Raw genomic sequence first — 60,948 nt, 5'->3', positions numbered from 1 at the left:
AGAGGTGCATCCCAATTAGCAAGATCTTGTCTCCTTCAACTCAATCCATCCAATTATGTGGGAAAATAAATCATGAGGCGAAAAATCTTTACTCAAGTTCCAGGCGAGGCACCGCTGCATCTGCCGCAGCCACCACTACTCCCGCTCGTTTTGCTGCCGCATCGACCATGGTTGTCGCTCCGCTGCTCCCGCCGGTCTACTGCAACAACATCTTCTCCACCCGCAAGTGTTCAAGCTGCTGGCTTTCTGGAGGACATGTTAGGAGATAATGGTTCTCGAAAGACTATGCAATGAGTTCTGCAAAGACCTGTGAATCTAAGCGATGACTTCTAGAGGACCTGCGCAACCTTATTTTATTTGAATATCATGAACTTTAGTTATTTTGTTATCGTTCTTTTTTATTGCTACGAGTAATATATGGTTCTGAAAAGACTATGCAATGATTATTGGATTAATATGGTGCTGACTATGCAATGATGCAGAAAATGTTGACTATACAATAAGCTATATGGATGCTTGTGAAAGGTCCAAATGGCTAGAGGGGGTGAATAGCTTATTTAAAAATTCTACAAACTTCACTAAGCAAGTGAGTTAGTAAAACAAATGGCAAAGCAATTCTAGCACTAGCTCAACTAAGCTATGCAAGCCACCTATACAAACTAGTACAAGGCTAAACACTAAACCACAACAACAAGAGAAGGCTAGCTACACTCCTAAACAAGAAGACTATACTAAACAAGCTAAACAACTAGCAAGGTATGTAAGTAAGTAAAGGAGTGGAGAGTGATTGTTATACCAACGTTGTAGAGTAGGGATATATCCAACTAATCACTCATAATCACAATCACAATAGATAATCCTCGGCAAGAGATGACACAAGATTTTTTACCGAGGTTCACTTGCTTCCCGACAAGCTAGTCCTCGTTGTGGCCATACACCCACTTGATGGATCACGAGCTAATTGGCAATCCAAAGCCAAACCCTCAGCGGGTGCCGCACATCCACTCATAAGATGGGATCCTCCAAGCCACGAGCAATCCACTAGAGTAGCCAATTGCGATCTCCCGCGGGGAAGGCTCAAGAACCCCTCACAAATCACTTGGTGAGGCTCCAAACAATCTCCAATCACGAGCTCAACACCTCCGTTGCTCCAAGCCGTCTAGGGCATCGGGAAACACCCAAGTGTAACAAGAAATCCACAGCAAGCTCAAGAATCAAGTGCCACTAGATGCAACTCACTAAGCAATGCACTTGAATCTCACCCAATCTCACTGGGATTGGTAATCAAGCAAAGAGATGAGTGGAGGGAGTGTTCTCTAGCTCAAAGAATGTCTCAAGTATGCCAAAGTACAAGAGAGAGCCCCCCTCCAAAGTCGGCCACCTTCTATTTATATCCCCTCTCAACAAATAGAGCCGTTGGCTCTATCACTGGGCAAAACTTATCCCCTCTCAGTTAGCTGCCTGCTAACTTCACTTATGTACACCCTCTGTTTTATTAATTTAAGCACTAGGAAGCGAAGCTTCACAGTTTTTTTCCTCAAAAAAAAACTTGGGGTCACCGGACGCTCAACTGGGAGCCACCGGATGCTCGGACCCTGCGTCCGGTGCTCTGAAGTTAGCCACATGTCAACCTTTGAATCTCGTGTGTTGATCTCTAACGGCTACTTTCAAACCACCGGGCATAGTCAAGTGAGCACCAGACGCGTTTGGTACCCACCGGACACGTACGCAGAGAGGGTTGCAAAACGCTTCGATCAACGGACGCTGAGCACCAGACACTCTTTGATGTGTCCGGTGCTCTGTCAGAAACCCTCGCAGTCTTGCTTGCTGACCCTAACAACCATTGGACACTCGAACAGCAGACCCCCTGCGTCCGGTGCTGAGCGTCCTGTGCACACTTGAGCCAGACACGACAGTACACCGGACGCTAAGCCCAGCGTCCGGTGCCTCTGTGCACTGCGTCCGGTCCCACGACTTTCCAAAGAGTTCCATCGGCGCAATAGAAAATACACTTTTTATTTTCTCAAAACGCTGAATCCCGCCTCGCCGTGCGGGAGGAAGAGAGGAACCCAAACCCCCTCAACCTTAGGAACTCCACCTCCTTTGCAAATGTGCTAACACCACCAAGTGTCCACCACCAATGTGCATGTGTGTTAGCTTTTCACAAATATTTTCCCAAAGAAGTTAGGTTAGCATTTTTACTACATCCTAATGCATATGCTCAAGATATGGACCTAGTAGCACTTGATTCGAGAGATGAGCGTGATTTCCCCTCTTGATAGTCGGCTATCTATCCTAAATCCGATCAATCACTTCTCTACTCTACTCAAGTTAGACCGACAAAAGCAAAACCCTATGTTTATACCTTTGCCTTGATCATTTTACTCTTTGTTTATCATCATGATCTCCACTTCATGCTTCATCTCTTTGTAATTATGTGACCACCTTTCTATGCCACCTTGCACCTTCATCACATGTGTTGCTATGCCTAACTCAAATCACTTAAACACAAGGCATTAGCAACTTGGTGTCATTAATTACCGAAACTAAACTTTTGGCTTTCAGCTTGCCACAGTTGATCTATTCCTTTTTGTGTTGTATTTAAGTAATTTTTTGTATAAAAACTGTTAGAGAAATTGGATTGGGAAGGGTAGTTTGTAGTGGACAGTGTTACTCTTGGAAACCGCCTCAAGAAATTTTTTAGAAACTACTTCCTCCGTATAGGATTTAGAAGTTGTTTTGGACAAGATTTAGATCAAACATTGGGAATATAAATCATATAGATTTGGTTTGAAAAATACTTTCATAAAAATATACATATATCATTTTTTCCTAAATATTTTTATAAAAATAATAGGTCAAAGTTATGTTTTGAAGACCATATCGCTGTCGTAAACGATTTCTAAATCTTATACGGAGAGAGTAGTTGTCTTTATCGTTTTACACATAGTTGGCATATGATCTACATATAGTTAGGCGACTTCTAAATCTTATATGAAGGGACTAGTTATCTTTATCGTTTTGCACATAATTGGCACATGATCTACATGTGGCTAGGCGCCTGGTTTCTCGCGTCGTACCTCGACCAAGCTCTTTTTTTGCGTTGTATTGTTCCTTCAGATTCCAAGGCACATCCGCACATGAGTATCTAGATCAGTGTTTAGATTCTACTCTTTCCGCGGTCTGACTAGCGACTTTGGCATGCATCATAAAAAAACAGCAAAAACAAAAACAAAAACAAGAGGCGACTTTGACGCGGTCTAAGCGATGCAGGAGTAGGAGTACTTAGAGCATGTTTGGGACTACTCTGTTCTACATTTTTTAGCCAATAATTTTAGCTCTATGTACTCAGTTTAAGGAAAAAAGGTAGAGTTGTAAGAGCATCTAAAGAGGTACTCCAGAAACTCTAATTTTTTGTAGAGCTGCTCTACAGTGGAGTTTGTGGAATAGAATTTGTGAAGCAATTCTAAACACCCCTTGCTATTAAGCAGTTTTAGCTCCCGGTGCCTTCTTGAACTCTGAAGGAGACAAGGGGTGTAAAAACAATTGGTAATCGATCAACTCTGCACCGAATTTAATCTCAACTGGATCAGCAATTGGCAGTGCGCGCGGTTGGATCAACTTTCGACTTTATAGAGAGTCTAGTAGACCAACTACCGCTCTTTCCTTGCTGCAGATAGCCTATGTTCGGTTACTTTTAAGTACCTCCGTCTTAGAATAGTCTTGTTTCAGTTTTATTTAAGTGCAACTATTTTAATTTTAACAAAATTTATATAAAAAAGTATAAATATTTATAAAAAATAGATACATATATTATTTCAAAACTAGATTTCATGATGGATCTAATAATTGTATTTATTTGATATCATAAATTTGGATAGTTTTTAGGTCTTGTTTGGCAGGGCTTTTCCAGCGGCTTCGGGAGTTGTTTGGAGCTGTTTTCTGCTAAACGAGGTAAAATGAAATAGCTTCACAGATGAAGCCTTTTAAAACGTGTCTCATAAATAGGGATGAAAACGTTACGAATATTTTTCGACCATACTCGAGACCGAATTCGTTTATAGGAGTTCGATCTGTCCGTATCTGAGTCTGAATATTCAACATCTGATAACGTATCCGAATCTGAATACTTAAATCTTATATTTATGATATATTATGATGTCGATATCTAATTATATCTTATCCGACTTGATTGATACTATCCATATTTGAATCCGGATCTGACCAGAAATATGAAAACAAATGTGATATTAGTGATATCCGTCTGTGGTGCAAAAGAGTCAAAAATAGTGGCTTCTCTTGGCTTCACCTTATCCTACGTGGCGTTTTGAAAGAACATATTTTAAAGAAAGAGTTATTGTACCAAACGATTTACCAAAATAGCTTCAGCTCTACCGATAAAGTTGTTTATACGGAGCTAAAGCCTAAAAACAGCTTCATTGGTTACGTGGAGCCGTGCCAAATCGAACTTTGAGATAGTTTGACTTCACCAAAACTAAAATAATATCACGGCGGTGACTCATCGATTTTGCATGCAAGAGATCGATGACCAGATCCATTGCACGCGGCATGCAAGAGATGGACAAACCAGCCATGCAAGGTGGGAATGACAAAACGAGCTAAAACGATGCGAATTTAATGGCACGCTTGAGGGACTTTTTTGTTAGCCTTTGGTCTTGCAGCCAAGAGCGGATGATAGGTTGCATCTAAGGACATGAACAACCCACAGACAAAGATTACCTGTAAGTTCTTAGAATTCGAGACACAGACATGTCGTACAATGAATGGTCTATTTAATCGTCTATAGCTATGTAATACTTCTATATATGTATGATCATTGACCAAGTATAAATTTGATTCCTATATACTATTACGTTGCTAATTAACCACAAGCATTCCTAAAATATAGGCAGCACGATGACATACAAAATATAAGCTAGATAACGAGATTCAAATAATAGATTTTTTTTCACACAGTTACAAATTGCCAAACAACATTCAGTTGTCAGTAGCAGCTTGTTCTTGAATCTTGATTTCCCTACACAGGAAAGATACTAAGATAATGTTGCTAGTCAAATGCCATTCTGTTTTCGGTAATAAAAAATAACACAAGACAGCCATGTAATACTCTCTCGTGGCTTCTCTCTTACTCTTGGAACCCTTAGACTAGTCTCAGTGAAGAGTTTCATAGCGTTGTTTCCAAGGCTGCCATGTCATGTGAAATGAAATGAAACTTGGATGAAACACCCACTCTTAATGGAGAGTTTCATTCTATGGTTCCATAGGAATTTGATTTCAAGACTCATAGAGAGTTGGTAATCGTGTCAAGAGAGTTTCATCTAGATGCAACCCATTTCGTTTCTTTCTTCTTAAATACACTGTCATGTCATCTAAAATACCTATGTGACAGCTTATTTAATATGAATTAAACTCAGATAAAACTTTCACTGAAACTGGCCTTTGTCATGTCATCTAAAATGCCTATGTGACAGCTTATTTAATATGAATTAAACTCAGATAAAACTTTCACTGAGACTGGCCTTAGTCTGTGATCCAGTGTTCCAAACATTCCACTCCTTAACGTTTCACTGTGTGCCAAGGTCGCATATGCTAGCAAGCCGAGCTTGCAAGCTTCGTTCTTCCTCTCTCTCTCTCTCTGCTTTTTGAGTTCAAAACCATGGAAGCCGGATTGGAAACATCTCTCAAATATATGTCTCGCATAGGGTGGCCCATGGCAGCTCGCGCAGGGCGTCTATTAGCAGTAGCCAGCGGCGGCTCGTGCGGGGCATCTCACGCGTGGAGGCTCGGCGGCAGCTCGATGTGATGAACAACCTAGCAAAGCAATCCATGGCCATCTTCACGCCATCTTCGCACTGGATCAACTTGAGCCGACGCTTGTTGGTCAGTGAGACATACGACGCGTTGTGTGGCCGTCTTTTTCTCACTGTCAACGAGCCGTGCTCGTCGCTTCCTGAGACGACCAGGCTCCTCTCTCTCCATTCATTAGCATCCGTGAGGGGGTTTTTGTAAAACTCATGCTATTTAGACAGCATCTCGCAACGCACTGTGCATACTCTGAAAAGCGAAAGTCTTTGCTCCATAAGACCAGTGTTAATAACAGTGTATTAAGAAGAGAAAAGAAGATAAAACTCTTTTGACACACAGTTATCAACTCTCTATAAGTTTTAAAATTAAATATCTTTTTTTCTTGAAAGTGGGTGTTTCATCTTAGTCTCATTTCATTTCGTATAATATAATAATTTTAGAAATAACGTAATGAAGTTCACCATTAAGACTGGCCTATGAAAAAAAAGTCTGAGTGTACTATGTGTATGCATAGAGGACTTGTGACTTGTGAGGGAAAACAATTGACCGATTCTCCGTATGCAAAAAGGCATGCATGTGGATCTCTTTGCCTCTCCTGTGCCAAACTATTCGTATGCAAAATACATAGGGGTATATCTTTCTCATATATACCTCTACTATGCATCTATATAAGATCATCCCAAGGACAGCATCTCAGTTACCACACCCGGCCGGAGAACTTTTGAGCTCAACTGGCCATCGATCATGGCAAATCAAGCAACAATATTTATCGATCATCTCACTGCCAATTCATCGCTGCTGAAAGCAGTTTTCTTCCCAGTCCTAGTCCCTGTCCTCCTGCTCTTCGTCCTGCTACGCTACTTCTCTACAGGAGCAACAACGCTTAAAAACAAGCAACGAAAGAAGCTGCCTCCGTCACCTCCGGCACTGCCGCTGATCGGGCACCTTCACCTCGTCGGCGCGCACCCGCATGTCTCTATGCGGGGCCTCGCCGCCCGGCACGGCGGCGAGGACATCATGCTGCTCCGCCTCGGCACGGTCCCGACGCTTGTGGCGTCGTCCCCGCGCGCCGCTCAGGCGGTGCTGCGCACGCACGACCAGTCGCTAGCCTCCAGGCCCCGCTCCATCTTCGGCGACATCCTCGGGTACGGGCCGTCGGACGTCGGGTTCGCGCCCTACGGCGACGGGTGGCGGCAGGCCAAGAAGCTGGTCACCACGCACCTGCTCAACACCAAGAAGGTGCAGTCCTACCGCGCCGCCCGCGAGGAGGAGGTGGGAGTGGCTGTAGGCGACCTCCGCCGCGCAGCCATGGCAGGCGCGGCCGTGGACATGAGCGAGCTCCTGAGCTCGTTCACGACCAACATGGTGAGCCGCGCCGTGGTGGGGCGGTCGTTCAGGGTGGACGGCATGGACAAGGTGTTCAAGGAGGTGATGGACGCGAGCATGGCCGTGCTTGGGGGCTTCAGCCTGGAGAACTTCTATCCTGGCCTGGCCAATGTGGCCGGCGGCGTGCTCATGTGGCCGGGGCGCCGCAAGGCTGAGAGACTCAGGGACCGGTGGGATGAGGTGCTAGATAAGGTGATCGACCAGCACGCGAGCGTGGCGGCGGCAGGTGGTGCACCGGCACACCTCGAGAGTGATTTTACCCATGTGTTGCTATCGGTGCAAGAGGAGTACGGGCTCACCAGAGACGGCATCAAAGGAATCTTGGCTGTGAGTTCATTACCATCTTTCATTTGTTACTTCTCAGTCAGTTTCTTGAACCATCAGATCGATCGTCATCATCATCCATTTGCTCATATAGCTACTCTGATCGTTCTTGCTAATTAATTACTCCGTACTAGCTTATACCATGGCTGTACCTGCACTATTATTATTTCTAACCTTCATATTCATATATGTGAACAACGAACAGGATATGTTTGCAGCCGGCACAGACACAGCATACTTGGTACTAGAATTCACCATGGCTGAACTGATGCTGCACCAAGATGTTATGGCAAGGCTAAAGGCAGAGGTGAGAAGCAGCAGCATGCCTAATAAGGACCACCAACAAGTCATGACAGAAGAGAACCTCACCGGAATGCCATATCTAAAAGCTGTCATCAAAGAAACGCTCCGTCTGCACCCGCCATCGCCGCTCCTCCTCCCACATCAGTCACTAGAGCAGTGCACCATCGATGGCTACGTCGTTCCTGCTGGCACCACCGTGTTTGTCAATGTCTGGGCAATCGGCCGCGACCCGAGGTCATGGGGCGATGCTGCAGAGGAATTCATGCCGGAGAGGTTCATCAACAAGGGGGACACAGAGGGTGTCGATTTTAGAGGAATTGACTTCCAGTTTCTGCCATTTGGGTCGGGACGAAGGATGTGTCCTGGCGTGAATTTCGCCCTGGCCAACGTTGAAATCATGCTGGCAAATCTTGTATGTCATTTTGATTGGGAGATGACGGAAGGAGCGAATGAGATTGACATGACAGAGGTGTTTGGATTAACAGTGCACCGAAAAGAGAAGCTCATTCTCACTCCAAGGTTACAATCTTGTGTTGCTCAATCATTGGAGGGCTAGGTCAACCAGAAGAATAAAAATGGTGATATCTACGGAGTACACGCGTACTTCCTGTGTACTATAATAAAGTGATGGTTTATGCAAAATATGCATGTGCGATATTTTGTTATTGTTTGAATTTCATGCATCTAATAATGGCTAGTTTCAATGTTTGTTTGACTTGGTGAAATATCTCTCCTACAAAGCCAAAAGCTTGAACACACCCGTTTGGATGTTGGTATTCAGCGTATAATTAGGGAATTGAAATTGTATACCTTCAATACCATGTCTAGTGTTGGTGTTTTATCAACCTACGAGTGAATTTCTACATGTGTTGTGTTGCTCTTGTAAGACGATGGTAGCACTAAAAGACACATGGTTTAGGCCGAAGCCCTACGGCCAGTCTTAGAGTATCTTAGAGATGGTGTGAGTTCATGTTCCTGAGTTCAAGTGCTCTAAAGTCTTGCAATGAGGTGTGTAAGCTAAGGAAATGAGGTAGGAGTGAGGTGGTGTTTCTCAGGTTCCATCCCCATGGAATAGAGGACTGATTGTCCTTATATAGAATTCGGTGGTGTTTCTCAGGTTCCATCCCCATGGAATAGAGGACTGATTGTCCTTATATAGAATTCGTGGGCTAGGATACATATGAGAGAGTCAAGGGCCCAAAAGAGTGAGAAGTAAGTAATCTTGGCTGGCAAGGCATCCTGTCTTGTCTTGTCGTCATCATATGTTCGGGAATATTCGTCATTGTGACCTTTCTTCCCACGCCATGGTGTGGCATGTCATGATGTTACAATGTCGGTAGTGAGGACTGGAAGGTCGTGAATAGCCTATAGAAATTTCACAACACTAAGCCAAATGATTAGATAATTATGAGGCGGATGAATGTTGCACTAGCCTACTAAAAGGTAAGCCACCTACCACAGTTTTAGTAGCTATAATCACTAGGCACACAATAAGCTAGAATAGTACTCACTTAGCTAGTGTGCTCTAAAAGGCTAACTAAAGAGTTACATCACTACTATAGCTTCACTCATCACTGTTGGCAGCTTCACTGTTGGAATTAGGAGAACCGGCAATGATGACCCTTCACTGCCGGTTCTAGTCTCTAACAACCAAAATTTGGTTATTTCTGTTACAGAACCGACAGTGATGATAACAATCACTACCAGTTTGTATCCCTAAACTGCAGTGGTCGGTCGTCCGGCTATCACTACCAGCTCAAGCCAAGAACAGACAGTGATTTGGTGCTATCACTATCGGTTCGAGGCAAAACCCAATGGTGATTAGCCTGACAACACTCTAGCGCCGTCCTCACCTATATATACACACGCCTCATTCGGTATCTCTCAGCCCAAGACACTGGTTTTGCTTGTTCATCTGTTTTTGCTTGTGGGAGCAACCGAACAAAAGCCAACACACTCGCGGCCGTCGGCTTCATCTTCAATCTTCTAAAGGTTAGTAACTTCTTCTTCTAATCTCTATTGCTAAAAATATAGTGTGTTTCGTGCTTTAGTAATATATAAGCATCAAATATTCAATTATGTGATTTTTTAGATTAGGAATACTAATAATGGTATATTTTATTTTTAGTTATACATCAGTTCTACATAGCCTTTGTTATTAGTAACAAAAAATATATTTTCTACATCTTCATTAGAACATTATATCTTGATCTTAGTTAGCAACATTATTTTTATTTATAAATCATTTCTACATAACTTTTGTTAAACACTTATTGTGTTATAGAACTTTATTAGCAATATTATTTCTTGATGATTTATGATTTATATGTTTCTCTAATACATATTGTTGAGTGTAATATTTATACGAGGGTTCTATATTTATTAGGATCTTTTTTATTATTTTTAGTTATGATGAATGGGTGCGGACTTCCCTAGCCACAAGAACTAGGTTTCCACCCTTGCGATCTTCCATTTGCGCCATCGCCAGTATGTGTCGTTCTATGTTGCCTGGACTCATCAATAATATATATTTTTTAAATTTTACGTGTTAATATAATTTTTGAATATATACATTCATTCATATACGATTATTGCATATGCAACAGACTATAAAACCGATCGGGTGGTTGGAATCAACATTATGGGGGCTCAGGGTATGGGACATCTTCGAGAACACGACAAGTGAGGTCGAGAATGACGAAGGAGACGAGATATGGACGTGCAATCTCGCTTTCAAGATACCCATTAGGAACAATATTGAGGTGCTTCGGAACATCATAGTTCCTACTAGACCACGGTCGCTTACTAAGGTAGGCACCTAGATAGATGGCGTGCTCCTTTCTTTGCATGTAATTGAGCGTGGATGAAGATGTGAGCTTTAATGCAACATAGTCTAGATGTGCCACTAGTAAGCGAGAGGTATGCGACATTCAATGATAGGGATGCAGTACGTTATGTATGATATGAGAGTAATGTTTATTTATTCATATTATTATATGAGCGTTTTATGATATTTTTTGTTTGGGCGCTTATAGGTTTATGCCCTATGATTACACCTATGTTACGTGTGGCTTGAGTCCTATTCTCACCCAAGCTCTACAGAAACTCGGATACGCTTGAGACTTTGTGAAAGAGATGGGCCAGACAACGACGATCTGTATCCAGAATTGTGTGAGATTTAGGAAGAACCAGATCATCAATAGTCTGTCTGTAGGCTATATCTAGATGCCATGTCCTCGACATTGTGAGGTAGTGGAGAGTGATGTACTGCGGGCCTTGCATTACATAGAAAATGAGCGTGGTTACACCATTCAAGATGTACGCTACTGGCAGTGGAGATATACTATAGCTGCAACCGGTTTTTAGGATCAATCTGAGATGTTCTATCAGATTTATTTATATAATTAGATTAATTTGTATGGACATTTCACAAGGTTTGTATGAACAAGCTAATTATACTTTTATTTGTACGGACATCATAATTATGTTTGTATAGATTAATTATAGACCATTAATTAATTATTATAGAATTAAATAATGAAGACACAAACTTTTGTCTTATTTTAGAACATATAGTCGCTGCACTATCTCTAGTTATAATATATATAAAAAAATAAATCTATGTGAAGTCTCTAAGTAGCTCAACATATTTTTTATGTTTTGTTTAATTAAATAATAGTACTATATGATATAAGAAAAAATGAACCAGACTTAACCAAACTCCCAACATAGCCTAGCGGTTGAAACTGTGCACTTTAGACTTGCCCACCCGCTCTTCAATCCTAGGTGGACTATTATTTATGTCAGTCTCAATGAAAGATTTCATGCCCCTATTTTCAAGACACCAAAACTCAAAATTTTTCAAGATTTCCCGTCACATCGAATCTTTAGACGCATACATGGAGTATTAAATATAGACAAAAATAAAAAACTAATTGCATAGTTTGGTCGAAATTTACGAAATGAATCTTTTAAACCGAGTTAGTCTATGGTTGGATAATAATTGCCACAAATAAACGAAAGTGCTACAGTATCGCGAATTTTTTTCTACCCGAACTAAACACGGCCTAGAAGTAAAACACAATGAAACAGAGTCCCCTAATATACAGTTTCACTTCCCTATTTCATAGGCTAGCTTTATCATTTAATTCTTGCATTATTGTTTTTTTTAATAAACAGGAGGAGAAGCTCTACTGGATTCATTTTATAGATTTTGTCTGTACAAAAGGAAAAAACAAATGTAAAACTGAGAAAGCCATTCCCGAAGAAGAGATTTCTTCGTGGACTTACACAAAAGAAGAGAAAGAAAAAGCTGTTCCCTAAGACTACGTTTGCACTGCCCTAAAGAAGGTTGTGTTGTGATCAAATGTGTCATGTGAACTATGGCTTTGTTTAGTTCCGAAAAGTGAAAAATTTTCGGTACTGTAGCGTTTGTTTGTGACAAATATTATCCAATCTAACTAGGATCAAAAGATTCGTCTCGTGATTTACAGCTAAACTGTGTAATTATTTTTTATTTTCGTCTATAAATGTTTCATGCATGTGCCGAAAGATTCGATGTGACGGAGAATCTTGAAAATTTTTTGGTTTTCAGGGTGAACTAAACAAGACCTGTGTAGCCATTTGAGAATACAATAAAATTAGCAAATAAAATAGCAGAACAGTTCACCATACAGAGTCACATCTCGTGGAAAAGGGAAGGCTTTCACACTTAAAATGGCAGCATTCACTCAAGCACTAGGTAGCAGTTTCATATTACAAACTGATCGTACCTTCGTGGAGAAAAGAAAGTAATTCAGAAGTGAATACTGTAAAAGCTCAGACTCGTGGCATGAATGAAATTGGGAAGAACTGAACAAGAGTACTACTTACACTAGATTCGAACTACCAACAAGAGTACTGCACTAGGATCTTGTACGGACAGAAATTCCAATAGTAAACAAGATTTCAGAAGCACCAACGGGAGTACTACACTAAGGATCTGGAACCGAAACACTGAATCTAGTGCAGACGAGCTAATCAGCGGCGCAGGCCACGAACTCGGCAGCAGCGAAGGCGATGAACTCGGCAGTGGCACAAGCGATGATGCTGCTTTGCGCTTGCGCTGGCCACCACCACGCCCATTTCCCCCTCGTCAGACCCGCACCGCCCTGAGCTTTCCGCCACCGCTGGAGTTGCGTCCATCTGGAGACTGAGGAGACGTGTGGAGGGGAGGGGAGCAAAGAAGTCCAGATTTCACTTGCGTTCTGCTCTCTCGAAGGGGAAAGAGTAGATCGACGCCGGAAGGTAAGGAGAGCGGCGAGAGTAGGATAGAAGGGATAGGTGGCCGCACAGGGTGACATGGTTCAATTTTTTTTTACAAAATAGACACTATTGTATTTTCATCTATATTTAATAAATATTGTCTAATCATAGACTAACTAGACTTAAAAGATTCGTCTCGTAAATTATAGATAAACTGTGTAATTAGTTATTATTTTTTATCTAAATTTAATACTTTATGAATGCGCCGGAAGATTTGATGTCATCGGAAATGTAAAATTATTTATCAATTTCTTTATTTTTTTTTGAACTAAACAAGGCCCAAATTTCATCCGGTTTCCAACACGTGGAAAACGGCGCTCACTCGTTTCCCCCTTCTCGTTTCCATGAAACGATTTTTTTAAAGGAGATTACCTCGGCTTTTAAGAAATCCAATAACAGAGTTATTATATACTGGGAATACCAATTTAAAAGAACGCAGCAACCCACAAAAGTTCAGACCAACACCAAAACAACCTAACTAAGTGATCAGCCTAGTGAAGAGCCAACCACCCAGGAAGATAAAAAAAAACTAAATGACCACCACATCCGAAGAGGAGTTGATAGAATGATCTTCCTGCAACATCCAGATAAGGACTGAACCATCTCCTTCATCTTGGCTTTGTCGTTCTCCTTTTGTAGGTCCACCCAAGTCTGCAGAAGATTGATAGCCGAGTGAATCACAACATCAGGTGAATTAGGGAAACGTTTCTCGATGGCCATCTTGTTTCTATTCTTCCAAATCGTCCAAGTCATTACTGCAAAAAATGTGAAACATAGTTTCTTAGAAATACCGAGCCTCCTTGGCACCCATTGAGAGGTTACATCATGTATCGACGTCGAAAAAGTGTGAAGATTAAAAGCATCCCTTATGCAACTCCAAACGTATTGCGCAAAGACACACCCAAACAAAAGATGATTGACCGTTTCGGTTTCAAGACAAACACAATAGAGAGGGCTTCCCTGCCATCCCCGTTTTGTAAGAGAGGAAGCAGTTTGTAATTTCCTATGAAAAACTTGCCAAAGGAAAACTTTAACTTTTAAAGGCATTCTACATCCCCAGATCATCTCATTTACCTTATCTTTGACTCCCCCATGAGTAAGACAAGTGTAAAGCGATCTAGTTGAAAATTTCCTTGATTTTTCAAGAACCCAACTGACTTCATCATCTCCTAATCCATCTAAACTCACATCTTGCAGCACCTCCTGTAGATCATTCCATTCATCCAGTACAGCCCCATGTAAGATTTCTTCTGAGGGATATCCCAACCACTCTCCTTCCACATACTTTTCACTGTAGCTTCTAGATTTTGACAAATTTCAAAAATATGTCTATACTGTATTCTCAAGGGAAGACCTCCCAACCAGTTATCATGCCAAAATTGAACAGCACTCCCATTATGCACCTTATATTCAGCACCCCATTTATATAAGTGTTTCACCTTATGGAGACCTTTCCAAAATTGAGAGGAGCCCTGACAAGATGAGCCAAGAAAACCTTTTCCTTTCATATGTTTAGCATCTAAAATTTTATACCACAGTTCATTGGGCCTCTTATCAATCTTCCAGATCCATTTTGTAATCAGACATTCATTCATCAAATAGGTATTGATAATCCCCAGGCCCCCCTGGGCTTTTGGTCTAGCCACTGCTATCCATTTAGCCATATGATACTTAAACTGTTCCTCTGCCCCTTGCCAGAAGAACTTTGCTCTGATAGCATCCATTTTCTTATGTACCCCCTTCGGCAACATATAAAACCCCATCATATACATTGGCAGATTACTCAGGCAAGAATTTGTAAGGATCAACTTTCCACCAGATGTCATAAACTTCCCTTTCCAAGGATCTAGCCTTTTACTCATACGAACAGGAAGCCCTTGGAAAGCATTTATGCCTAACGCCTTGTCAGACACTGGAATGCCTAAGTACTTAATTGGCAGCTCCCCCAGCTTACAATTTAGCATATTAGCCTTTCTTTCTTTTTCTGTCTGAGAATAACCAAACAACAAAACCTCACTCTTGTGATAATTAATCTTCAAACCAGATAGCCATTCAAAGCAATAAAGCAGGATTTTGAGGTTTATAATCGACTGATCAGATCCATCTGTCATAATAATAGTATCATCTGCATACTGGATATCAGAAATGCCTTTATCAATTAAAGAATCAAGCACTCCCACAATAAGATTTTTCTCAACTGCTTTGTCTAACATTGAACTCAAAGCATCAGCTACTAAATTGAATAAAAGAGGAGATAAAGGATCCCCCTGTCGCAGACCCCTCAAAGTTCTAAAGTAGGGACCCCTTGTCCCATTAATATTAATACAAACTTGTCCTCCTTTGACAGTTTGCATGACCCAATTGACCCATTTCACAGGGAAGTCATTTCCATGTAAAACTTCCTCTAAAAAGTCCCATCTCACCCTGTCATAAGCTTTTTCAAAATCTATTTTAAGGATCATTCCTTTCCTCTTGTCGTTCCTTAACAAGTTTATGACCTCATGGAGAATAACAACTCCTTCCAAGATGCATCTTCCTTTAATAAAACCAGTCTGATTATTTCCAATTACATCCTTCACCATAGGAGTCACCCTCTCTGTAAGAACTTTAGTAAAACCTTTGTAATCCACGTTGAGAAGGCAAATAGGCCTATACTGCTTTATGCAGCTAGCATCCTGAACTTTAGGAACTAAGGTTATAACTCCAAAATTCAATCTCTTTATGTCTAGCTCACCCTTATGGAAATCCAAGAACATTTTAAGATATCTTTCTTTGATGACCTCCCAAAAGGTTTGAAAAAAGAGGGCACCAAAACCATTTGGGCCAAGAGCAGCATCCTTTTTCATATCAAAAATGGCATGTCTAACCTCTTCTTCTGAAAAGTCTTTCATTAATCTCTCTTTATCATCCTCCTTAACTTTCTTGTCAGCAGACCAGAAATTACTAGATAAGAAGATATGTTTTTGATCCACAGGCCCAAACAAGTTTTTGTAAAATTGAACAACATGACCCATAATTTCCTCTTGAGTTTTGATCATCCCATGGTCAGTTTCAAGTTGTACAATAGTACTTTTCCTTCTTCTCCCATTTGCAAATTGATGGAAAAATTTTGTATTTGAGTCACCAGCCTGCAACCAATGCTTACCCATTCTTTGCCTCCAATATAATTCCTCTTCAGCATAGAAAACCTCCAGCTGTTTTTCTATACTGTATCTATGCATCCATTCCTCCTGGCTGAGTTCCCTTACTTCAGCCTGAGAATCTATAATAGATAGCTCAGCCATAAGCTCATTTCTCTTCTTTTTCTGTTCACCTATTCTCCTAATATTCCAACCTTTTAATTTGGTTCTTAGCCACACCAGACAGCCATGCCAGGAATCTAGGGAATAACAAGTATCTGGGCACCTTGCCTGAGATTCTCTCCAAATACATGTAGATAACTCTCTAAAACCTTCCACCAGCACCCATTGCTAATCAAAAAAGAAATATCTAGGCCTAGTAGTCAAACTCTCCCAATCATCCACAGTGATTGGAGAATGATCTGACCCTACTCTAGTTAAACACCAAGAGAGAGATAAAGGATACTTCTCCTCCCAACCAGAAGAGAAAAGTACTCTATCCAGATTAACCATGACTGGTTTACTCTGCTTATTAGTCCAGGTATACCTCTGCCCAGATCTTTTGAGTTCCCTTAACTGATGATCCCCTATGAAAGTATTAAACTGATCCATTAAATGAAAATTGACATTATCAGAATTCTTGTCAGATTCTTCTCTTATCAAATTAAAGTCCCCTAATGATAATGGGCAACAAGGTTTGCTGGCAGACTGAGTCTAATTCTGCAAGGAAATCCCCTGAGTATTCATGCTGCACAGGACCATATACAGTTACCATAACCCATCTAAAATTAGATAATCTATTTCTAATAGTCATCACCACACAATACTCCAAAATATCATAAGTTTCCATTTCTAAATTCTCTTGATTGACCCCCATCAAAATACCTCTAGATTTTCCTTTAGCAGAAGACCATTTCCAAGAGAACACCTTGTTCCCAGCTAACTCCAGAAGATCTCTGTCTGAAAAAGACTCTTTGATTGTCTCCTGTATCCCTACCACTTGTAGATTATGTTCTTCAATAAACTCTCGAACCTGCCTTTTCCTACTGCTCTTTCCTATCCCCCTAATATTCCAAAAAAGAAACCTCATTTAGACAACTTTTTAGGTCTTCCCCTCTTCCTAGGGGCTACTAGAACTGTTTCATTGTTAGACTCCACTGCAAACCCCCTTGATGTATTATCTATAGCATTCAAACTGTATTCTTGAATGGCCTCCTCCCCTTGAGGGGTAGTTTTCTTATTAACAGAGTCCAAATACTCCTTGTAATTGGCCTCTGCTAAAGCTGCTCTAACTTTTTCCTCGGCTCTAAAGACCTCAATTTGAGTATCAATATTAACAATGTCAAGATCAAGAGCAGAAGCAACATCTTGAATATAATCATTGCTTAAATTGTTTAAAACCAGAAATTGATTAGATTCAGAAATACCTTTTGATAAATCATCCTTGTTCTGTGCCTGTTGTATATCTTTCTCCAGCATGGATCTTCCATCTTTCTGAATCCTGTTGCTCACTCTTGTTGCAATCACCACCATGCCTCTGTCTTCTTCTTAGCTTTCTTTTTCGAAGAGCTAATCCAGGTTTGCTCCAGGTCCTCAGTCATATCATCATCATGAAAGAAATCCATGTCCCCAAATTCTACCTCAGATTCCTGAGTGACAATCCCCAATTCCCCTGCTTCATCATCATCTAAGACCCCAGCAATCAGCTTGCTTTCTTGGTTGGAATCAACAACCTTTTTCTTAGGTTCATAACTTTGTGGTCCTCCATTTATGTGATTGAGTTGTGATATTTTATCCAGAGACTCTCCATCCCCACCAGCCACATATTCAGTAGTGATCAACTCAGATTCTTGCCTTTTATCCATCAAATATGTATCCATACCTCCCTGGACAAAGAATTGAAGATCACACATATCCTTCTTCTGTATAACTTGTTCCTCACTTTCCCCAACACTCTTCAGTTTTTCCTCCTGATTTTGCACCACATATGCATCCTTAGGGAAACCTTTCTGCTGTTCAGAGATAGCACTCTGCTGAATCATGACATCAGCTGGATCCCAAACATGTTGGTTCACCAGATTATCCTTGATAAGAGTGGTAACCTTCATTACCCCACAGTTTGGATGATATGCTGAAATTGGAAGATTCTTCACTTGTTCTAAATCATCTTGTTCCATAGCATCTTGGCTTCCCCCATAGCTTGAATCTTGTTCTTTGTCAACATTTCCAAATCTGTCAAACTTATCACTTTTCTTTTTCTTTTTAGAATTGCCTGCATCTCCTCGATCTTTCTTTCTAGATTTTTCATCTTTGCTCCCTGACCCAGACAGGCTTCCTCTAGTATCTAAATTCATCCCAAGACTTCCTTCTAAGACAAGTTTAACTTCATGGCCCACTTTGTTGAAGAATATCTCAATCACACATCTAATAGCCAAAGGATCTCTGCAGTTCACCTTCACTCTCACATGCTCCTCTCTAATCAGACTTAGCTCATCAACCACAACAGGCTGCCCAACAAGAGAAGCCAGCTCCCTCACAACCGATTCCTCCCTAGCAATTGGGGGAATGTTTGAGATCCTCACCCAACATGTTTGCAGCACAGATGAAGTAGTGGGGTCGACATTTGACTTTACAATCTGAACTTTCAGATTGTAAATTGAGAGATTAAAACCAGCAAATCTTGAGAAAGTTTCTAAAGTACCTTTGTCTGGAAACACCATCAAGAATTCATTCCTAGTCATCATCCTGGGCTTGAAATCCCATTTGTCATTCACCACTAACCTTAGCTCTTCATTCAGCTTATCCTCATCTGCTTCTCCTTCAAGAACTATCACAATTCCAGCAGTCTGAATCTGGTACACCCTAGGTTCAAGGATCTCAATAGCATAGAAACCTTTACTTGGAATCCCAAATCCAAACATCTAGATTTTACCTTTTGTCATCACACAGTCTACTGCCATATGACCTTTCTGCTTGCACTTGTAACACACTGGCTCATTAGTGCAATCAGATTGATGATGACCTGTTCCCAAGCATCTAAAGCACTTAATCTCCAAAGCCTTGCCCTCCTGATATGGTATCTTCTCTTTAGAAGGGCCCTTAGGTCTCCAATACCCTTGATTTCCTTGTCCCCCTCTAATATTTTGGGAACCTTTTCCCAGATCCTCCCTAGGGGCACGAGGTGCTCTATTCAGATCTCTTCCCACAGCCTGCCCCCGAGCAAAACCATGCCCCCCTGCTGATTCCCATCAGGTGGTTTGTAATCACGACCACGACCATCACCTCCATGATCCCAACCCCCATAAGCACCTCTGGGATAGGTATTACCTCCTTGATTCTGGCGATAAGAGCTTTCACCACTAGATCCATGCAGGAGCCTTGCCCTCAGTTCTTGCTCACGAAGAGCATCTTCTCCCAGCAAGTCATCTTGGTCCATCCAATCTTCTGAACAGCGCTTCCACGAACGCTGTTCCTGGTCTCTCCATGCCATCTCACCCTTGACAATTTCAGCAAAAGATTGGGAAAGAGGTGTTGGAGGACTCAGACGTTTGACGCGACGGGCAAGATGACCAAAACACAATACCTCTCTTTTAGTCGCAGGATAGCCAAACCCTTGTGCCATGCTGCTTTTGGATATCCATATCCACCTTGGCCCAATAGGTTTCTAGGAATGGGCATGTATACTATTGTGTGACAACCCAAAAGCAATTGGGCTACCTTCCCTGTTCCTTTCCACCTCTTGGGCCTCACTAGAAGCCCTTTCCCTATCATCAGGATTTTGAATATTCATAACTTTCCCCACTGTCTCCTCTAGTCTTTGCCTGGCTCCCTCCAATTCCTCCAACTCTTTTTCAAAACGTTGGGTTTCAGATATGAAAAGTTCCTTCCTAATCTCATTTTCCCATTTCGCTCGTTGCCGTTGAGAGCTAATTCCCTCCCAAGTTGAAGCAGGTTTATTCCTGTTGATAACCTGTTTCAGACCCTCCTTGGGTACAGAATTAGTTATGCAACTGACAGGGAGACCATCATCCTGCTGATCCTTCCTGGATAGAGGAGGCCAATTTGCACCCAACCTATCCCCTGAATTCATTATCAGCTCTAAATGATTATTACAGGGTAAGCTATTCTTAATAGAATGATCCTAATCATCCTTGATCATTAAATTTCCCCAATCACTCCCCTTAGTAGCACTATGTTCTATCTGATTAGGGCGAAATGGAGAAACAAATTGGCGTTCATGCCGACTAGCCACAGCATTTGCCTCATGGATTTTCTTATCACACATCGCGCAAAACAGAGCATCATCTACAGGACAAAAAACTACTGCAAACCCGCCGCACAGGACACAATCCCTAGAACACCCCCCCCCCCGCCGCCATGAAGGGACCCGAGCAAGCGCAATGTCGCGAAGCGAGAAAACTCACCGGTCAATCGGATCAGCAGCCGGTCCCGAAGCCAGACCCCTACTTTGGCTGGCAAGGAGGGGCTTCTGCTCGTCGGGGTTGGCCGGAGACTCGCCGCCCTAGGCCCGTCGCCTCCGCCACCTCTGTTTTGCCCCCTTGCGAGACCGCCCAGTCGCTCGCACAGCCTCCATGAAACGATTACCCCCTCTTTCTTCATCGATACATGCAAAACAACAGTTTTTACTGACATTTCATCTTATTTAGACTTTGTTTAGTTCCCAAAAAGTTTTGTCAAAAATTTTAGATTCTACATCATATCGAATTTTACGGCACATGCATGTTGTATTAAATATACACAAAAATAAAAACTAATTACACAATTTACTTATAATTTGTGAGACGAATCTTTTGAGCCTAGTTATATTTGTCAAATACAAACGAAAGTGCTACAGTACCAAAAAAACCAAAAAATTACCAACTGAACAAGGCCTTAATGTACATAAAACTCTCATGATATTCCCATTAAGACTGGTCTTACTGCACAAGATAAATAAAAAAATAAAATTAAACTTACTGCCGAGTCGGGCCTATTTTTTTAAAATAAAAAATCTGAGCCCTCATCATGGCGCTGAGCATGCCAAAGACATCGTTGTCGGTTTTGCGTTTAGAACCGACAATGGTAATTGATTTCACTGCCGGTTTAGCAAGCCATCACAGATGAGATCTATCGCTGCTGGTTTCTAAGACAAAACCGACAGTGACGTAAAGAATGACAAGGTTGAACCAAGCCTTATTATAGCTAGCACATTTTTATTAGTACGAAGAGCATCTCTAAAAGTACCTCATATCACTTCCTCATCTATATATGATAAAAAAACTCATCTCTAAAAGTATCTCATATCCCTTCCCCATCTATTGGCAATTGACAAATAGGCCTGAATCGTACATAAAAATACGCGTAGGCTTTGTCACACGCATCAATCTTCTCGGTGCCATCTTCTAAAAGTGGAACGGTGTGGGAAAGAATAGAGAGTAGAAAAAAGTTCCTGTTGTAAATGTACGAGAAAGAAAGAATATATAAAAGAAGTCACGGTAATATAGAAATAGTACAGGATTCCTGATATAAAATTATCTTCTATTTTAGGAGTAGATCATTGGAAACTCTTGGAGATGACCTTCTTTTTTTTCTCCCAATACATTGCAAAACTACATAATTTGGGAAGGAAAAAATGGAGTACTCTTGGAGAGACTCTAACACTATGCAACAAGTTATATATATATATCATGTTGTAATACACAAACATATTTGCTAATTAGCCTAAAGTAAATGATGGCCAGGATGGAAGTAGCCTAAACTTAGCGCTGGGCCGCTGGCCAGGGTTTGCCAGCAAACCAAACACGACCCGTGATCACAGGCGCGCGGGGATAAGATCGTCGTCATCCTGGTCTGCTCATGAACTGCTCCGACGTCCACCAAACGATCTCCACCGGCCGGTCGGGCGGCGGGAGCACGCTGGAACGGCAGACCGGGCAAGTTGCGTGCGCTCGCAGCCACGGATCGATGCAGTCTCTGTGGAACACGTGCTGGCACGCCGGCAGCTGGCGCACCGTCTCTCCCTTCTCCACGTCGCCCAGGCACACCGCGCAGTCCTCGGCCCGGCCGCCGTCGCCCACGTAGTCGTAGCTCGGGACGCGCCCCGCGGCGAGGGCGGCATGCACCTCCGCGCGCGCGCGGTGAATCACGAGCCGCTCCACCGGGTGGCGGAGGGCGTGCGACGTCGCCCGCGTCGTCGTCGTTTCTTCCCCGGCGACGACACCTGACGCCTGATCAGCGTCGTCGTCCTCGTCCTCCTCCTGCTGCTGCTGCTGCTGCTGCAGACCGCCGGGCGCCGCGACGGAGAGCCAGCGCGGCCAGGGCGGGCGCCTGAGCTCGGCGTAGAAGCGGAGGCAGAGGATGAGGCTGCTGGTGGTGCACAAGGCCGCGAACGCGGCGAAGAAGATGGCGCGGCCCGTGTGCGGCCGGTTGATGAGGAGGAGGACGGCCACCGGGAACGTGACTAAGCCGCTGGCGAAGATGGCGTGCGCGACAACGAAGTCGCGGCTCCACCGGTAGCAGCTGTCAGGCTCGTCGTCGGCAGACATCCGATCCGGGCCTGTAGGCTCAAGGCTATCGAGCTTTTTGGCTATATGGAGCTTGGCGCGGCGGCGATAATGTCCTACTGGTGGTACGGTCGAGGCGATAGCTAGCCTTGCACGGGAAGATCTTACGTGAGTTAGGCCTCGTTTAGTTCGCTAAAACTTTTTGACTTTAGCTACCGTGGCAATCATAGATTAACTATACTTAAAATATTTATTTCATAAACTACAGATAAATTGTAGAAATAATTTTTATTTTTATCTATATTTAATGTTTTATACATACGTTCAAAGATTTAATATGAAGAAAAATCCGAAAAACTTTTTAGATCTAAACCATGCCTTAATCAATTGTGGGCTGGTGGCGTGTGCGCAGTAAATAATTGAGGTGCTTGGACGTAGCACATCTCAGTGTGTCCGTCATTGTTAGATGTAGGCTTTGTGCATGTGGTGTGGAGATGGAAACGATGACATCTGCAACTGCGTGTTTTTTTTTTGTTGCACTTTTGCGTTGGTTGGTGGTATATATGCATCTTCTTTGGAATTGTGTTTGCGTTGTTCTCACTTGTTTCTGATTATAAAAACAGATGGGTCAAGTAGCTATCTCAATGTTTATTGATTGGAAATTGTCTGTCTCGGTTGAAATGGACCGGGAATTTCTAAGCCTTTGTCCTTCTCTCATAGTACCACGATTTATCTTCTTTGTCTAGGGTAAATCATAACCTATGCTATATTTTTAAAAAAAATAATCATGCACAATTTATATATATAGTTCATATCACTAAGACGATAGTTTTATCCTTGTTTATCTATATGGAGTTTAGTAAAATTTGGTATATACTTATATATCATAACCTATGTTCACAATTTAGGCCTTGTTCAGTTCGCGAAAATTTTTGGTTTTGGCAACTGTAGCACTTTTGTTTGTTTGTGACAATTATTATCTAATTATGGAGTAACTAGGCTCAAAAGATTTGTCTCGCAAATTACAGACAAACTGTGCAATTAGTTTTTATTTTTTATCTACATTTAATGCTTCATGCATGTGTATAAAGATTCGATGTGACGGGGAATCTTGAAAATTTTTAGAAACTAAACAAGGCCTTATATATATAGTTCATATCACTAAGACGATAGTTTTATCCTTGTTTATCTATATGGAGTTTAGTATAAACACTACACCACAACCCTTAAATAGCATCTAACGTCTGTTGCTAAAAGTTTAAATTAGCGTTGAACGGTGAGTCGCTAAAAGTTTTTCTCGGACCGTCAGTTGCTAAAATTGAATATTGCGATGGATGGTCCGTCGCTGTAGTTATTTAGCTTTTACTTTGGATCGTTCGTCGCTATATATTATAAACTGAATCAAATCATCCGTTGCAAAATTTTGGCCCATCTTTTCAGCTCACTTCCGCAAAATTTTGGCCCAAAACTCCTAACCCTAGCTAAGTGATCACACCAGACACACACGCATCTTCTCTGCTCCTGTTGCGCCTCCACGAGCCACCTCCGCATCTCGCCGCCTGCCCGCCTGCCCCTGCTGCTCGCCCATCCACCACCGGACGACCGGCCCTCGCCGCCCGCCGGCCCTCGAACCTCGACACCCACCGCGTGCCCCCGGATGTTCGCAACCACCGACCGCGCGGCCGCTCACCGGACATCGCCGCCTTCTGCGAACCTTCCCACGATGAGCTCCCCGGCCGCCGCGGCGGAGGCGCCGCGAACGGTGGCCTCAGCGGTGCTGCGCATCCAGATAGCGCTGCTGGACGGCGCCGCGGCGTCAAACGAGGCGCTCCTCCACGCGGTCGCCTCCGCGCTTCTCTCCCGCGCCGACTACGACGACGTCATCACCGAGCGCACCATCGCCGACGCCTGCGGCAACCCCGCGTGCCCCGACCCTCTCCCCTCCTCCGGCGCCGCCGCCGCCGCCACGGGGCCACGCTTCCACATCGCCCTCAGCGAGCACCACGTCTACGACCTCGAGGAGGCGCGCAAGTTCTGCTCCGACCGCTGCCTCGTCGCCTCCAAGGCACTAGCCGCCTCGCTCCCGCATGACCGGCCCTATGGGGTCCCGCTCGACCGGCTCGCTGCGGTTGTCGCGCTCGTCGAGGGCGCCTCCACCGCTGCCGGGGATGGGAGCGGGTTAGGGTTTCAGGGCGTGGATGGGAATGGGAAGATGAAGGACGAGGGAAGGAAGGTGGAGATCAAGGAGAAGGAGGTCACCGGGGCTGGGGAGGTTTCGCTGCAGGACTGGATTGGGCCCTCCGATGCCATTGAGGGTTATGTGCCACGCCGTGAGCGCAGTGCCCATGGGAATCGGCGTCTAGGCATTCCGGTTGTGTGTCTACCGCCGCCACCCCGCCACACAGGTGCCTAGGCTGTATGACCTCCACTCCGAAGGTAAACTAGCCACCTGAGCTCCTGAGTTGGTCATGTTTTTTGGTTCGATGTGCAGTGGATGTGCAAGATCTATTTTCGTCCTCTTTTGTTGGGGAAAATTGTTTTCAGCCTCAAACTTGCTAGCACAGGATCTATTTTCTAAGGTCACGTATGGCTCGAATACATGTGAATCTCATGTACAAATATATGCTATTATATTGCTACTGTAATCAGCGCACAGATGTGTTGTTGTATAATTGTTCTCTCATTTTGTTTCAGGGAAAGAAAAATAAATTGTCAAGATCTGGTAAATATCTACAATGCAATATTAACCATAGAATGGTGCTCAAATCCTAAATGTATGTGCGAAGGTTTCATTGTATGTTTTGGTTAGCACTTTAACAATGCTAATACACAGCAGTTGCTCTCTCCCTGGCGGAATATTCAAAAAAGCCTCTGACTGCATTTGGTGCAGAAACATTGAAGCACAGTAACAGGAGCTTGATGCTTGACTTGTATCAATTTCACTTGTGTCATATATGTTTTACACACTCATATCCCCCCATCAAATGTGTTTATTATTGATCATTATTCCAGAGTGTAATGAATAGTATTTTCATGAAATGTAATGAACTCGAAGTAACTTGGTTTGAATCCACTTTATTTTAAATTTGCTTCATTGGTTTGGATGTATCTTTAGTCTAGTTTAACCCTCTTAGACTTGTTTGCAGCTCATAGAATTAGCCCTCAGCCCCCTTCCAATCCCCATCTGCTTATGGATCCCCATCTAGCATTATTCTGATTTCTAGTCTTGTTTCTAGAGAAGGACCCAGACCATGCTGCTATCGTAATATGTTGGTGCACACAGACTTGAAAGAAAAAATATACACCTTTCACTTCATTGGTTGCTCAAAATTTCATATCTGCGGAAGCTCGTAGGAACATTTGTAAACTGAAAGTACTATATTAGAGACTAGAAGAATTTATTCTAAACTATGGTATATTTATTTCTCTTTCAGTCTAAGGGTGGTTTGCATTGCTGTGAATATCTGTTATTTCAAGTCAAAAACCTACTGTTTAGACCCTGAACCAATTCTGTGCATTGCTGTTTTTTAAAAAAAATATAATTCATGACTACTTTTGTAGGTGTGAGCTGCTTTGAAGGTTAAGGCATCAGTCATCATTTGCTTCACCTATTCTGAAGGGGGCTGCAATGTGCGTGTGTGTATATTATATATATATATATATACACACACACACACATGAATATTGGTTATACAGGGCTGCCAGGTGATCTTATTTAGTTATTTACAAATGTTCTTGTTTTCACTTCTACAGCTACGGGAATCGAGAGAGAAGCAGATCCAGTTTCTGTGCCATAGCTACAAACTCAGAAAAGGTGTTGTTTAGATATTTTTTACAAGAAATTCAGAGGTCCTGTGAACCTGCAGTTACCTGTTCGTCCTATGAAGTAGCATCTTTCTTTACCTATGAACTTGTAGGTTCTATGATAACGTTCGCTAACGGTGAAGTTATTTTAGATGTTGTAATCCGACATGAAGCATTAGCGTCACGCCCTTATGCTGAAATCAAGACTATAGGGGATGCTTTAAAGATGCCGCTTGCTTGGCCATTTAATCGGGTAATGTTTACTTGATTCTATTCTCTTTTTTTATATGGAGTGAGCAATATCTACAGTTTCTAACTATGATACTTGTGACAGCCGAAGGCCTGCTATCAGCAACCAAGATCATAGGGAGTTGTTGGTTTTTCTCAAAGATCTTCTCAAGGTGCTGCAGGATCATCTTAGATACGCTAAGTGGTGCTAGCTTGTTGGCAGGAAGGGTGCTAGGAGTAAACTTGAATGCTTTTAGACTACATGCTATCTTATGGTGAACTAGATGCTATCTTTAAATATTTTTAGACTACAACCTGGTAGTTTTAGTTTTTGGACTTGAACATGATGGTCATAATGTTAGATCACTTTTAGACAATGTTTTCCTAAACGCTAAACGCTAAACAGTCGGACACCTGTCGTTTACCCATTATTCGGGCTAAACAGTCCATTAAACGGGCTAAACGGTCAATTAAATGGACTAAACAGATAATTAAACGGAAACGGTGTACCATTGTGTAGCGTTTACACGGCGTTTAAACGGTCTGAACGGCCGTTTAGGCGAACAGTGCTTTTAGATGATGACTTAGCTAGATTATGCATTTAGCTACTATATATATGCATGCTTGTATGTTGGCTTTATGTCAAGAAGCTTAAGCTAGTGACATGATTATATATGTACTCATTGATATGGATGAATGAGAGTATGATTTATCTGCCCATTTGTGTATGTCATTCAATATTGTATTGGTTCTGAACGTGAGTTTTAAATATATGTGGATTATTTTTTTACCTATTTAATTGGTCTCGATAGACTGGCCGTTGCTAAAAGTTATTACTGTGATGGACTATCCGTTGCTAAAACATACAACGACGGCTTCAACAGCAACTGCTAGGGTCCGTTGCTATAACTTTTAGCAACGGACCGTCTATTGCTATACATCACTTACAACAACTTTAAGTCAGTCGCTGATTAAAGGTTGTGGTGTAGTGAAACTTTGGTATATACTTATATATCATAACCTATGTTCACAATTTATATATATAGTTCATATCACTAAGACGATAGTTTTATCCTTGTTTATCTATATGGAGTTTAGTATATAAACTTTGGTATATACTTATATATCACATAACCTATGTTCACAATTTATATATATAGTTCATATCACTAAGACGATAGATTTATCCTTGTTTATCTGTATGGAGTTTAGTATATATTTTGATTGTTATTTTATATCACGCGCGCGTGTGTTGTATGTGAGTTTTTTCTACTTCTAGGCATAGCTACTCCTATCTTCAATATATATATCATCTTTACCTTGTGTGTGTGCACATATTTATTTGTCATTTAAGTAATTAAGATTATTATTATTTAAAGAGATTTGCCGGTTGCGGGCAACTGATTATCAGGCCGTTCGATCGAGCAGATGTCAAAGCCGCCGCCTGCTCCCAACCAGCGGCGGCGCGCGGCAAGCTGTTGCGGTAGCGCGGCATCAACCTTCTCGCCGGTGAGGCTGCTGGCGCCTAGTAGGCAGTCGCGTTCGGAGGGCGGCGCCGGCATGTCGTGCGCCTAGGGCTGCACGTACGACAATGCTCCCGTTGTGCCACAGCAACTCGATGGGGTCAACACGGACGCCATTGGACGGAGCTTGATGAACAATTTGTAAAATTTTTTTAAACTTACAAACGGTTTGACATATATTTCTCTGGTATTTGCAATATATAGAAATAATTTATAAATTTTTCTGGAAATTTTGGTATATATTTATCTGAGATATCTTCATCAATCCATAGTAGTAAAAGCTGGGTTTTTTTTTGACAAGAAAAGCTGGGTTATCTCCAAATTACATCACTCTTTCGAATAAATTATACTGAAGAAATCATATTATAAGTATAGTAATAAGATTATAGCTAAAATCAGTGTAAATACATGGATAAAATTGAGTTGGTAGGAGTCACCAAAACAAATGGATGTTACCTAGATAGATTCTATTTTAGGCCTTGTTTAGTTCGCAATTTTTTTTGTTTTGGGTATTGTAGTATTTCGTTTTTATTTGACAAACATTGTCCAATCACAGAGTAACTAGGCTTAAAAGATTCATTTCACAAATTACAGGTAAACTATATAGTTAATTTTTATTTTTGTCTATATTTAATGCTCCATGCATACGTCCAAAGATTCGATGTGACGGAGAATCTTAAAAATTTTTACGAACTAGACAAGGCCTTAAAATACTCCAAACAATGCCCATGCCTCGTTTCAAAAAAAAAAAAAGTCATGCCTCCTTTCTCTCTCTCTGTTGTATGTGGCGCACAAACCTTGGTCAGGCCCACATACCCGTTACAGACCCACATTGGGCCATAATACTTGACTTGCCGACACGAGCTCTCTTGCTGCCTTGGTGTTGGTGGTGTGACATGATTTGATGCTGGACTTGGGCTTGCTGACGGATCAGCGGGTGTCGGCGGCGCTAGGTGCTAACACTTTTCTCCTGCGACCATGGACAAGGAGAGTGTTTCCTTCCTAATTCATGTAGGTTTTCTAATGGAAGAAGTCCACTTTAGGTCCCTCAACTTTCGCGAAAGTCTACTTTTCATTTCTGAACTTCAAAACCGGATAAAATGCATCCCTTAACTTTTAAAACCATGCATATTACGTCCCCGACATGGTTATAAGCGGTTTTGAAGGCAGTTTTATCTTTTTCATTTTTATTTATTTCTGTTGAATATTTGTAAAATTATAGTAAATCACATAAAATTCATAAAATAGTAAATATAATTTTGTTGGACTCCAGCTAAGTAGATCTACACAATGAATATATAATATGGTATGCTTTAGTACAAAGCTTTTTGGTGTAGCTTTAGATCTATGATTTTCTATAATTAATTCGAATAGTTCATAGCTATATGTTGTATGGCCCAACTGTGGTGAAATTTTTATGTTGTGCTAATTATTATATGTTTAAACTATGGTAAAACTTTCATACTCATTAGATCATGTATAACTCAGTTATAGATTTATTAAGATTTAACAAGCATAAACTTGAATAAATCTATAACTAAGTAATACATGATCCAATGAGTATGAAATTTTTACTAGAACTCAATCATAGAATAATTAGCCCGCTATACAATTGGCCTAAAGTGGACTTTTTCCAATGACTTGGCCTATGAAGCCCACGGCCCACGCTACGGCGAAATACCAAAAACAAAAAGAAAAAGTCCACTTTAGGTCCCTCAACTTTCACGAAAGTTTGATTTTTATCCCTGAACTCTAAAACTGGATAAAATACATCCCTCAACTTTTAAATCTGTGCACATTACATCCCTGACCTGGTTTTGAAAGCGGTTTTGTCTTTTTCTTTTTATTTATTTTGGCTGATTTTTTTGAAAAATCACAGTAAATCACATAAAAATCATAAAATAGAAAACTCAATTTTGTTGGAATTTAGATGAGTACATCTACACATTGAATATATAATATAGTATGTTTTAGTACAATTTTTTTTATTCAGCTTTAGATTTATGCTTTTCTATAATTAATTAGACTAATTATAGCTATAGTTTCTATAGTCCAATTGTGATGAAAATTATATAGCGGGCTAATTATTCTATGACTGAGTTGTAGTAAAAATTTCATACTCGTTGGATCATGTATTACTTAGTTATAGATTTATTCAAGTTTATGCTTGTTAAATCTTAATAAATCTATAACTAAGTTATACATGATCTAATGAGTATGAAATTTTTACCATAGTTTAAACATATAATAATTAGCACAACATAAAAATTTCACCACAGTTGGGCCATACAACATATAGCTATGAATTATTCGAATTAATTATAGAAAATCATAGATCTAAAGCTACACCAAAAAAACTTTGTACTAAAGCATACCATATTATATATTCATTGTGTAGATCTACTTAGCTGGAGTCCAACAAAATTATATTTACTATTTTATGAATTTTACTATAATTTTACAAATATTCAACGGAAATAAATAAAAATGAAAAAGACAAAACTGCCTTCAAAACCGCTTATAACCATGTCAGGGACGTAATATGTATGGTTTTAAAAGTTAAGGGATGTATTTTATCTGGTTTTAAAGTTCAGAGATGAAAAGTAAACTTTCGTGAAAGTTGAGGGACCTAAAGTGTTCCTAATTCAAGGAAGGCCCAAGAGGCCATTTGGTTTTAGACCCAACAAGTTACCAAACCAAAACTTGCCCCGCCTTAAAATTTTTGTCCTTTGTTTGGTTTCAGGCAAAAATTTACCGGGCAATAGAAATTTGTCAATATGGCTGACTAAAGTCAACAGCCAAAAGTTGGCTCTCCTTCGGGCCGGGAATTTTGGCCGCCGCGACGAGCACCTCAAAGATAAGGTGTCAAGCGCCGGGAATTGATGGACGCAGTTTGAAATTTTCAGATAATCAAATTTCGGTGCTAAAAACTATATATCTGATCTGCTATCGGTTTTCGCCATATATATTCCTTCGCACTTGATCGACAAAACAATATCACACATGTCTATATTACATTGAAGGAAGAAACAAAGATGCATGAAGTGATGAAGTATGAACCCTACACGTCGTAGGGTTTAATATTAGTTTTGTATTATTTTATATCTTACACTTTACAAATAGGTGATAGATATGTTAGCTCATATAAATATTTTATTCAATTTAAGACTATATATATATTATTACTATTTTTAAACTTTAAATAAGCTTAACGAGTCAGCTTGAGCTCGTAACGAGCCGAACTAAGCTAGTTTGTTATCCTAACGAGCCAGAAAAGCCGAGTCAAACTAAGCCAGCTCGACTCGTTATCTAGCCATACTATTGAGGATGTTGTTACAACCAAACATCATTTCAGGGTCTAAGTTCCACCCTTATGACAAAAGTGCTAAGGACCTGTTTTTTATGGCTACTTCTCCTAGCCTTTTTCTGTGTTTCCTTTCTTTGAGGAAAAGCATTATCTATAGCTTTGGAAACTTCCTTCACTTGACAACCTCATTTCGGTATATAAACATTACTGCCTTGTTCGCTAATGCATACTAGTAGCAAGCTAAGTGTGGAGTCGATACTAGTATAATAGCTTTGATATCATTAATATATGGAGAAGACACAAAAACCACGTCACATATCACATACGTTTTGAGATCTCATCATATAAGACATTGTAAGTGTCCACCCTTGGGATCTGTGTTGATACACTAAACTAAGGTTGGATTAGTTTCAGATTCTTAAAAACTACTTTTTGCCTCTAATTTCTAAAATCTAGATTCTGAATAAAACTGGTGGGGTGTTTGACTCTCCTAGTTTTTAAGAACTTAACTTTATTGATACTGTTTGGATCTCCTAGTTTTTAAGAACTTAACTTTATTGATACTCTATGGGTCACAAGAAATTACTGGCAAAAGCTGGATATCGACAGCTTGGTTTTTAAAAATCTGGCAAAAACTAAAAGCAAAAGCTGATCTGTTTTGATCCCACCCAGTTTTCAAAAGCTAGATTCTTAAAAACTAGCAAAAACTGAAAGAATCTAAAGAGGCTCTAATTGCTACTCACCTAAAGTCAGATTAAACATGTGAATTGATAGGTGAACTAAAATTTTGTTTAGTTTAACTCTAGCTAGTGGTTGGTTTGCTAATATGCAAAAAATGCGAGCTAAAGTACGCAAAAAGGTAGATCGAAAGGACGTATATCCATTTCTCTCTCATCTATCCTATTTGCAAATGATACTCTCTCTGTTCCATGATAGCTGAAGTTATAGGATGTGTGTTTGTCAAACTTAACTGAATTTGTAAAACATATGCGTAATATTTATATCTTTAAATAAATTTATTATTTATGATAGTATATACAACGATCTATCTAATGATACTAATTATGTATTATAAATATTACTCCCTCCGTCCACGAAAGAATCAATTCCTAGGATCCGTGCCAGTCAAATTTGTTAAAGTTTGACTAACTTTATAGAAAAGAGTAACAACATCTATAATATAAAATACACATTATATGAAAAAATATATTCTATGATGAATCTAATAATACTAATTTGATACTATAAATCTTAGCATTTTTTTCTAGAAATTTGGTCAAAGTTTGAAAAGTTTGACCTAGGACAACTCTAGAAATTGACTCTTTCGTGGACGGAGGGAGTATTATTCTTTTTATATATAGTTGGTCAAAGTTTCAAAAAGCTAACTTCTCACAAAGCGAGAATTCGATTAACAGAAAAGCTATGGCTAGTTCGCTGTTTTGTTGTGAGAGAAAAATAATATTAAATGACTGATAGATTTAGCAGATAAGATTAAATGAACACACATGTCTCACCTACAGTTTAGTTGATATCAAGCAACATTCAACTAAAATCTTAATCAACTAGATTTTACTTCAACTAAACTTTAACTTTATATATATATATATATATATATATATATATATATATATATATATATATATATATATGCTTTGAAAATCTATACCAATCCCCTTGAATACTTCAGCATTGACATCCGTTTTTCACTCGTATGAAAGAAAAGCCAATGCAACACTCTGGATGACGCCATGTATGCGCAATGGCCAAACCCCGCACAAGGGGCCCCGCCCAGGCGTGGAAAAAGCGGTAAAGGGCCGCCGCGATCGAGCAAAAGGGTGCAGGCAATCCCATATTCTTCGGCCTCTGCCCTAGCTTGTCTCCTCCATCATCGCAATCGTAGGTGCCTTTTCAAAGTCGTGGACCGTTGAAGCACATCTCTCACTGCGGCGGCACTTTTTTCACGCGATGGGTCAAATCCATCCTATCCTAGCACTAGCAGCAGGATCTGCTCATCTGCGTACGGCCTGTCGTCAAACTGCAGCCGGAGCCGGAGTATATACCCGCTCCGTCTAAAAAATATTGTTGTTGTTGATTTTTACTAGACATCTTCTTAGACCATTCATTTTATTAAAACTTTTTTATAAATATCATCTATTTTTTATATGACTTACTCTCTCGGTCCACAAATAAGTGCAAATCTCATTTGTCGAAGAGTCAAACATTTTTAAGTTTGACTTAATATATATAAAAATATATTAATATTTATCATATGTAATATATATCATTGGATTGAGTATGAAATATAATTTCATAATATACTTATTTGTACATACAAATATTGAAATTATTTGATATATTTCTAGTTAAATTTAAAAAAGTTTGACTCCTTAAAAAGTGAGATGTGCATTTATTTGTGGACGGAGAGAGTATTTGATACTTTAATAATGATTTATCTATTTTAGAATTTGCACAAAATATTTGAATAAAATAAACAGTTAAATATGATTGGTCAAAACAAAAAAAAATATCAGTCTTTTTGAGACGAAGAGAGTACACTATAACACTTTGGTTTGGATCCATAAATTTTTCAAATTTTGATAATATAGTATTTTCATTTTTATTTGATAAACATTGTTCAATCATAGAGTAAATAAATTTAAAAGATTTATCTCGCGATTTATAAGCAAACTACGTAATTAATTTTTATTTAATATTACGTACTTATACCGAATGATTTGATGTGACCAGAAATCTTGAAATTTTAAGGCCGTAGTTGACTCCTATGCCAGTACTGTACATTTTTTCTTTTGTGTGACGAGTGGTCACAGACCGGTGGCCGTCGCGTCGACAGTACAGGTTCTTCTCTCTTGCTGCAACGTGCTCACTGTGCTCATGCGTCGTAGTAGTATGCACTGTGACCGGTGGCCGTGCATGCACGTCCGACGACACACGACACACGGAACAACAAGAGTCTGAACGCGAGACGACGCGGTGCGGGTGCGGTGCGGTCGTCGGGTACTCACGGCAGCGGCGCCTTCCCGAGCGACTCCTCACATGCAATGCCGCGGGCCCGCCGCAGCTGCTGCCATGTGTAATAGTCGCAGTGTCACTGTGTCAGGCAGAGGCCGAGGTGGTGGCCAGCATTCCGATGCGACCAACACTGGGGACACCCGTGTACGGACCTTTATTATTGGACAAGGCTGCGGCGCTGCGCAACCGCGTCCAACGTTCCTATCTCTGCCCCATTTGGAGCTGTATTTTACAAATCCACCCTTCGTGTATAATGGCGACAGGCCTTAAACCAAAAACTTTTTAATCTTATAGTATATACATAAAGTATTAAATATAAATGAAAAATGAAAATCAAAACTAATAGCACAGTTTACCTATAAAATGAAACTAGGCCTGTAGGTGCAATGATTTTTTTAGATTACGTTTAGTTGCAATGCATTTAGGCCTTGTTGAGATCTAAATTTTTTTTTGGATTTTAATATCATAAGGGCACTCACAATGCAGACGCTATCATAGAGTCTAAAGTTATTTATTACCTCGAACAACGTGGACTTGGAGTCTAAATAAGACTTGGAGTCTTATTTTTTCTACCTCTTTCTTCAATAAATATGCTGCCACATCAGCAAAATACCATAAATATTATGTTATTAATTGTCTTGGACTCTGTGATAGAGTCTTGCATTGTGAGTGCCCTAACACTTTCGTTTGTATTGACAATTATTATTTAACTATAGATTAACTAGACTTAAAAGATTCGTCTCGTGAATTATAGATACAATATATCTATATAGCAATTAGTGTTTGGTTAAAAGATTCATCTCACAATACATGTAAACTATGTAGCACTTTCGTTTGTATTTGACAAATATTATCCAATTATAGATTAACTAGGTTTAAAAGATTTGTGTCGCAAATTACAGGTAAATTGTGTAATTAGTTTTTATTCTCATCTCTATTTAATGCTACATGTATACGTTTAAAAATTCGATATGACGGAAAATTGTAACACCCTAAATTTTGCTCTTTTGGAAATATATGAAAAATAATTTAATTTGCTATTTTGTGCTCATAAAATATAGAAAAAATAATAATAATAAATAAATTTGGGGAATTAAAAATTTAATATAAGTTTAGAAAATATTTTTGATGCATACATGCTGGAGCATTTTTATGGTGATGATTGTTTTGAAAAACAAAAATGTCTTTTGCTCAAAAATTCAATTGGAACATGCATTTGAAAATTGGTTTAAAAATTAGAAAAAAAATCATGTTCCCCTCCTTCTCGGCCTACTGGCCCAGCCCACCCCGCGCCTCCTCTTTTTTTTCTCTTGGGCCGTGGCCCATCCGGCTGTCCCCTCCCTTCCTCCCTTCTCCCTCTAACGCGTGGGGCCTACGCGTCAGCTTCATCCCCCACCTCTCCAACCGCTTCCCTAGACAGCAACCGGCCGAACCCCCCCCCCCGCTCCCACTTCCCCCACGACCCCCTTCCTCCCCCGCGCCTGGCGCCTTGCTCTTTTGAGCGCGCTCGAGCCCGAGCCTCCTCCCTCCCCCCATTTCGCTCTCTCTCCCTGCCTTGTCTCACTGTAAGCGCGCAGTGAACCGTCATCAAGTCCGCCGCGACCCGCCGCGCACCACGCCATCGAATCGAGCCATTTCCGCTCCAATTCTTCGCGCTGGTGAGCTCCACTCCTTCCCCGCGTTCTTCTCAATCAAATTCCATGCGATTTGGTGCCTCCTAGCGTCCTAGCCATGAGCTCCGAGGAGCCGGCCATGGCGCCGCCGCGGACCGCCGCGCTGGCCGCTCCCCCGGCCCCGTTTTACCCCGGGACGGACTTTCCTTGACCTCCTCTTTCCCCCGGTGCGCTCGGAGTGGAAAACCGAGCCTCGTAGCAGCCGCATGAGAAGCGCCGACGAGCTTCTCGCCGCCGACAATGGCCGCCGCCGCCCCCTCCTTCAACTCCGGCCGCTGGCGCCCTCTCTCTCCCTTCCATTTATTCCTGGCCATCGGTTTCGAATCCAACAGCTGAGGATGCCCCGTACCCCTTCGCGGGCCATTTTGCTAAAGAGTCCCCCAAAGATATTGATTTTGCCCCGCAGTCCTCGGCCAGAGAGAAAATCAAGAAATTTCTGTATTTATTTAAATTCGTTTAAATCAGGCTTTATTTACAGAACTGCCACTACACTATTTTGCTTATAAAATCGTCGTTTGAACTCCGATTTGACCCGTTCAAATTGCGTTAGATTCGTTTTCGCGAGATCAACATGTTAGTAATCTTGGTTCATCAGTTTGAACTTTTTAATTTTGTGACTCTATTTAATTAATTACTTTTCTAAAGAAAATGTTAGAAAATTCATATCTTCTCCGTTTTAGCTCCGATTCGATCCGTTCAAGTTGCGTTAGTTTTATAATTTCATAAGCTTCGCGTTGGTACCTTTGTTGGCTAGATTCACCACTGTTAGATTCCCTAGTTAATTACAAGTCCGTAAACTGCTGCTGAAATCCCGTTGAAAGCGTAACTTTCGCGTCGTAACTCCGTTTTCGGTGAATTTCTCGTTGACATGATCGTAGCAGCGTGTAGATGATTTTGGAAAACTTTTATTTAAATTTATTTACTGCTGGTGTACTTTTCTAATTGTAATCTTGTTTGCTTCGTGTATGTCTGTCTCCGATTGCTTGTGTGTTGATGTTTGGTGATCGAGTCTAGTCGGTGAGCTTTATTTCGGTGATCAAGATCAGAGCCTTGAAAGCAAGTAAGATCAGCAGGACCAGCAGGAGCAATTGGATCAAGGCAAGTATAGCATTTGGGTTTTAATTCTATGACCATGATCTTGTGACTAGATTAATATAAAGCAACAAATGATAATAATGACTTTTTAGCAACTTGAGGATTTATTCGTAAGTGATAACCGGGATGAAAGTGCAACCATGAGGGCTATAATGGCTCTGGCTTTAGTCAAGTATGAGTAATTTTTCTAGCTTGTTAGAGGTTACCCGTGTGGCGCAAATGGGGGATAGCAGACCGTGGATTCCCTGCGAGTGGTAGAATCACACGGACTGACTACCAAAACCAAGCGGCCCTAACTTGTTAGACGAACCTTTGAAAGACTTCATAGTGATCCCAGCCGACCTACCTTGGTAGTGGGTTACGAGGCTGATCACCTCAGGCGAAAGGGTAAATCATGACTCATGGGTAAAGATGTACAACCTCTGCAGAGTGTTAAAAACTGGTATACTAGTCGTGCTCACGGTCACGAGCGGCCTTGGGAACTCTTACATTAAGGGTGATGAATCTTGTGTTAAGAAACTCATTGATTATTGTTTAATGCTCTATATTATTTATGTCACATTGATCATGAGATTGTGGGATCTATACAATCTAGTTGTTATACTTGCGGAGTTCGTCTTGAACTCACTCTTGCTATCTCCCCCACACCTCAGGAGAAGTTTTGGGCTTGTGATCAACCAGTCAGTTGGATCCTGTAGACTGAGATTAACACCCGAAGTTTGGAGTTCTCTTCCGTGTTTGCTGCCCAAGGTTGTTTCTAATTTATTATCTACGCTATATAATTTATGCATTGTCCTTTGATATTACCCCTTATTTGTAGCTATATGTGAGGCTTGTCTTCTAAAACTCACATATGGTGCATATCTGATTTTGTTCTTAAAATCGGGTGTTACAAAGTGCTATGGCTCTGGCTTTAGTCAAGTATGAGTAATTTTTCTAGCTTGTTAGAGGTTACCCGTGTGGCGCAAATGGGGGATAGCAGACCGTGGATTCCCTGCGAGTGGTAGAATCACACGGACTGACTACCGAAACCAAGCGGCCCTAACTTGTTAGACGAACCTTTGAAAGACTTCATAGTGATCCCTGCCGACCTACCTTGGTAGTGGGTTACGAGGCTGATCACCTCAGGCGAAAGGGTAAATCATGACTCATGGGTAAAGATGTACAACCTCTGCAGAGTGTTAAAAACTGGTATACTAGCCGTGCTCACGGTCACGAGCGGCCTTGGGAACTCTTACATTAAGGGTGATGAATCTTGTGTTAAGAAACTCATTGATTATTGTTTAATGCTCTATATTATTTATGTCACATTGATCATGAGATTGTGGGATCTATACAATCTAGTTGTTATACTTGCGGAGTTCGTCTTGAACTCACTCTTGCTATCTCCCCCACACCTCAGGAGAAGTTTTGGGCTTGTGATCAACCAGTCAGTTGGATCCTGTAGAGTGAGATTAACACCCGAAGTTTGGAGTTCTCTTCCGTGTTTGCTGCCCAAGGTTGTTTCTAATTTATTATCTACGCTATATAATTTATGCATTGTCCTTTGATATTACCCCTTATTTGTAGCTATATGTGAGGCTTGTCTTCTAAAACTCACATATGGTGCATATCTGATTTTGTTCTTAAAATCGGGTGTTACAAAGTGGTATCAAAGCAATGCTGACTGCAGGACGCAAGCCTAGTTAGAACCGGACGTTTTAGAATGCTTCTATCTCTGCTTACTTCTTGCTTTCACCTTAACCTTGATAATTGCTAAAATTTATGCTTACCTCTGCCCTATTCTGTTATAAAACTTTGTCTCTATTCTAAATCCATCCACCTTGTCTATTTAGATGGCTCATAATGAGGAGACCTTTGGCATGAATGAACAAAAGGACTCATAAATGCCACTCATAAAAGCATTCGACAAGGAGAAGCTTCTAGCCATGCAAAAGCAAGTAGTGGAAGGAATGACTCATAATGGGAACTCTCAGCAGTGCATCTCAGGACCAGTGAAGAGAAAAGTAGCAGAAGCTTGGAAAAATATGAAAACCCATGGAGGTGTTGATAGTAATACATCGGGATATCAGGATCAATGCCATTGTTGTAGGCATTACGGTCTTCCTTGTCTTCGGAATAGGTCATCTAAAAAGGAAGTTAAGGTAAAACCAAATGGTGTGACTAATGAGGATAAGAAGAGGAAGGCAAAATCACTAGAGCCAGCATTGGGAAGTGAACAACATTCAAATCCTAAGTCGTCACATTTAGCTTTGAACCCTGGCCACGAAATCCAAACCTTGGAGATGAAGAAACTTCTCAAGCTAACCCCACTGCTCATGAGGTATGCATAGATGGATGGACCATCACTTATAAAGAGTTTCAACCTCGAAGGATCAACCAAGTTAGGAAGAAAGCTAGCCAGCCAGAGACAAATATTTAGAGTCAGCGAGCTGATAACACACCGAGCAACACCTCAGTGGAAAATGATATCACGAAGGATCCAGCTAAGAAAAAGTGTTATCACTGCCGACAGAAAGGACACTATGTAAACTCTTGTCTACAGAGGAATCAATAGATGCATCATGAAAGTAGCCACACTGAGTTTAAGATATAGGAGTTTGTGCCCTTGTGTAATAAAAACGCTAGTAGCGAAAGTCGAGTTTGTGTGCCTTGTGAACCTTTACTGCTTGGTCGAATTGTCTTTATGTTTATGTTTGATTTGGATCTTTGTAATGAGTGTAATGATCTTGTGAGTTTCTTCATAATTTCATTTAGTTTATATGTCTAAGGCATAAGGACTAATGACATAAATAGTTGGGTTTTGGTTTTTCTCTTGTTATCTTATCCTGCCTTTCCAGAGTATCAATTCTTTATCAGTTCATATCTTTGGTCTTGGATGAAAAAAAATCATAAGAAAATTTTGGATGAAATTGGACTTCAAGATCTTTCTCTGACCTCAAGAATCGCCCCCATAGCTATTATGGTTTGGAAGTTACAAAAATCACAAGACGATACAAATGTGCTGTCAAGAATCTCGACCAGTTTTGGTTGCCTGCTGTTTTGGACAAATATAACTACAGAATTTGGAAAATTGTTCTACAGAAAGGTTGTAGAGAATTTTCTAAGCTTTCTAACGGTATAAGCTATAACCCTATTGGATTAACAGAACAAGAGTTATGTCCATTTTACTGTGCTGGTGATTTTTTTATCGCGAGAAAATTTCAGGATATTTATTCTTCCTTGCACATAAGTTCCTTGGGATGTCAAAAGGGTCTCAATGCAAGATAACTTGTCAAGAAAAAGTGCAAGCTACCTTCCTTGTGCCTCCTAACCGACCTTTCTTAAGGGGGGTAGTACCTTGATATCACGGGTTGATGCATTTTCAACTTATCTTGAAGTGAGAGTTGTCTCTTGAGATATTCAATGATTATGATCATCTCTCCTTCTCGTGTTATTGACGTTGGTCACTTGATGACAGGAAGTGTAGTATCCCATGGATCAGGAGCCCTATATGATGCCTCTTACTGATACGTGGGAAGAGAATGATGATCCTGCTTTTGAAGAATGTTATGAGTATGATGAAACTGAGTGCTATCAAAATAATGATACTCAAGAGCAAGTTGGAAGTGAATCAAATCAGAATCCACAACGGCGAAAGAGAAAAAGGAAAAGCTGTAAGAAGCCTGCTCATGGAAGTAGGGTGCAACGAGACTATATCAATGGGAGACCGAGCAATGTGGATAGGCATAACATTCATGGAGCTACCAAAGTGGTTGGTGGCTATATTCAAGTAGATTCAGTGCAAGTTTTTGCTCTCTTTGACCCGAGTGCTTCGCATTCTTTCATTTCCACCGACCTCGTAAAGACAATCGAGAGGGTAAAGTGTCCAACGAAGAAGCCTTTACTAGTTCAAACCCCAGTGGGAGAAATACAAGCAGATCAGGTGTGCTCAAATATCAATCTGGTCATAAACAAGGAAAACTTCACTGTAAACCTCATTGTGCTAGAGTCGCTTGGTATTCCCTTGGTCCTTGGTAATGGATGGTTGTGTGCACACAAAGGAGTGATCTATGGTACCCAGTACAAAATGCTCTTAACAGCACCGTCAGGGAAAAGAATTGAGTATCACGGTGGTCCACTCCTACCTGAGGAGGCAAATACATATTAAGTTTCCATGTCTCTTGGAGTTGTAAGCTAAAATAAATTAGTAGTCAAGATGGACTTTGGTCAATTATGAATAATAGTTCAATGGAAATTATGTTCATGAGGTGTGACCTTGAGACAAGTGTTTAAGTTTGGTATGCAAGTTGTGAAGATGAAAGGATTATCAATATATTTTCCTGTTTCTCTCAGAGGATCCGAGCCTCTTCCGAATCTCGAGGACGAGATTCATTTTAAGGGGGGTAGAATTGTAACACCCTAAATTTTGCTCTTTTGGAAATATATGAAAAATAATTTAATTTGCTATTTTGTGCTCATAAAATATAGAAAAAAAAATAATAATAAATAAATTTGGGGAATTAAAAATTTAATATAAGTTTAGAAAACATTTTTGATGCATACATGCTGGAGCATTTTTATGGTGATGATTGTTTTGAAAAACAAAAATGTCTTTTGCTCAAAAATTCAATTGGAACATGCATTTGAAAATTGGTTTAAAAATTAGAAAAAAATCCTGTTCCCCTCCTTCTCGGCCTGCTGGCCCAGCCCACCCCGCGCCTCCCCTTTTTTTTCTCTTGGGCCGTGGCCCATCCGGCTGTCCCCTCCCTTCCTCCCTTCTCCCTCTAACGCGTGGGGCCTACGCGTCAGCTTCATCCCCCACCTCTCCAACCGCTTCCCTAGACAGCAACCGGCCGAACCCCCCCGCTCCCACTTCCCCCACGACCCCCTTCCTCCCCCGCGCCTGGCGCCTTGCTCTTTTGAGCGCGCTCGAGCCCGAGCCTCCTCCTGTAACACCCTAGGTGTTAAGCATGCACTTAGTCTCACCAAAGACATGCATAAGCATTCCATCAAGCATAAGCATCATGAGCATGACACTCTTGCCAAATTATGATTTTATGTGCATCATCTCATGTGTTCTAAATATGTTTAAAATATGATGCTTGCTTCTAAAATTGTGAAAAATTCAAATTTGGTTGATTCATGTGTGAAAAGAATTTAGAATATTTTTGTGCAATTTTTGGAGCTATGGAAATTGAGAAAATGGAATTTATACAAAAAATACCCAAAAAGAATTTATTTGAAACCTAGAACTGACTTTAACTTGTAATTCAAATTCTGCTTGGAATTTGGTCTTGCTTGTTAAAGCAAAGTGGTAGGGTTTTTGCTTTGGAACAACTTTGCTTTTGGGAGCAAGAGGTGAAAATGATTTTAAATTGGTCCAAATGAATTTATGAGAGAATTTGAGAAAAGAAATTAAAAAAAAAATGGAAAAAGGAGAAAGGGGGCGCTAGCAGGCCGCGGCCTCGCTTCTGGCCCACTGGCCGAAGCCGGCTCGGCCCGCCCGCGCTCTCCCCTCCCCCTTCCCCGCGCTCGCGCCCGCGTCCGCGCGCGGACAGCGCTCGCCGCGACGCCGTGGCACGCCGGCAGGGCTCGGCCGCCGCGTGGCGGGCATGCGACGGCGTGGAGACGCCCTGGTCGGCCACCAGGTGCCCCCGGTCGCGCTCGCCTCCGCCCCCGCTCCCATTTGCGCCCCTCAGCTCTCCCTCTCTCTCGCTCTCTCGCTCTCGCGCAGCGCTCGCCGCTCCGCCGCACGCCATAGCCGCCGACGGCTCGGAGCTCCTCTCCCGGCCAGCTCCGGCCCTCTTCTTCCCCTTCGCGACCACCACCGGCTCCGCCTCGTCCTTCCGCGTCGCGTGCTCGCGCTCTTCCGCGCTTGGTAAGCCCTGCGTGTCCGCTAGAGCTCACCGGAGTAAGTCGGAGCTCCGGCGACCTCTCGGCTCGCGCGGTACTCCCCCTCCTCTCTGTCTCTGCTTGCGCTCGTAGGTGCTTTGGGTCCGCCGTGACCTCGCGCACCTTTTCCCGTTAGTGGCTCGCGCTCTACCGCCGTGAAACGGCCGGACCACGGCGAGCAGCGCCGCCGCGTCCGCCATTCACGACGGCGAGGTAGTTCCGGTGCTCGTCCGGTGCCAAGGAGGGTACGGCTGGACTCGTCTCGTTCGCGCGAAGCCGTAGGTGCTCACGGTGTCGCCGGAAACCTCACCGGCGGCGAGATTCCGGCCGATCTTTGGCCGCGGGGTCCCGGGGTGGATGACAGGTGGGGTCCTCTGACTCGCGTGTCCCGCCTGTCAGTGACTCCGAGGGAACGGATCCGGGTGCGTTTAGCGTTTTAGGTGGTTTTCCGTTTTAAAAGTTTTTCCAGAAAATGATTTAAATGTTCAAAAATCCATATCTTGATGAATATAGCTCCAAAAATGGTGAAATAAATTTTGGTGTGTTCCTTATTTCCAGATCTATGTCCTAGTATGATTGCATGTCATGTTTGAGTAACTTTTCTGTGTAAGTATAATTAATCCATGTTTTTGTTAAACTTGGAAAATGCATAGTGAATGAAATATGGCTCAGAAAAATGTGAAACTTGTTTTGCTGGCTCTGCATGTGTGATTACTCACTGAGAAAATATTGTTACATATTATTTGGTGTATAAATGAATTTATGGTAATTTAAATGCTTGCATGGCAGTGCTTTATGATTTTTAATAATTAAATGGGTCATGCAATAAATCTGGAAAATTTTGTGGATGTTTCTTATGATATTAGACAAATTGTAAAAATATGAAATCTGTTGTTTAACATTTATACCACAGTAGGGTGATTATACTTGCCTTATCCATTAATCTTGTGATTTTTGTGGCTCAAAATAAGTAACCAAAAATTATGAAAAATTTACAGTAGACTTTATGATTAGCTAGTAGTCTCCTGTAATTTTTCTGGAATTTATTGATGAACAGAATTGCATGTCATTTTTAATGGGCTTAGAAATGAATAAAGAAAACTATGAATGGTTGTGTATATGGGTTGAATGGATTAAGTTGGGCTTGGTGTATCTTTGAAGCATCATGTAGGTTGCTGATGTCATTTGAAAAATAATTATAGAAGAGAATGTAATAGATGTTTGATTCAATTGTTTATTCTTGGATGATGTTGACTACCTTGTAATAAGAATGATCAAGTGCATTACCTATGCATCATAACATGACTCTTTTGGTACTCTCTCATATAAGCATCCACTCGGGCATCTCGCACTCCACTCATGAGCATATATGCATCATACAGGCTCGCAGGAGAACGGAGTGGGACCCGAGGAACCCGAGGAGCTTCAGGAGCAGGAACCTCCGGAAGCACAAGAGCCCGGAGAGGAACTGCAAGAGTGCCCGGATCACCGACCCAGCACGTTTGAGAAAGGCAAGCCCCGGAGCATTCTAAGTCTCCCTATTCTCGCTAACTTATATAAAGTGCTATACTTATTCTACTATATTGCATAATAAGTGATAGGAGTTGTCTGATGCCGTTGCTGCATATGTACTCCTTGTTATCCCTACTCGTTATCTACCTTGTCCTATGTAGATAGGCGCGGAGTCTATGCTTAGCTTGCTTAGTCCGGTAGAAGTCGGGTGATGTCCTGTCACCTGCGGGATATAGGTGGATACCGGCTTGATTAAAGCAGTGGTTGCTGGGGAAAGAAATAACCAAGTGTGGAAAGTAATTGGAGACCGGGCAGGGTCTTATGGTGGGTTGCCCATAGTGCCCCTGCCTGTGTCGATTAAGGACCGATCGTTGACGGCCCTCTTGTCATGTTGAACGCATGCCCCACATTTAGCTGGAAGGATAAGTCGTTCCGACCGCGAAGCCTGAGCACTATCCGGGCCGGGAATCGGCCCGATGTACGCGCTGTATTGGTGATGGTCGAAGAGAACGACGAGGGCGCGGCGCGCAACCTTGGTATACCTTGGATACCTCGGTCGCCGGAACGGTCCTCGGGTACGGGCGGTGCCTGTCGAACCCGCGAATTGGTCCTGGATAGTGCAACACGGTGACCTGTAGCTCGCTTGATCAGTGAGTGTGGTTTGTGTGGGGAATAAAGTCGCCAGCTGGTTAGAAATCGATTCGAATCGCCATCGCTCCTGGATAGTGAGCACTTGACATGAGCTTCGTCCTCGTAGTAAGGACTATGGAACACTTGGGTTATAATGAAACGGTTTATGACTGCTGTGATGAGGTACTATCATAGTCTCATACTTGCTTGTAATAGCACAGGAGCAAACATAGATAATAGATAATGATACTTTCAACTTGAGCAGATTAAAAGAAGAAAAGATTTATGTAGGTTCGGGTAATAAAATCTTGCGGTCCTTGCAAAATGGTTGTCAGCTACCCCACTAAATAGCCTTCATGATCCTTGATGAGTCTTTATTTTAAGTTTATGACGGGTAAGTCTAGCTGAGTACCTTCTCGTACTCAGGGTTCTATTCCCATGTTGTTTTGCAGATGGTCAAATGTACTATGGTTATTGCATCCTCTGTCTGTACCCAGCTATGGGTGATGACTAGACCAAGGGCGATGGTCACTCCGTCTCTTCTTTTGCTTTTGTGGGAATGACCGAACTATGGCACTGTATCAGACTTATCGCGTGTGTTGTATTTTCGAACTATGAAGCTTCCGCTACTTGAAGAACTTGGTTTGTAATAACTTTAAGTACTCCGATGTATTTATGAACGTTGTAATCTGGATGTGATTGTGGATGGCGACCGTTAAACTTATTACGATCTTGGCTGTTTATGTGATGTGTGGTTTGAAATCCTTCGAGATTTCACGGACTACCGGGATTATATGGGCTTAAGCGTGATAGTTTGACTATGCAAATGGTCACTATTAGGCTTAATCTCTTATAATTTGGTCGGTTCTGTTACACCTCCCTCCCCCCATTTCGCTCTCTCTCCCTGCCTTGTCTCACTGTAAGCGCGCAGTGAACCGTCATCAAGTCCGCCGCGACCCGCCGCGCACCACGCCATCGAATCGAGCCATTTCCGCTCCATTTCTTCGCGCTGGTGAGCTCCACTCCTTCCCCGCGTTCTTCTCAATCAAATTCCATGCGATTTGGTGCCTCCTAGCGTCCTAGCCATGAGCTCCGAGGAGCCGGCCATGGCGCCGCCGCGGACCGCCGCGCTGGCCGCTCCCCCGGCCCCGTTTTACCCCGGGACGGACTTTCCTTGACCTCCTCTTTCCCCCGGTGCGCTCGGAGTGGAAAACCGAGCCTCGTAGCAGCCGCATGAGAAGCGCCGACGAGCTTCTCTCCGCCGACAATGGCCGCCGCCGCCCCCTCCTTCAACTCCGGCCGCTGGCGCCCTCTCTCTCCCTTCCATCTATTCTTGGCCATCGGTTTCGAATCCAACAGCTGAGGATGCCCCGTACCCCTTCGCGGGCCATTTTGCTAAAGAGTCCTCCAAAGATATTGATTTTGCCCCGCAGTCCTCGGCCAGAGAGAAAATCAAGGAATTTCTGTATTTATTTAAATTCGTTTAAATCAGGCTTTATTTACAGAACTGCCACTGCACTATTTTGCTTATAAAATCGTCGTTTGAACTCCGATTTGACCCGTTCAAATTGCGTTAGATTCGTTTTCGCGAGATCAACATGTTAGTAATCTTGGTTCATCAGTTTGAACTTTTTAATTTTGTGACCCTATTTAATTAATTACTTTTCTAAAGAAAATGTTAGAAAATTCATATCTTCTCCATTTTAGCTCCGATTCGATCCGTTCAAGTTGCGTTAGTTTTATAATTTCATAAGCTTCGCGTTGGTACCTTTGTTGGCTAGATTCACCATTGTTAGATTCCCTAGTTAATTACAAGTCTGTAAACTGCTGTTGAAATCCCGTTGAAAGCGTAACTTTCGCGTCGTAACTCCGTTTTCCGTGAATTTCTCGTTGACATGATCGTAGCAGTGTGTAGATGATTTTGGAAAACTTTTATTTAAATTTATTTACTGCTGGTGTACTGTTCTAATTGTAATCTTGTTTGCTTCGTGTATGTCTGTCTCCGATTGCTTGTGTGTTGATGTTTGGTGATCGAGTCTAGTCGGTGAGCTTTATTTCGGTGATCAAGATCAGAGCCTTGGAAGCAAGTAAGATCAGCAGGACCAGCAGGAGCAATTGGATCAAGGCAAGTATAGCATTTGGGTTTTAATTCTATGACCATGATCTTGTGACTAGATTAATATAAAGCAACAAATGATAATAATGACTTTTTAGCAACTTGAGGATTTATTCGTAAGTGATAACCGGGATGAAAGTGCAACCATGAGGGCTATAATGGCTCTGGCTTTAGTCAAGTATGAGTAATTTTTCTAGCTTGTTAGAGGTTACCCGTGTGGCGCAAATGGGGGATAGCAGACCGTGGATTCCCTGCGAGTGGTAGAATCACACGGACTGACTGCCGAAACCAAGCGGCCCTAACTTGTTAGACGAACCTTTGAAAGACTTCATAGTGATCCCTGCCGACCTACCATGGTAGTGGGTTACGAGGCTGATCACCTCAGGCGAAAGGGTAAACCATGACTCATGGGTAAAGATGTACAACCTCTGCAGAGTGTTAAAAACTGGTATACTAGCCGTGCTCACGGTCACGAGCGGCCTTAGGAACTCTTACATTAAGGGTGATGAATCTTGTGTTAAGAAACTCATTGATTATTGTTTAATGCTCTATATTATTTATGTCACATTGATCATGAGATTGTGGGATCTATACAATCTAGTTGTTATACTTGCGGAGTTCATCTTGAACTCACTCTTGCTATCTCTCCCACACCTCAGGAGAAGTTTTGGGCTTGTGATCAACGAGTCAGTTGGATCCTGTAGAGTGAGATTAACACCCGAAGTTTGGAGTTATCTTCCGTGTTTGCTGCCCAAGGTTGTTTCTAATTTATTATCTACGCTATATAATTTATGCATTGTCCTTTGATATTACCCCTTATTTGTAGCTATATGTGAGGCTTGTCTTCTAAAACTCACATATGGTGCATATCTGATTTTGTTCTTAAAATCGGGTGTTACAAAAATCTTGAAAAGTTTTTGGTTTTTTTGAGAGGAAGTAAACAAGACCTAAATGAGACCTCGATATGAAACCAAAATATGTTTTCTTTCTCAAGTTAATAGGTGGTGTGCCCGTGCGTTGCTACGGGATAACTAACATTTTATACTAAAAACACACGAATCGCGTAATAAGATAATAATACTATACGTTAGAGTGACATTTAATCTAAAAAAACAAAGTTTGTGAAATTAACATAGTCACGAAGAGCACGGTGTCGCGAACTCACAAACTCTACTGTATAAACCTTTCTGTGATGCAGCTAAGATAATGTTTTATATCGATAGAAAGAAAAATCTTCAATATCTATCTCTTTCATGCGCCAATAAATTCATAAATATATATACATACACATACAATTATATACATATAATATATAATGTGTAAAAAAAGCAAAAAAAAAAAAGAAAAGAAACAAAAATGACTCTTTCCCTTTCTCTCCTTACTCTCCAATCCTCTCCCAACCGCACCCACCAAGTGTCTGAGACGGAGGTCGTCGGGCTTGCGCTCGAGCGAGCCACTCGGGCTCAAGATACAACCATCAACTATAGTGAGTTTCGCTAGAGAGAAATTATGAAGTAGATCATCCCTATAATGTTGGACCAGTTTGACTTCAAAGAACTTCTAAAACGACACCAAAAACTGATGTTTGAAACTGAGCCCGACAACTGACAGTAAAGATCAGCAATATTCACAAAGCCATAACTTTTGTTATATCTAACAAAAAAATATGTTTAGATACTCGTTGGAAAGTTCTTCAAAAGCACTACAACTTACGTTCATATGTGATTCTCTAATTCAGCCGGTAAATATCTCAAAAACAGACTGAAGTCGTTCCCTGTTCCCTTCCATCAGTTTGTCTTGGATTCCATTACATCGAGTGCCATGTTATTTTTGAGAATGTTGAGCTCGGAGAATTATAAGCCTATCATCTTACCGTTTCAGTAAAATTGTAAATGATGTAGTAGGCATCTGATCAAATTTATAGAAAATCTAATTTTGGCTACATGAAAGTTTGTACAGTGACATTTTCAGTCAAGTCATAGGCTGCACAGTGATAGTGACAATTTTTCAGAAAAATATGTCCTTTGTATGGAACTAACTCAGTTTGATCTCAGTTCAAAAATATAAAAGAAACTGAAATGTTCTCTGTATTGTCTGGATGCAGAAACTGCAAAAGCTATTGAAACTGAAATAGGGAACAAGTGCTACTGTCAAACTCTATCTCAGAAAGAGAAAGTTAATCAATGCAAGTTTTAGATCTAGCATAGGATCAATGAATTAATAAGCTAATGTAAGAATATACAGGCAAGTAATGATTACTTAGAGATTGGTCACTAATGGGATGTTTGAGATGCTGCTATTTTCTCCTGCCACTTCTACTTGGCGAGATGACCCGCAAGCTACAAATATTAGGTCTTGTTTAGTTCCCAAAAAAATTTACAAAATTTTTCAGATTTCCTGTCACATTGAATCTTACGGCACATGCATGAAACAGTAAATATAGACAAAAAAATAACGAATTGCATAGTTTATCTGTAATTTACGAGACGAATCTTTTGAGCCTAGTTAGTCCATGGATTGGATAATATTCACCAAATACAAACGAAAATGCTAACAAGGCCTAAAATGACTTGATACAAACCGGAGAAGAATACCATTGTTCCACTTTCTGCCCACTACATAGAATAATTTCAAGGAACAACACAACACCAAAATGGTGAAGATGACCAGCAGAGACAGGTTACTTTTTACTCTTTTTAATTGTGAGAGATTATCTAAGATACCGACATAGATCCTCAGAGAACTAGCCTATTAACTAACATTTTCAGTTTTGGAATTGTGCTGTTAGAACTCCTTACAAGGAGAAAGCACCCAGTTCCAAACAGTAATTGGTTGCTCCATGATTTTTTTATGCTTGCACCCATACATGAGAGATTATTCTTGATTATTCTTGATGGTGACTTCATTTAGGGACCTATAATCCACACACATCCTCATACTTCCATCTTTCTTCTTCACAAACAAGACTGGGGCTCCCCATGGTGAAGAACTAGGTCTGCTATAACCTTTCTGCTGCAATTCTCTTAGCTGCTCTTTCAGTTTAGCTAACTCTGCCGGAGCCATTCTGTAAGGTCTCTTGGCTATGGGGGCAGTCCCGGGGATAAGATCAATGATGAACTCTATATCCCTGTCTGGTGGCATTCCAGGTAGTTCCTCAGGGAATACATCAGGGTATTCTTGCACTATTGGTACTTCCTCTATGGTCCTTGCATCCAAGTTGAAGACCATTGGATTAACTTTAGACCCTCGGGTTTGGCATTTCACTTTAATCCCTTCATGGTTAACTAATGATAGTTCCTTGGTTGCACAACTAATAATTCCATTGTGTCTGGTTAACCAATCCATTCCAAGGATAACATCTATTCCTTTGGACTTGAGCACTACTAAATCCGCTAAAAAAACTACCCCACTTAGAATGATCCTTACATTTGAACAACCTTGATGACATTTGATGTCAGACCCAGATGTTCGGGTTATTAGGGGTAACTTTAGTAGTACTGTGAGTATTTGATGCTTCTCAACAAAACTTGATGATATGAATGAATGTGATGCTCCAGAATCAAATAATACTGTTGCAAGTACTAAATTGACTAAGAACTCACCAAGTACCACTCCTGAAGCAGTCTGAGCATCCTGAGCATGAATATGGTTGACACGAGCTCTACCATAGGATTGTTGAGGTTGCTTCATCATCTGGCTATTATTGTTAGTGTTGCTATTGTTGCGAGGGAAACCACGGTTGACTCCAGACACTGCAGGTCTTGGTCCATTAATAGTGTGGAACTGAGTGGATACTGCTGGTGGGTTGTTCTTGTAGGGACAGTTGGCAATATAGTGTCCAGTCTCATGGCAATTAAAGCAAGTTCTGACATTGTTTGTGACTTGACCAGTGCTGTTCTGTTGAGTCTTGCCATAAGTTTGATTCTGATAGGTTGTCTTGGACTGATATGATGACTGCATTTGGTTATTAGAGACACTAGCAGGAGAGCGAAACTGCATTGGGACTTGAGTCCGCTGGCTTGGTTGGCTAAAGGTTTTCAGCCTCTGGGATCTAGCACCATCTTGAACCTTGCGCTCTAGAAACTTGCGCTTGTTCTCTTTCCTTTCTTCAGTCTTGGCCACATCAGTCAGAATGGTCCTGTTCATCAAGGTGTTGAAGTCTGGATAGATCTGTGGGGTCATGAGGGTTCTAAGCTCACAGGTCAATCCTTCTATGAACTTTGTCTGCTTCTTGGCATCAGTGTTGACCAATTCTGGGGCATAGCGAGACAACTCAGTGAATTGGAAGATGTATTCACTTAGAGTTTTATTTCCTTGCTTCAAGTTGCGAAATTCATGAGCTTTCAGCTTCATGATCCCATCTGGAATGTGGTACCGACAAAATTCATCCACAAATTCTTCCCATGTGATCGTGTTGGCATTGTCCACAGCTCCACTATAGGCTTCCCACCAAGAAAGGGCAATTCCTGTCAGCTGATGAGATGCTAGCAGAACTCTATCCCTTCCATCGTAGTGGATTGTGTCCAACTTCCTTTCAATCACCTTAAGCCAATCATCTGCTTCCATGGAGTTGTCAGATCCAGTAAAGGTGGGTGGCTTAAGCCTCATGAACTCAATCATCTTGTCTTGGACTCCGACTCCACGATTGTTCCTAGGGCGGTTCATGCCTTGAGCCAAGGTCTCCAGAAGGCGAGTCTGAGTTGCCATGACTTGTGCTAAGTCAATTGCTAGAGGAGGGGGAAAGTCATCTCCTTCGTTATGGTTCCTAATCTCACTCACTTCATCTTCATTAATACCATCAACATTTGCATTGGCTTGACTTCCATTTGGATTTTGGCTTTGTCTACTAGCTGCACGACCACTTGGTTGAGAGCGGGTAGCTGGTTTAGGAGGCATCTGTTGGTTAAGATGAGAAAGCATTAGATAAGGGTTAGATCTATTGAGTGATGTTGTTTTTTTGTTAAGACGTTATATTTTAAAAAGGTGCAAGTTTTAAGACTTGCTATCCCGTAAGGGAACAACATAGAGCACTCAATTATTTAGCACAACCAACAAGCACAAATATATATTTTTGAATAAGAGGGCGGTTTACAACATAGTAATGGAGGAAATAAGCGTACTACAATACGATTCATCTACTTTGGGGGTTGAACAAAAGTGAAGTAAACTTCACTTCCCCAAGACAAAAAGGAGGAACTAGGTGATACTAATATTCAACTTCTTCGGACGGAACGGCTTCATTCCCTTGGTGTTGAGGTGGATCATGCTTTTGGCATCTGTGGTTCTTCCTTTGGGCTAAGAGGTGGGTCACCATCTTCTTTTGGTGGTGGCTGGGTGAGGAGGGGAAATCCTTCTTCCTTAGTGGACTCCAACTCTAAAGCTTCATGAGAGGTTTCTGTGGGTGGGGGAGCTGAAGGCCCTTCTATGTCCATTTTTCTTTTGGTTTCTAGGGACATGATTGGGATTCCTTTTAGGATTATGGGCTCTTGGTCTTCCACTGCTAACATCCTTCTTTTGATCCTGGTGATAAGGTAGGCATCCTTCAACTCCTGAGCATGGTGGTCTTCAGCTGTCTTCAAGACTTCAGCAATGGCAGTTTCACGACTCTCGGTTGTAGCTACTTGGGCCTGAGCTTCCGCAAGCTGCACATGGAGCTTTCTAACTATGATCTTGGCTTCCTCTGCACGATGGATGCACTTCCTTAACTCTGAGGCCTGCTCATCATATTGCTTATCTAGAGCAAGTAGGTATGTGGTCATGAATACCACAGTTGGGTCATCTTCAAGTGAGTAACGTCCTTGCAAGAGCTCCATGCGAGTCCTCCAAACTGGTCGGTCTTTTTCATCAGGTGCAAAGAACCTCATGGGTGTACGGGTGATGGGCTTCTCGTAGATCTGGCATAGGTACCTCAAGGCTTTGCGGGCGACGACTTGATATGTATCTGCAAACCGAAATCCGGTCGCAGTCATACTCCAAGCTTCAGCTATGTTAGGGAAGTCCTCACTTTTCCCAATATAGACGGTAACTTCACACCGCTCGGTCTCATGCTCTTCATATTCTCTGCCTTCATATTCTGGGCGATCCTTGATTCCAAGTTTCTGCATGGTAGCATACAAGAGCTTGGGAAAGCCATCTATATTTAGACAGTAACTGCTAGTCCAAACTCCTTCTGCCATTTGAGAGACATAGATGAGAGTAAATATTTTTTTTAAATAGAGGGAAGAGCGTAAGAACTTTTGTAAAATACGTTTATTTAGTAAAATACTGGTCCAGAAAAGCCTAAGATTGCGTCCTACAGCCAACTACGGCTTTGATACCACCTGAAGCGCCCCTGGTAAACCAGGAACTCAAATGTGATACAATACTAGTCCCAGGAGGCTAGTAACACATTTATTACATCAGATAAGTTTCAGCGCAGTAGTCTCGATAAGCGTGGACAATGAAGGCACGCTATAATATTAAGACACTAAAATACAACATAGGTCCAAAGGACCTAGAAACAAACGATATCAGAACCGAACATCTGATGAGTCCTAATGCCACAGGCTTAGTTGGGTGCAGACACGACCTTACTCGAACGCCATTTCGGGATCGAAGTCCGGATCTTCCTCTGTTTAATAAAGCAAGGGTGAGTACAAAGTACTCAGCAAATCGAACCTTACCCTACGGAAGGGGATAACAATATATATGCATATGGGTAAATCAAAGATGAGGCATAGTTTTATTTGCATAAAGCTATTTTTTTCACATACAAGGTTTCATTTCACAAATATTGTTGTAAAAGACCTCCTTTTCCACATAGGATAGTATTTTTGAAAATGGAAGTTTGATCACAATTTTAAGTGTTGTTGAACCCTTATTCCCACAACACAATGGCAGTCAACCATTTATTTCCAAAATCACACTCACTCTCATGTTTTCACTCGTCCCAACCCATCTAGTTGTTGAAACCAAACCATAACCCGTCCGAGACCACGGACACGGCTATCCAGATAGATTTACACTCTGCAGAGGTTGTACACTTTTCCCACAAGTAGGATACCATAACTTACACCGTCGTGCAAGCACAGATCCATCAAAGTCATTACTCTCCATAGCTAAGTAATGGCGCTCACCACGGGAACACTAAGGCCACATCTCATGATACCACAATAATTCACAAAGCTCTTTTCATATATTTCTACAATTTCACATACATCACTTAGTGTCCCGTTGCACACCTGCCTCCAGATGATTGTCATACTAACTAGAGGGATTTAGACTAAGCCTTTCCCATGCAAGACGAGTGGTTGTACGATAAATGAGTTAGGCAAGATGAATCATCAACTCAGTCCTTAATCGAGACAAGGCGGATATCTTCACGCTTAACCCCGCAAGTTATAAGCCACAACACCAAGGCATCCCCAACAGGGATCGCATCCGCCTCATCTCTATAGTGATCACATCTATAACTTGTTCATTACCCTTTTCACAATACCCACAATTTATTTTCACCACTCACACCTTTTACATTTAAAATTATTATATTTGAAAAAATATAGCGATGAGTCCTAAGCATACTAAATAATAATATTTCTGTCATAGCATATTATTTGTTCCTAGGTTCGAACAAGACAATTACCGGGTAATATCAATTCAAGGATGGTTATTCAATAGATTTTAACTAAGCAGCAAAAATACTTCGTACATATACCGTACATGCAATATTTAAAACGGCTTCTACAGGTTGTGTGTAAACATAGGATCAATATGCATCAAAGGGAATCGATTGGACTTGCCTCCGTCGGCGTCCTCGGCAAACTCCTGCTGACAGTCCGGGTCCTCGGCGTCAAACTCACGGTACTCGTCTCCAACGTGTGCATTTTCCGGCTCGTTTACTCCGTCAGCTAAAATATGCGACGAATGACACAGACAACAAGCACAGATAAATAATCATATAAATTCAAATAAGCTCCAAAAATCATAAAATTAATATGGGAGGTAGATCATGATTTTTGATGAATTTAGGAAAAAGAATTATTGAAATCAGAGTTAGCATGTGGTATTTTTGAAATGGCCGAAATTTAATCATGCGAAAAAGGCTAACGATGATTAAGGAATGGATGCTTCACGTGGGCATTTGCTTGGCTGGTAGTGCATGCATGCATGTACTATTTGGTGGAGTTAATGCTTATGGCCCACATATGCATGAGAAGAGAGAAATTAGCAGGGATCATTAGAGCTCTTCTGTATGTCATGGTTCAATTTGTGGAGTTTATGACGGTGAATCGGTACAGACAAATACAAGGAGAAATATAGAAAAAATACTACGGAAAGACAGACAAGAGCAAGGAGATGCTCATTTGCGACGACAGTCGAGCTCGGCTTGTGCGTATGGCCGTATACGGTATACGCAAAGTGAGAGCGAGTGAGCGTGTGAGCGAGCGTGAGTGAACGTGCTGCTCTGGGTGTTGAGAGTGAGCACCCGGGAGTGCCTTTTATAGGCCAGAGTGCTCAACTCATTGCCATTAAAAATGAGACTGTAGCGCATGGTCGGTGTCTAATTGTATACGAAGGACGATGTCTCATTTGCATGCACGGTGCATGCAAATGGATAATGCCTAATCATCGTGTCCTTGCATGCAGGTGCATGCAAATGGTCGGTGCATGCTTGTCATGCATGCATGAGATATATTCGTGTGTGTGGGTGCACTGCTATGCTTTCTTGTATGTAAGCTTGCTGGTACTTGCTGTTATTTGTGCGCGAAAAAATATAGATGGTGCCTAGTTGAGTGTTGCGACTTGCTATCTTTTTGTACAGCAAAAGAGGAGCAGGGATAAGACAAGAGGTGGGGCCCACATGTCGTGGTGCGCGCGCGAACGAGTGCGCTCGGCGAGGGGGCCAGGCGTGAGTGCGCTGCGGTGCTGATAGTGGTGGGGTCGGCGCACGCGTCGTTGCCGGATATCGGGCAGAGCGAGAGGGATGAGTAGCGGACATATGATGCTGATGTCATGTTGTGCTGGATATATTTGAAGATGGATAACTGGAATGGATGAAAATAAATTGGATGGAGATACTATAATTTGAAAATAGTTTTTTTGAAATATATTTGGAAAATAATTTTTAATACGAGTGATTTTTGAATGTGAATTTTTCGGGTGTTACACAGGGGCAGCTAAAACAATTGGACAGTGTCATGAGCACACCATTTACTACAATTTATTAGATGTCTTTGGAAAATTTATTTAGAAGATACTTGATCAATCACCAGTGTCGCAAGCACATCATTGTTAAATAGGAGGCTTGTTAGATCTGATTGAGCTGATCCATATGATGAATGGAAATTTAAAGGAATGCTATAATAATTTTTCAAATACTACAATACACAAATTTGACTGAATTCAGGTTGAAGTATAGTGATTAAGACAGGTGGCATATTCTTAATCAAACTTACCTGCTCCAGACAGAGAAATCTACCTGTACATGAAGGAAGATCAACACCAGAAGGAAGTTGTGCAGGAAGAGTCAAGTTATGATGAAGCTTTGCATTGTTCATATGGTACAGTTTTGTTCTAGATGGTGGCCTTTACGTCCTCGGATGCTAACTATGTAGAGTCCCCTTAAAAATACCAACACACAATAATCCAGTGAACTTTATTTTGAAATATGCACATCATGTATGGAATTTGCTACAATAAAAAGGTCAAGATCATTTCTGGACCACAGATATATGTTACTATCTCAAAACTATTATCAAACTAACAATACAATAGTTGTAATAGCTTATTGTAACTAGGCCTTGTTTAGTTCACGAAAAAATTTGGATTTCGCTACTGTAGCACTTTCGTTTTTATTTGACAATTATTGTCTAATCATAGACTAACTAGGCTCAAAAGATTCGTCTCGCAAATTACAGGTAAACTATGCAATTAGTTATCTTTTTTATCTATATTTAATGCTTCATGCATCTGCCGTAAAATTTGATGTGACGGAGAATCTTAAAATTTTTTGGAAACTAAACAAGGCCTAAGCTGCAACCTTGTCAGTGCATCTCTTGACAGATAGGTCAAAGCAGAAACTGTCCGGTTCCAAGATGTATGTCTGATTTCCATCCGCAAGGACAACAATGAAACATTCTAATTGCTGACAACTGGAATAGCTAAAATAGGCAGCAAGCATTTCTAGCGCCAAAAATGGTGAGATCCACTCACTCATATTTTTGATAGTTTCCACATGTTAACAGATCCAGTTGTAGCTTTTGGTTGAAACACAAAATCTTCATCATGCATATGTTCTCTTCAAGATATTGGTGAAAGAATTCAAAACAGATAATGCCTATTAAGAGAATATTAAAAAAGTTAGAAGTGATGTGGAGGTCTTCTTCTAGTATCGATAACCTGTGTCCGAAAAGTTATAGTCAATTGCCCTTATATGTTGCAAAAAAGTAACTGTAGAAATTAATTTGTACTTGCAACATATGAGGCTACATATATCATTTCAAATCAAACAATGTATTTCTACAGGATATCACTGCAGCTTCGATTAACCTATATGCATACCTTAATTGTGTTATGGTGATCCATGGGGTCTCTCTAAGTGCTGGATAGATGATAGGAAATTGCACTTTGTAGTTTTACTTTGGAGCAGAATAGGGAAACTTTTTTATAAAAATCTATTGATGTTTTATCGCTGTTTTATAAATTAATAATGCTCGAGGTGGGGAAGATTGATGATTCACTGATGCCTCACACTCTAATTTAGACAGAAATGCAAGGAAGTAGTCAAATCCGTCTCAAACACACAATCCTTCAAAAACCAGAACTTGTATCGTATATTACCTTTAGGGCATTTCAGCAAACACATGGTGGTGCCATTGCATCTGTCTCCAATGCAGAAAAGGGGAACAAAATAATCTGGAGAAGACCATACAGGCAAGTGACAATCTTGAGAAGACCATGCAGGATTGTTCACGACGCCAACTAGACTAGATCGTCATGGATGGCTGGAAACTTCTAGAAGGCCGATGGCCATGGATGGCACACTGGCGAGCTTGATCTCTGGCTGTGGTTCAGGAGAGCACGACTTAGTGACGAGGTCACAAACTCGATGGGGTGGTTCTTGGCGGCAGAAACGGTTCCACGATAGGTCCTTGCCAACAGGGAGACAGCGACGACTGTTGTTGTATGGTAAATTTTTCCTACTCCCTAGGAGTAGTTACTCCCTCCTGCTAACCATATACTTTAGGCTTGCCTACTCACGCCAATACTCTTTCAAATGGATACCGGATGTGTATCAGAAAACCCGTTAAGAACCAACGATCCTAATTTCCCGTTCGTTATATATAAATCAGTTACCCGGCCTTTTGCATCGCATCTGTTATTTCTGGAGATCCCTTTGAGAGTTCGAGGAGCTGGTATGGGATTGGAGCATGTGCCGCATCGAGTCTACATTGCATTGTCGATCGCTACGCCACCAGGATCCCGTCCAGGTTGCATCACCGATCACTGCGCTGCCAGGTATCCCGTCTGCAATGCATCATCGCCGTGATGAGAGAGATGGTGACAACAAGCCTGTCTTATTTATTTCTAGATGAGATCAGATCGATCAATTGATATTTTTTATATATTTAAGTATCCATGAATACTTTTTTTCTTTGGATTAAAGTATCACTTGATACTTCCTTCAATACTCTTGTATTATTGGGTACTTTTTCACGTTACATCACAGTAACAAATAATGTGTACTGCATTTTCTTTTCCCAAAGTAGTATTATATAAATATGTTATAAAATTTTCTCCTACTCTTTTGGTGCCGGTATCGAACTAGTATTGGTTCATACTAGTAGTTTTTTCCGAGTAATATCATCTCATCTCATTTATTCGTTTATGTATATGTATGTACATGTGCATACGTACGTCTTGATAGGAGCTGAGGCAGATATTTTAATCTCAAAATAGTATGTATTATACTCCTTTTTATTAAACAAAAAGTATATACACATACTCCTTCAAAGAAGTATATACACATACTACATGAAAATAGATGCAGATATTTTATTCTCGAAGTAGTATGTATATACTCCAAGTACACATATACTCATCCCCCTGTCACATGCGCAGGCGCACACACACGAAAAAAAAGTATTCATACATACTCAAGTCTTTGAAACATGTATATATATACTGTTTAGATAGTCTGCACAAAAAAATTATGTATAAAATATTATCCATAGATAGTTATGTGTTGAACGTATATGCATATACGGGCCACATGTACACGTAAAATGAGTAATGCACACGTAAAATCAAGTATGCATATTTAAATAAGTATGTGCACGTACTGCTTCCTCTATTTTACGTTAAGAGTAAATATATACTCTCTTTTTGAAGTATGTATCCATACTTTATTCACGAAAGGCATCTACGCATCCATCAATAATTCATTCACTTTGAAACAAACTGCCGCAAACATGGGTGCTGCAACAATGGCCGTTGGCCTTAGAAATTGAACGCATGCAAACGACAGTGAAAAAAATGCTTAACGGGTTTTGATTGTCTACAAAAATCCAATAAGCTGAGTGGGGGGAGTAACTACTCCTGGAAGTATAGAAAACTCATATATATATATATATATATAGAGAGAGAGAGAGAGCGCGCGCGCGAGCATGGCGTAGCTTCGTGGGTGGCTCCTTACCTCTGTGTGAGCTCGTAGGCTTGGTCCTCGTCGGCTGAAAGGTGGCGGCCGGTAGAAATCCGCGATAGAGGATCGAGGAACTCGACCACGGTTGCTCGTGTAGACGAAGAGTGTAGGGGCACACACAGCAAGGACGACGGTGCATACGTGATGGTGAGGGAGAGGAGGCGGCGGTGTCAGCGTGAGGGCGCGCGCGGGGAGAGGGGCACAGGGGAGAGGCATCCTCACGATGGGAGGGAGCGTGATTCGTGCCTAGATCCACTGGCGGAGCCACCGCCCGGCCACCCCGGGCGGCCGGCCGGGCTTCTTTCCAAATTTGAAAGAAAATTTTCATTATGTTCATATATAATTATGTAATTTTATAATTAAATATTTTTACTTAATGAAAATTGTCCGGACTCTTAAAAGCTTCTGGCTTCGCTACTGCCTAGATCTTGCAAGTTTTGGAGTGGAGGAGAGGATGCGACGCGCGGTATCGCGAGGGGTAGGGGCGGACGGACAAAGCGAAAATAAATGTCGCACGAAATAATAGTCTTAGTTTTGTTCTTCTTAGTTGTATAAGGGATACAGATCCACCTGGCCTATTTTAGTTCCTAAAAAATTTTACAAAAATTTCAGATTTTCTGTCACATCGAATCTTACGGCACATGCATGGAACATTAAATATAGATAAAAGAAATAACTAATTACATAGTTTACCTGTAATTTGCGAGACAAA

The 60,948-nt window shown here is 41.4% G+C and overlaps 3 protein-coding genes across 24 annotated transcripts; 2 read left to right on the top strand and 1 right to left on the bottom strand.

The window, feature by feature from the left end:
• On the top strand, nt 6,546-8,528 carry LOC8078325 (indolin-2-one monooxygenase). The gene is made up of 2 exons (XM_002453559.2): nt 6,546-7,539; nt 7,742-8,528. The coding sequence occupies exons 1-2, from the start codon at nt 6,571-6,573 to the stop codon at nt 8,393-8,395; spliced, it is 1,623 nt and encodes a 540-aa protein (XP_002453604.1). The 5' UTR covers nt 6,546-6,570; the 3' UTR covers nt 8,396-8,528.
• Nucleotides 21,918-23,049, bottom strand: LOC8085590 (RING-H2 finger protein ATL3). The gene has a single exon (XM_002451820.2). It carries the CDS (start codon nt 22,805-22,807, stop codon nt 22,103-22,105), a length of 705 nt encoding a protein of 234 aa, XP_002451865.1. The 5' UTR covers nt 22,808-23,049; the 3' UTR covers nt 21,918-22,102.
• LOC8078323 (putative RNA polymerase II subunit B1 CTD phosphatase RPAP2 homolog) lies at nt 24,152-27,591 on the top strand. 22 transcript variants are annotated; one of them, XM_021458407.1, is made up of 5 exons: nt 24,152-25,201; nt 26,327-26,344; nt 26,519-26,579; nt 26,722-26,822; nt 26,904-27,591. In XM_021458407.1, the coding sequence occupies exon 1, from the start codon at nt 24,423-24,425 to the stop codon at nt 25,176-25,178; it is 756 nt and encodes a 251-aa protein (XP_021314082.1). In that variant the 5' UTR covers nt 24,152-24,422; the 3' UTR covers nt 25,179-25,201; nt 26,327-26,344; nt 26,519-26,579; nt 26,722-26,822; nt 26,904-27,591. The 22 variants fall into 22 exon arrangements, with proteins under 22 accessions (XP_021314082.1, XP_021314081.1, XP_021314078.1 ...); XM_021458406.1 differs by having other exon boundaries at nt 26,683-26,822; XM_021458403.1 differs by adding an exon at nt 25,460-25,487 and having other exon boundaries at nt 26,519-26,822.

Source organism: Sorghum bicolor, chromosome 4 (genome assembly GCF_000003195.3).
Source record: "Sorghum bicolor cultivar BTx623 chromosome 4, Sorghum_bicolor_NCBIv3, whole genome shotgun sequence".
Lineage (NCBI taxonomy): Eukaryota > Viridiplantae > Streptophyta > Magnoliopsida > Poales > Poaceae > Sorghum > Sorghum bicolor.
The sequence above is the reverse complement of the archived record's forward strand: the minus strand, read 5'-3'. Positions and strand labels throughout refer to the sequence as shown.

Excerpts from the sequence above, each read along its gene's own strand:
- LOC8078325 (XM_002453559.2), top strand. The coding sequence starts at position 6,571 with ATGGCAAATCAAGCAACAATATTTATCGATCATCTCACTGCCAATTCA. Across the intron at positions 7,540-7,741 it reads GCATCAAAGGAATCTTGGCT|GATATGTTTGCAGCCGGCAC; the intron begins GTGAGTTCATTA and ends AACAACGAACAG.
- LOC8085590 (XM_002451820.2), bottom strand. The coding sequence starts at position 22,807 with ATGTCTGCCGACGACGAGCCTGACAGCTGCTACCGGTGGAGCCGCGAC.
- LOC8078323 (XM_021458409.1), top strand. The coding sequence starts at position 24,423 with ATGTTCGCAACCACCGACCGCGCGGCCGCTCACCGGACATCGCCGCCT.